This window comes from Hordeum vulgare, chromosome 3H (genome assembly GCF_904849725.1).
Source record: "Hordeum vulgare subsp. vulgare chromosome 3H, MorexV3_pseudomolecules_assembly, whole genome shotgun sequence".
NCBI classification, from domain to species: domain Eukaryota; kingdom Viridiplantae; phylum Streptophyta; class Magnoliopsida; order Poales; family Poaceae; genus Hordeum; species Hordeum vulgare.
This window is the reverse complement of record NC_058520.1, coordinates 610709756-610781844: the sequence shown is the minus strand read 5'-3', so window position 1 is coordinate 610781844 and position 72089 is coordinate 610709756. Positions and strand designations below refer to the sequence as shown.

The window sequence follows — 72089 nt, the reverse complement described above, 5'->3', positions numbered from 1 at the left end:
TATCATTTTCTGGTTTGGAGCTGGTCCTTTTTATTTCAGCGCTTTTGCTTACAACTCTATTGCAAATTAATATATAGGGTTCTCAATTTGATTCCTATGGTATGTGGTTTCAGGACTGCAGTTCTCTGTGTCATCACTTATTTCCAATATTAACAACAATTTCGTACCCCTCCAACACCATATTTCTTAAAGATAACATTATAAATTCTTGAAGTCTATTTACTTATAGACATGGGGTGTTCGCAAAGTTAATCTTATATATAGGTTCACTTGATCAGACCAAGAAATTTCATCTGAGCAGATATTTTACTGAATCAACTTTTAGTTAATCCTTTCATGCAGGAGAGAACATATTGTACCACATTGCCAATATTTCCTTTTCCTTTTCTTATTTATTGTGCAACCCCCACGCAAGCTGATTGGCATGCTAACATTTCCTCATACATACATACAGATACAGGATCAGGATGGTGCGCACATGTCTTTTGCTGCCACTAGCTGAAAGGATTACATGTGGTTTGTGGTTCTCGGTGCAGGAAGAAGAAGGCGGTGCACAAGACGGCAACCACGGACGACAAGCGGCTGCAGAGCATGCTCAAGAGGGTGGGCGTCAACACCATCCCGACCATCGAGGAGGTCAACATCTTCAAGGACGACCTCGTCATCCAGTTCCTCAACCCCAAAGGTGAATTTTGTTTGCTGGTATGAGTTGTGTGCTCTAGCAAATCGTTGTCGTAATTCTTAATTGTAGTAGTCCCTTCTATTGGCATTTTACATCATTTGTATCACTATCAGTTAAGAAATGAATATGTGAAAGCAGTACTTATTCATATCCAACTCCAAATAAGTGTTTCTCAGTTTGTTGATAATTTAGATGCCCCCACCCATGAATCGTTCCAGGTGCAAATACTGAACAGAGCTATGCATATATGGTTGAGTACAAGTTGGAGTTGCTTTATAATTAAGTGCCGACAATATCGTTCAATACAAGTATTCCATGCTTATGCTCTGCACTTTGACCTGTGTTTTATGCCTATTTGATTTGGTACACTAATTTTCCCCTTTTGCTGGATGCATCTGAGCTTAACCAGGTGCATTCATTCTTGTTCATCAAACTCAACTGGTCCTTGGGTGTTTGTGAATTTTTTTTTGAAAATGCATGAAATTAATGGGAGTACATGGTTATCACTGCGGGCAAAATACTGTTATCTCTTCTTCGGCATCTCCATGTAATAATCTTGTACTTAGAGTACATAGTTAGAGAGCTTGTTGAGAAGCTGAGTACACACACAGGCAGCTAGCATGAGTACACACACAGGCAGCTAGCAGGTCATATGCATGCACAAGCAGACACGCACAACCAGCCTAGCTGTTTGTTGGTTTAGTTTAGATACATGGCAAACACCCAGTTCAGATACTATAGGAAGCATTAAAGAAACACCAGCATGGTTCTAAAATTTGTCTATTTGTTACAGACCTGACAACATGGAGCACCCGAAGAGGATCACCGAGGAGATGCAGAAGCAGGTGGCTGTTGCAGGCGCCATCCAGCCCAAGGAGGACAACGACTTGGAGTTTGGATGTATTATGTAAACCTGGAGGATGTATTATGTGAACCTCGGAGATGTATTATGTGAACCTGAGAGATGTATTGTGTTATCTAAACTTGAGAGATGTATTATGTGACATTATATGATGGATGATTTTAATTCGACTTGGAGTTTTCTTGATTTGAATATGAAATAGTGTTGGATTTTATATTGGACAAATAATTGGGTTGAAAAGGCCCAACAAATAGAAATGAAACCATGTTCTGGAACAAAAAGTTGCTGAATTCAAAAATGAAAAAGGCCAAAACTGAAACTGGACCAAATGTATTTGGCAACTAAAAGGTCAGGGCCCAAATTATAATGTTACAAAAAAATTTAAAAATATATTAAAGTGGGTGTAAATAGGCTAAGGCCCAAAAAGAAGCCCAATAAGAAAAAGCCCCAAAATAAAATTGATTGCCCATGTGATCAATTGAAATGGGTTGGGCTGATTTCAACCATGACATTTTGATTTCATCGTAATTTTGCCACGTAGGACTGCCACGTAGGACTGAGTTTGATTGCCAACGACGATTTAGGATCATCGTAAAGGTTACGACGATCCAGGAATTGTCGTAAAAGTTACGACGATTTCGATCAAAACGTTGCTGCTGTTCATTTGTGACGCTCCGTTTTCGACGCTTGGTTTTTCGTCGTGAGATCGTCGTAAATTAAAAATCGTGACGATGTAGCGACGAAAAAATAGCGTCATGTATTACCATATTCCTTGTAGTGACCAGCCCTTAGTGGGCTGGTGGAGCCAGGCCAAGAGGGCTATGGCTCAAGTGAAAAAACCAAAGGAAAAAAAGGAAAGAGGGCGGTGGGAAGGAAGAGGAGGACTCATCCTTCCCAAACCGAATTGGAGGAGGAGTCCTCCTCCCCCTTTGCCCGACGCACCCTTGGGGCCCTTGTGCCCCAAGGCTAGACCCTCCCCTCCTCCTATATATATTTGTGGTTTTAGGGGTTTTGAGACACAACTTTGCCACGTGCAACTCAAACATATTCCACATAGTTTTGCTTCTAGATCAGATTTCTGTGGAGCTCGGGCAGAGCCCTGCAGGAGGAGATCATCACCACCACCGGAGCGCCGTCACGCTGCTGGAGAACTAATCTACTTCTCTGTATCTCTTGCTGGATCAAGAAGGCCGAGATCGTCATCGAGCTGTACGTGTGCTGAACGCGGAGGTGTCATCCGTTCGACGCTAGATCGGAACGGATCGTGTGACGACGGTGATTTGAACCACGAAGTTGTACCACTACATCAACCGCATTTCTTAATGCTTCCCGCTTAGCGATCTACAAGGGTACGTAGATCTAATCTCCTCTCGTAGATGGACATCACCATGATAGGTCTTCGTGTGCGTAGGAAATTTTTTGTTTCCCATGCAACGTTCCACAACAAACAGGAGACGAGGAAGATGATGTTTTACCCAGGTTCGGGCCTTCCTATGATGGTAATACCCTACGTCCTGCTTGATTATATTGATGGTATAGGTGTTACAGAATTGATCTACATCGAGATCGAATAGCTAAAACCCTAGATGAGTTCTCTGTCATGTACAACCTTAAACCCTCCGGCCTATCTACTGTCGACAACTTGGAGGACATGCAATAGCTCCTTGAAACTTCCACCCTGGCGACGTGGCCCTTGATCATACAATGCTCATCCAGCGGCCCTCATTGTCCGGCCCATCTGAAACAGGTCGGCTATCCGAGGATCCCTTAAACCAGGGCTCCCTCAGTACCCCCCGGACTAGCCTCCAACGGCGAGGTATATCCGAACAATCTTGTGTGTCGAAGTCTTCCGCTTGCGAGGCAAGTCCCTCCATCCCTTCTTGTTCGGCAACCATCCTGTCATCGACGAAATCCCTAGCGTTATGAGTTTGCTAGTTCCATTGTAACAAAGTTTCTCGATTTTCACGCCATCGTGGGGAGACGAGCGGTCTAGTAGCTTTCTACAAGACTGCCACTACAACAAAACTGACTTGTATGGTTGCTTTTTCTGAGACGCTATTTGTATTCGTCTCTACATACATGAACAGTATCAAGCTAAAGACGCTTCTTAAGACATTTATAGAGCGTCACAAATTTTTGCTTATCATTGGCCATTTAGAAAATAGTATATAATTTTAATTAACCTAGAGACGATTTAGGAGACGTTTTAGTATGCGACTCTATTAATAAATCATATCTTTTACTCAAAAGGCTATTAAAATTTTAGGTGTTTTAAAATTCCAATAGATGACCCGAGTAATTGTTGGGGAACGTCGCATGGGAAACAAAAAATTTCCTACGCGCACGGAGACCTATCATGGTGATGTCCATCTACGAGAGGGGATGAGTGATCTACGTACCCTTGTAGACCGTACAGCAGAAGCGTTAGAGAACGCGGTTGATGTAGTGGAACGTCCTCACGTCCCGCGATCAATCCCGCGATCAGTCCCACGATCTAGTACCGAACGGACGGCACCTCCGCGTTCAGCACACGTACAGCTCGACGATGATCTCAGCCTTCTTGATCCAGCAAGAGAGACGGCGAGGTAGAAGAGTTCTCCGGCAGCGTGACGGCGCTCCGGAGGTTGGTGATGACCTTGTCTCAGCAGGGCTCCGCCCGAGCTCCGCAGAAACGCGATCTAGAGGAAAAACCGTGCAGGTATGTGGTCGGGCTGCCGTGGAAAAGTCGTCTCAAATCAGCCCTAAAACCTTCGTATATATAGGTGGGAGGGAGGGGGCCTTGCCTTGGGGTCCAAGGACCCTCAAGGGGGTCGGCCGAGCCAAGGGGGAGGACTCTCCCCCCCCCCCCAAACCGAGTTGGACTAGGTTTGGTGGGAGGGAGTCCTCCTCCCTTCCCACCTCCTCCCTTTTTTTTCCCTTTCCTCTTGATTTTTCTTCTCTTGGCGCATAGACCACTTGTGGGCTCTCCCACCAGCCCACTAAGGGCTGGTGTGTCTCCCCCAAGGCCTATGGGCTTCCCCGGGGTGGGTTGCCCCCCCCCCCCCGGTGAACTCCCGGAACCCATTCGTCATTCCCGGTACATTCCCGGTAACTTCGAAAACCTTCCGGTAATCAAATGAGGTCATCCTATATATCAATCTTCGTTTCCGGACCATTCCGGAAACCCTCGTGACGTCCGTGATCTCATCCTGGACTCCGAACAACATTCGGTAACCAACCATATAACTCAAATACGCATAAAACAACGTCGAACCTTAAGTGTGCAGACCCTGCGGGTTCGAGAACTATGTAGACATGACCCGAGAGACTCCTCGGTCAATATACAATAGCGGGACCTGGATGCCCATATTGGATCCTACATATTCTACGAAGATCTTATCGTTTGAACCTCAGTGCCAAGGATTCGTATAATCCCGTATGTCATTCCCTTTGTCCTTCGGTATGTTACTTGCCCGAGATTCGATCGTCAGTATCCGCATACCTATTTTAATCTCGTTTACAGGCAAGTCTCTTTACTCGTTCCGTAATACAAGATCCCGCAACTTACACTAAGTTACATTGCTTGCAAGGCTTGTGTGTGATGTTGTATTACCGAGTGGGCCCCGAGATACCTCTCCGTCACACGGAGTGACAAATCCCAGTCTTGATCCATACTAACTCAACTAACACCTTCGGAGATACCTGTAGAGCATCTTTATAGTCACCCAGTTACGTTGCGACGTTTGATACACACAAAGCATTCCTCCGGTGTCAGTGAGTTATATGATCTCATGGTCACAGGAATAAATACTTGACACGCAGAAAACAGTAGCAACAAAATGACACGATCAACATGCTACGTCTATTAGTTTGGGTCTAGTCCATCACGTGATTCTCCCAATGACGTGATCCAGTTATCAAGCAACAACACCTTGTTCATAATCAGAAGACACTGACTATCATCGATCAACTGGCTAGCCAACTAGAGGCATGCTAGGGACGATGTTTTGTCTATGTATCCACACATGTAAATGAGTCTTCATTCAATACAATTATAGCATGGATAATAAACTATTATCTTGATACAGGAATTATAATAATAACTATATTTATTATTGCCTCTAGGGCATAATTCCAACATTCTCCCACTTGCACTAGAGTCAATAATTCAGCCCTCACATCACCATGTGAATTACATTGTAATAAATCTAACACCCATACAGTTCTGGTGTCGATCATGTTTTGGCCGTGGAAGAGGTTTAGTCAGCGGGTCTGCTACATTCAGATCCGTGTGCACTTTGCATATATTTACGTCCTCTTCCTCGACGTAGTCGCGGATGAGGTTGAAGCGTCGTTTGATGTGTCTGGTCTTCTTGTGAAACCGTGGTTCCTTTGCTAAGGCAATGGCACCAGTGTTGTCACAGAACAAGGTTATTGGATCCAGCGCACTTGGCACCACTCCAAGATCCGTCATGAACTGCTTCATCCAGACACCCTCCTTAGCCGCCTCCGAGGCAGCCATGTACTCCGCTTCACATGTAGAATCTGCTACGACGCTTTGCTTGGAACTGCACCAGCTTACTGCACCCCCATTAAGAATAAATACGTATCCGGTTTGCGACTTAGAGTCGTCCGGATCTGTGTCAAAGCTTGCATCGACGTAACCTTTTACGGCGAGCTCTTCATCACCTCCATACACGAGAAACATCTCCTTAGTCCTTTTCAGGTACTTCAGGATATTCTTGACCGTTGTCCAGTGATCCACTCCTGGATTACTCTGGAACCTACCTGCCATACTTATGGCCAGGCTAACATCCGGTCTAGTGCGCAGCATCGCATACATGATAGAACCTATGGCTGAAGCATAGGGGACGGAGCGCATATGCTCTCTATCTTCATCAGTTGCTGGGCACTGAGTCTTACTCAATCTTGTACCTTGTAAAACTGGCAAGAACCCTTTCTTGGACTGTTCCATTTTGAACCTCTTCAAAACTTTATCAAGGTATGTGCTTTGTGAAAGTCCTATCAGGCGTTTTGATCTATCCCTATAGATCTTAATGCCTAGAATATAAGCAGCTTCTCCTAGGTCCTTCATAGAGAAACTTTTATTCAAGTAACCTTTTATGCTCTTCAAAAGCTCTACGTTGTTTCCAATCAGTAATATGTCATCCACATATAATATTAGAAACGCCACAGAGCTCCCACTCACTTTCTTGTAAATACAAGATTCTCCAACCACTTGTATAAACCCAAATGCTTTGATCACCTCATCAAAGCGTTTGTTCCAACTCCGAGATGCTTGCACCAGTCCATAAATGGATCGCTGGAGCTTGCACACCTTGTCAGCATTTTTAGGATCGACAAAACCTTCGGGTTGCATCATATACAACTCTTCCTTAAGGACACCGTTAAGGAACGCTGTTTTGACATCCATCTGCCAGATTTCATAATCGAAAAATGCAGCTATTGCTAACATGATTCTGACGGACTTAAGCATCGCTACGGGTGAGAAAGTCTCATCGTAGTCAACTTCTGGAACTTGTGAAAAACCCTTTGCCACAAGTCGAGCTTTATAAACGGTCACATTACCGTCAGCGTCCGTCTTCTTCTTAAAGATCCATTTGTTCTGAATAGCCTTGCGGCCCTCAGGTAGTATCTCCAAAGTCCACACTTTGTTCTCATACATGGATCCTATCTCGGATTTCATGGCTTCTAGCCATTTGTTGGAGTCTGAGCCCACCATTGCTTCTTCATAATTTGCAGGTTCATTGTTGTCTAACAACATGATTGATAAGACGGGATTACCGTACCACTCTGGAGCAGCACGTGATCTCGTCGACCTGCGTGGTTCAACAGAAACTTGAACTGGAGTTTCATGATCATTATCATTAACTTCCTCCTCAACCGGCGTCGCAACGACAGAGGTTTCCCCTTGCCCTGCGCCACCATCCAGAGGGATGAGAGGTTCGACAACCTCGTCAAGTTCTATCTTCCTCCCACTCAATTCTCTCGAGAGAAACTCCTTCTCGAGAAAAGCTCCGTTTTTAGCAACAAACACTTTGCCCTCGGATTTGAGATAGAAGGTGTACCCAACTGTCTCTTTTGGGTAACCTATGAAGACGCACTTTTCCGCTTTGGGTTCCAGCTTTTCAGGCTGAACTTTTTGACATAAGCATCACATCCCCAAACTTTAAGAAACGACAACTTTGGCCTTTTGCCATACCACAGTTCGTATGGTGTCGTCTCAACAGATTTTAATGGTGCCCTATTTAAAGTGAATGCAGTTGTTTCTAATGCATAACCCCAAAATGATAACGGCAAATCAGTAAGAGACATCATAGATCGCACCATCTCTAACAAAGTACGATTACGACGTTCGGACACACCATTACGCTGTGGTGTTCCAGGCGGTGTTAACTGCAAAACAATTCCACTTTGTCTTAAGTAAGCACCAAACTCGAAACTCAGATATTCGCCCCCACGATCAGACCATAGGAACTTGATCTTCTTGTTACGATGATTTTCCACTTCACTCTGAAATTGCTTGAACTTTTCAAATGTTTCAGACTTGTGCTTCATCAAGTAGACATAACCATATCTACTTAAATCGTCAGTGAAGGTGAGAAAATAACGATATCCGCCGCGTGCCTCTACGCTCATTGGACCACACACATCGGTATGTACGATTTCCAACAAGTCACTTGCACGCTCCATTGTTCCGGAGAACGGAGTCTTAGTCATCTTGCCCATGAGGCATGGTTCGCACGTGTCAAGTGAATAAAAGTCAAGTGACTCCAAAAGTCCATCAGCATGGAGTTTCTTCATGCGCTTTACACCAATATGACCCAAGCGGCAGTGCCACAAAAATATGGCGCTATCATTGTTTACTCTAACTCTTTTGGTCTCAATGCTATGTATATGCGTATCGCTATCAAGGTTCAATATGAACAATCCTCTCACATTCGGTGCATGACCATAAAAGATGTTACTCATAGAAATAGAACAACCATTATTCTCAGACTTAAAAGAGTAACCGTCTCGCAATAAACAAGATCCAGATATAATGTTCATGCTCAACGCATGCACTAAATAACAATGATTTAAGTTCATCACTAATCCCGATGGTAGCTGAAGTGACACTGTGCCGACGGCGATTGCATCAACCTTGGAACCATTTCCCACGCGCATCGTCACTTCGTCTTTCGCCAGCCTTCGTCTATTCCGCAGTTCCTGTTTCGAGTTGCAAATGTGAGCAACAGAACCGGTATCGAATACCCAGGCACTACTACGAGAGCCGGTTAAGTACACATCAACAACATGTATATCAAATATACCTGATTTTTCTTTGCCCGCCTTCTTATCTGCCAGATACTTGGGGCAATTGCGCTTCCAGTGACCCATACCCTTGCAATAGAAGCACTCTGTTTCAGGCTTAGGTCCAGCCTTGGGTTTCTTCGGCGGATTGGCAACAGGCTTGCCGCTCTTCTTCGAATTGCCCTTCTTGCCTTTGCCGTTTCTCTTGAAACTAGTGGTCTTGCTCACCATCAACACTTGATGCTCTTTACGGAGTTTAGACTCTGCGACTTTCAGCATCGCAAACAACTCGCCGGGAGACTTGTTCATCCCTTGCATGTTGTAGTTCAACACAAAGCCTTTATAGCTTGGCGGCAGTGATTGAAGGATTCTGTCAGTGATAGCTTCTTGCGGGAGTTCAATCCCCAGTTCAGCTAGACGGTTTGAGTACCCAGACATTTTGAGCACATGTTCACTGACAGACGAATTTGCCTCCATCTTGCAAGCATAGAATTTATCGGAGGTCTCATACCTCTCGATCCGGGCGTTCTTCTGAAAGATAAACTCCAACTACTGGAACATCTCAAATGCTCCATGACGCTCAAAGCGACGTTGAAGTCCCGGTTCTAAGCCATACAAGACTGCACATTGAACTATTGAGTAGTCCTCCTTACGTGCTAACCAAGCGTTCTTAACATCCTGATCAGCCGTAGCGGGTGGTTCATCTCCTAGCGCAGCATTAAGGACATAATCCTTCTTCCCAGCTTGTAAGATTAGCTTAAGATTACGAGCCCAGTCTACAAAGTTGCTTCCATCATCTTTCAACTTAGCTTTCTCTAGGAACGTATTAAAATTCAGGATGACTGTCGCGTGAGCCATGATCTACAACACAAATATATTCAAAGTGGACTTAGACTATGTTCAAGATAATTAGAGTTCAACTTAATCAAATTATATGCTAAACTCCCACTCAAAAAGTACATCTCTCTAGTCATTTGAGTGGTTCATGATCCACTTACACTATCCCAAGTCCGTTCATCACGTGAGTTGAGTATAGTTTCAGTGGTAAGCATCCCTATGCTAATCATATCAACTATATGATTCATGATCGACCTTTCGGTCTCATGTGTTCCGAGGCCATGTCTGCACATGCTAGGCTCGTCAAGCTTAACCCGAGTGTTCCGCGTGCGCAACTGTTTTGCACCCGTTGTATGTGAACGTTGAGTCTATCACACCCGATCATCACGTGGTGTCTCGAAACGACGAACTGTAGCAACAGTGCACAGTCGGGGAGAACACAATTTCGTCTTGAAATTTTAGTGAGAGATCACCTCATAATGCTACCGTCGTTCTAAGCAAAATAAGGTGTATAAAAGGATTAACATCACATGCAATTCATAAGTGACATGATATGGCCATTATCACGTGCTTCTTGATCTCCATCACCAAAGCACCGACACGATCTTCTTGTCACCGGCGCCACACCATGATCATCCATCAACGTGGTGCCATTGGGGTTGTCGTGCTACTTATGCTATTACTACTAAAGCTACATCCTAGCAAAATAGTAAACGCATCTGCAAGCACAAACGTTAGTATAAAGACAACCCTATGGCTCCTGCCGGTTGCCGTACCATCGACGTGCAAGTCGATATTTCTATTACAACATGATCATCTCATACATCCAATATATCACATCACATCGTTGGCCATATCACATCACAATCATACCCTGCAAAAACAAGTTAGACGTCCTCTAATTTTGTTGTTGCATGTTTTACGTGGTGACCAAGGGTATCTAGTAGGATCGCATCTTACTTACGCAAACACCACAACGGAGATATATGAGTTGCTATTTAACCTCATCCAAGGACCTCCTCGGTCAAATCCGATTCAACTAAAGTTGGAGAAACCGTCACTTGCCAGTCATCTTTGAGCAAAGGGGGTTACTCGTAACGATGAAACCAGTCTCTCGTAAGCGTACGAGTAATGTCGGTCCAAGCCGCTTCAATCCAACAATACCGTGGAATCAAGAAAAGACTAAGGAGGGCAGCAAAACGCACATCACCGCCCACAAAAACTTTTGTGTTCTACTCGAGAAGACATCTACGCATGAACCTAGCTCATGATGCCACTGTTGGGGAACGTCGCATGGGAAACAAAAATTTTCCTACGCGCACGAAGACCTATCATGGTGATGTCCATCTACGAGAGGGGATGAGTGATCTACGTACCCTTGTAGACCGTACAGCAGAAGCGTTAGAGAACGCGGTTGATGTAGTGGAACGTCCTCAAGTCCCTCGATCCGCCCCGCGATCAATCCCGCGATCAGTCCCACGATCTAGTACCGAACGGACGGCACCTCCGCGTTCAGCACACGTACAGCTCGACGATGATCTCGGCCTTCTTGATCCAGCAAGAGAGACGGAGAGGTAGAAGAGTTCTCCGGCAGCGTGACGGCGCTCCGGAGGTTGGTGATGACCTTGTCTCAGCAGGGCTCCGCCCGAGCTCCGCAGAATCGCGATCTAGAGGAAAAACCGTGGAGGTATGTGGTCGGGCTGCCGTGGAAAAGTCGTCTCAAATCAGCCCTAAAACCTCCGTATATATAGGTGGGAGGGAGGGGGCCTTGCCTTGGGCTCCAAGGACCCTCAAGGGGGTCGGCCGAGCCAAGGGGGAGTACTCTCCCCCCCCAAACCGAGTTGGACTAGGTTTGGTGGGAGGGAGTCCTCCTCCCTTCCCACCTCCTCCCTTTTTTTCCCTTTCCTCTTGATTTTTCTTCTCTTGGCGCATAGACCACTTGTGGGCTGTCCCACCAACCCACTAAGGGCTGGTGTGTCTCCCCCAAGGCCTATGGGCTTCCCCGGGGTGGGTTGCCCCCCCCCCCCCCGGTGAACTCCCGGAACCCATTCGTCATTCCCGGTAACTCCAAAAACCTTCCGGTAATCAAATGAGGTCATCCTATATATCAATCTTCGTTTCCGGACCATTCCGGAAACCCTCGTGACGTCCGTGATCTCATCCGGGACTCCGAACAACATTCGGTAACCAACCATATAACTCAAATACGCATAAAACAACGTCGAACCTTAAGTGTGCAGACCCTGCGGGTTCGAGAACTATGTAGACATGACCCGAGAGACTCCTCGGTCAATATCCAATAGCGGGACCTGGATGCCCATATTGGATCCTACATATTCTACGAAGATCTTATCGTTTGAACCTCAGTGCCAAGGATTCGTATAATCCCGTATGTCATTCCCTTTGTCCTTCGGTATGTTACTTGCCCGAGATTCGATCGTCAGTATCCGCATACCTATTTCAATCTCGTTTACCGGCAAGTCTCTTTACTCATTCCGTAATACAAGATCCCGCAACTTACACTAAGTTACATTGCTTGCAAGGCTTGTGTGTGATGTTGTATTACCGAGTGGGCCCCGAGATACCTCTCCGTCACACGGAGTGACAAATCCCAGTCTTGATCCATACTAACTCAACTAACACCTTCGGAGATACCTGTAGAGCATCTTTATAGTCACCCAGTTACGTTGCGACGTTTAATACACACAAAGAATTCCTCCGGTGTCAATGAGATATATGATCTCATGGTCACAGGAATAAATACTTGACACGCAGAAAACAGTAGCAACAAAATGACACGATCAACATGCTACGTCTATTAGTTTGGGTCTAGTCCATCACGTGATTCTCCCAATGACGTGATCCAGTTATCAAGCAACAACACCTTGTTCATAATCAGAAGACACTGACTATCATCGATCAACTGGCTAGCCAACTAGAGGCATGCTAGGGACGGTGTTTTGTCTATGTATCCACACATGTAAATGAGTCTTCATTCAATACAATTATAGCATGGATAATAAACTATTATCTTGATACAGGAATTATAATAATAACTATATTTATTATTGCCTCTAGGGCATAATTCCAACAGTCTCCCACTTGCACTAGAGTCAATAATCCAGCCCTCACATCACCATGTGAATTACATTGTAATAAATCTAACACCCATACAGTTCTGGTGTCGATCATGTTTTGACCGTGGAAGAGGTTTAGTCAGCGGGTCTGCTACATTCAGATCCGTGTGCACTTTGCATATATTTACGTCCTCTTCCTCGACGTAGTCGCGGATGAGGTTGAAGCGTCGTTTGATGTGTCTGGTCTTCTTGTGAAACCGTGGTTCCATTGCTAAGGCAATGGCACCAGTGTTGTCACAGAACAAGGTTATTGGATCCAGCGCACTTGGCACCACTCCAAGATCCGTCATGAACTGCTTCATCCAGACACCCTCCTTAGCCGCCTCCGAGGCAGCCATGTACTCCGCTTCACATGTAGAATCTGCTACGACGCTTTGCTTGGAACTGCACTAGCTTACTGCACCCCCATTAAGAATAAATACGTATCCGGTTTGCGACTTAGAGTCGTCCGGATCTGTGTCAAAGCTTGCATCGACGTAACCTTTTACGGCGAGCTCTTCGTCACCTCCATACACGAGAAACATCTCCTTAGTCCTTTTCAGGTACTTCAGGATATTCTTGACCGTTGTCCAGTGATCCACTCCTGGATTACTCTGGAACCTACCTGCCATACTTATGGCCAGGCTAACATCCGGTCTAGTGCGCAGCATCGCATACATGATAGAACCTATGGCTGAAGCATAGGGGACGGAGCGCATATGCTCTCTATCTTCATCAGTTGCTGGGCACTGAGTCTTACTCAATCTTGTACCTTGTAAAACTGGCAAGAACCCTTTCTTGGACTGTTCCATTTTGAACCTCTTCAAAACTTTATCAAGGTATGTGCTTTGTGAAAGTCCTATCAGGCGTTTCGATCTATCCCTATAGATCTTAATGCCTAGAATGTAAGCAGCTTCTCCTAGGTCCTTCATAAGCTCTACGTTGTTTCCAATCAGTAATATGTCATCCACATATAATATTAGAAACGCCACAGAGCTTCCACTCACTTTCTTGTAAATACAAGATTCTCCAACCACTTGTATAAACCCAAATGCTTTGATCACCTCATCAAAGCGTTTGTTCCAACTCCGAGATGCTTGCACCAGTCCATAATATTTAGACTTATATATACTTTACATTAATTTCTTGATAAATTGCTTTGATTGGCGTTTTCCTATTATTTGAATTTATTTTGACTTGATAAATCTTGGTGGAATGACCTATATACCCTTTGATATTTTTGCAATCTTTTTTTTTAGGTTGATATTTTTGCAATCTGATATGTCGGACATGTAATCTATATTTTTTAGGTTGATATGTACTAGGAGTAGTACGTGGCCCTGGACTAAACAAACCGCCCCAGCTCATCCTTCGCGCCGCCGCTCATCCTTAGCGCCGCCGCCGCTCGACGCCTCGGACCCAGCCGCCGCCGTTTGCCCCAGCCAGAGCTCTCAAGCCGCCGACGATCGCGCCCTGCATAGATCTCGCCCCACCACCACTCGCCCCCAACCAGTCGTCCTCATCATCGACCCCATGCTCTACCTTCGGTGGACTGTTGTCTATTGAGCTCTACGACCGATTTGTCCGTGCTGTCGAGCAGGTTGGACTCCTGACCTTGCGGAGATTGATCCATGCATGCTTGTTTGAGCCTAGATGTTGATAGTTTGTTGCGTATTTAGTTACTTAATGGCAGAGGAAACTCGATCTGAATAGGCAAATATTATCATTACGATTATGGGATTCAAGGCCCTCACGATCTATCATCTCAAGAAACATCTAATCGTATTCAGGTGTGTATGCATGCATGGTACAGTTAGGTATTCATTTGGGTTCTCTCTCTCTTATGTGTGGTCTGCAGGTCTGATTTGTGATTCTATTTGAATCATAAATTCATGCTAGGGAAACAGTGCCAAGAGTTGTTGATCACTGCATCACGGACGGAAAAATTATAATATCTAGTACTTACTGAAATTGACTTGCATATACATACTTCTGGTTTTATATCATCTTATTTCCAAAAATTGCATATACATACTTTTTAGAATCATGTTTGCTTTATTCAAGTAATGGAGTGCGTGATACAAACTACATTACGTGGAAGCGCACGATGACCAACCTCATCTCTCAGCAGTCAGCACACGATGACCTGAACTCCCACTTCTCCCCACTCTGCTGCCCCGACGCTTGACGGCGGTGCCCTCTGGCCAGAGCTACCCTGCTGCCCCCCGCCGCTCCTTCCAGGCAAGTTCCACAGCCGCTGGACGCCGGTCTCCAACAGCCCAAGCTCCCCAGTCGACACCGGTCTCCCCCTAGCCCAGCTCCCGTGCCACCAAGACGCCGGTCTCCCCCAGCCCAAGCTCCATAGTCGCCGCAATCTCAGGGGCAATCGGTCGCCGCCACAACCTCTTCCCACGAAGGCCTTCCCGCTTCTTCGTCCTACCACGGCGACTCAGGAGATTTCATGTTCACCACCATGGACAGAATCATAGAAGTGACAATATCATAGGTCCCAACAGGCAGTTTTTGAACAACAAATCAGGCAAGCATCTTCTTGATTCATCATCCGGGAGCTAGTGAATTAGAGTAGCTACTGAATTAGGGGAGAAGAGTAGGACGTACTTGTCCCTTGTGGCTAATTAATCTGGCTAAGTTTAGATCGATGAAAGACGAGGGGAGGGAATGACTGGATCCATGGACTGATGATGATAGAGGAGCTGAAATTAATTGAAAAATGCATGATCGACTTAATCTAATTAGTTGGCCAATTTAATTTTAGTGTTGCAAATTTTGAAGTTAATTCTGGATGTGCGCCACCAGGAACAGTACACGTAACTTTTTTTAGACTGAAATATACAATGCATGAAACTTCCTAGTCAAAATCTTAAGAAAAGCAAGATATACTGAATATAATCATGTACGATTATATCATGGAACTAGGTCGACATTTTTGTTTTGCACCCCATTGATAAAAATTAAGAGTAGTTATTGCTTAAAAATGTCTAAATATGCATATATTGTTTAATAATTATTATTTTTGGAACCCATGAAGTGTGCGTCAGGTTCATTTGTTCTGATTGGCCAGAAATAAATATAGTCAAGAAAAATTCAAGAAAATGGAATATTTAAAAAATAAAAAGCAATAAAAGATATTTGGTGAATCGAACGGGCACGGAAGTGTGGGAGTTTTGAAAAAGTTCACAAATTTTGAAAAACTACAATAATTTGAAAAGATTACAAAGAAAAGGGAATAAAAAAATAAAGGATAATAAAACAAAAAATGAAACAAAAAGGCGTATCCTTATTTTTCCGTAAGCGTTTTTGGCTTTTCAGATTGATTTTTTCTTGGATATTTTGGTGTTTCGGTTTTTCACCGGTTTTCTTAGTTTTTTAACGAAAAAATTCAACTTTTTTTCGAAAAAAACTCATTTTTTCGTGAGAGGCACGCTCGCCCGTGCCTCTGAGAAATAAAAAAACAACGTTTTTTTTTGCAAGAGGCACGGTTTTGCCTTCGCGAGAGCCGCAGTCGCCTCTTCGCACCCTGTCGCCCCTCTCCTCTCCTCTCTGCTCACCATCCGTCATCGCTCCTCTCCTCTCCTCTCCGCTCACCATCCGTCGTCGCTCCTCTCCGCTCACCACCGTGCCGCAACTGACGTGACAAGGATTCGAAGGAGGAGGAGTTCCACCGGACACCTCGTCCATCATCTCGGCATGACGACGACACATCGTCACGCCACACCGTGACAGCAATTGGGAGGGCGGTGTAGGAGGAGGAGCGGATGGAGTAATGTTTTTAAGGCGATCCTCCTCCCCTCCCCCCCCCCACGAGCGACCGAGGGGGCTTACCCTACCGCTGCAGCCGGGCCAACCTCCCTCCCCTCTCCCTCCCCTCACCGTCGTCGGGCAAAGCCTGGTCGGCGTTGGCGGCGGTGGAGTTTCTCACCCCTCCTTTGGAGACGACCGACGCAGACCGCGGGGCTTCGGATGACGGCGATGTATGGGCACGGGGCGCGTCGGCGTGGTCACGGGCGTTTGGCGGCGGCGTCGTGGACTTGTGGCCGGGTATGGTGGGCTGCATGGTGGTTGCGCCCGTCGCAGCCACGGTGACCCGATCTGGTCTGCTCCGGGGCCGATTCAGGCAGTGATGGCAGCGGAAGGCCTGGTGGTCGCCGGTGGCTCCTCCTGTCGCTTTTGGAGGTCTCCCTCCCGCATCCATGGGTGAGCGGGGATGGCTGCTGTGCAGGGGCGGGTGGCGGGGCATTAGTCCTAGATTTGGCGTTGGGAAGGTCTTAAAGCTTATGGGTGGGCGGCGCCGGTGGGGCAGCGGCCTGGCGTGACTTTTGCTCACGCCGCGGGTGGCGTCGCGGAGGTCCGGCTCATGGCGATGGTCTCCCGGGGGCGCGGCAGCTATATAGTGGCTCGGCGGCTCAGTGACCAGCTTGTCAAGATTGCCTTGAAGTCGCTGGGCACTGCCGCCCCCATTGCCGGCAAGGGCTAGGTGAAGGAATGGTATGTCGAGGAGGCATTTGCGGCTGACGCGGCCAAACACTTCGGTCTACCACTGCCTTTATAATTTCTTTTAAACCATGTCGATATTACTTGGATATGTATATTACCGAAGAAAGTTTGTTCTTTTTTGAGAAAAGAACAAAGCATACAGATTTATACAATAAAGATACACCTAAAAATCATTTATTCATATATCCGTTTTTAACACATCCGTATATGTGAATACTTAGCGCTTTATTTTTCATAAAAAATAAATACTTAGCACTCTTTTTTCACTTAATTAAATTTGACGTTCCCTGAATATTTTCGCTTAACAAAATTTGGCGCTACAAATTGTTTCTTTGCCACGTACTTCCCGCGTTATCACCTGATTTTTTTCCTCCCTGTCATCTAGCCCACCTCCCCATTATCCAACCTCCTGATTGCAATCTGCGTGGCATCAGCAACAACCGCGCTGCCCAGTCCCGCAGATCGCGTGATGATAGGCTCATCCTCGAGTGCTGCCCTGCGCCGCTACCTCCGCCGGCCGCCTGTCCGGAAGCAGCTCTCGCCTCCACCGTCAAGAAGGTCATCCATTGAAATCCATTGTCCGTATAGTTTTACCACGTCAAGTATGGATCCTCTTCTCCTGCGTCTCCTTACTTCCTTCGTGTAGAATCAGTACGTGTCTCCAGTCTCGCACTCTAAGTGTTTGTTAAATTGCTTGCTTGCCTGTAAATCAATTGTGCAGATTTTTTTGAACATACGTGAGCAATTGTTTGCTCTAATCAAATTTTGTATGGTAAAAATCAAGAGTAGTACAAGTGGTTTTGATAGATTGGCTGAAATGTACAGACTGAAATGGTTGTAGCGAATCTGATAGTGTTTGGTTGCACAGACAGAAATGTACTCTACTATTTCATAATAGTTTTTTTGTCCTATTTCACACCTCATCTTAGTGCAGTCCCACTTTTTCATTAATTTTGATTCTTGCATCTTAGTTGAATGGAGGTTTCAATCAGCACCTGTCAGATTTTGCACCCAAAAAATGTTGTTTACATGTCTGTATGTTGTTATGTGCATTACAGTAATTTCAGAAGTGCTTTTTGCTGCATTTTCAGTTACATATGTACATCAGCAAGATCACCTTATTTCATCTTATTTCAGTTAGGTACCTAGGGAATGAGTTAGATGGTGACTGATTTATGAAAACCACACACATAATGCAGTATCTTTTTTTCTTTTGAATTGTGAATGACTGTAGGAGAGTTTCCTACAGTTTTGTATATATTAGAACAGTGAGCGTGTCAAGGTTACAGGAGTGGCAGTTACATTTTTACAAGAGAGGACAGAAATTTTTTACTAGCAATTACATTTGTTTCCATACTTGACCTTAATATATGATTTTAACATTGTTTAATAAAGATATCATGTCGAGGATACCTCGACGGCTTGGAAGCTTAAACATCCCAGAGCAGGCTTCTGAAAGTGTACAAGCAGATGAAGAAAATTTACAAGGCCCTCCAGAGGTTGATGATCTAGTACCAAAAAAGCCTCCTGCTGTACTAGGCAAATTAAAATAATATGTAAGCTCTTTTTCTTTCAAACACGTATATCTAGTTTGATGTATATGTTCCAGCTATATTCCATCCTAATACTCTTGCATGCAGGGCCAAATGGAGATGTGAGACAGATTGTAGGGGAATTCCGAGGTAAAAATTTCTCGGAATTACATGGGGGGAAGATAATTGTGGAGACTGATGGAAATGGTTTTCCAAATGGAAAGTCAGCTGTGATTCTTGGTCATCATCTTACATGGCTTGCAGAGAACTCAACATTTGCACCATTGCATATTCCTAGATGGGACAATGAATTGTTTCTGCAAAAACACGGGCAAATGATCACAGATGTGGAGGTAAATTTTTCATAGCACTGTTCAAGATTGTTAATTTGACATCGCTGACTGTCGATTTTAATTTTTGAAGGATAAATTTATCTACCCCAATGAGACAAGGCAACTTACACGAGACTGGATCCTATTGACTATTAACAAAAAATGGAGAGCGTACAAGTCTAGTTTGAAGAGTAAATATTTCAAGCGTGACAAGAAGTCTTTGGCTGAAATTATAGCAAGTGTTCCCAAAGGTGTTAATGAACATCCATGGGATACTCTTGTTGGGTTTTGGTGCCAGGATTCACACATGGTTAGATGTTCTATTCTCATACTTAATATGACGTACATAACTAGTTTGGTGACATTAGTATTGACTAGATGTGTTGTTTTCCTAGAAATTGTGCGAAAAGAACACCGAGTGTGCAAAGAAGCAGAAGAATCCACATACAACTGGGAGGAAAAGCCATGCTAGACTTAGAAAAGAGATGGTGAAACCTTTTCTTTCTAAAGATGGCTTAGAAATAAATTTTGTTAGTGTAGAAAACTGAATATGTTCTTACAGAAACACTAACAAACATTCGAATTTACTTTGTTGAACAGGAAATCAAGAGCAATCGACAGGTTAGCAAGATTGAACTTTGGGATGAAGCTCATAAGCAGAAGGATGGTAAATACAAAAATGCAAAAACGAAGATAGTGATGGTATAGTTCTACTTCTGATTAAAGTAAAGACTTTAACTTAACACTACTTAGTATAATGTGATGTTTGTGTTTATTTCAATAGGAGAAACTGGAAGAAAGAAAGAATGATAACAATGGGCGGCTTTCATTCAGTGATTATGGAGAAATGTTTAAAAGTGTGCATGGGGAAGACGCAAAAATGCTTCGAGGGTATTATGGTGATAAGTATTGGAGCGAAATAAAAGTTTCTCAGGGACTGACTTTTGTTCAGCATTGTGAGAATGAAGGCAATGTTCATCTTTCATTGCGGGCACTAGGAGATAATGTACAAAATGTGACAGATGAGTTGGCTATGGTGCGTTAGTTCCTGAAGCGAAAATTTCCTGGAGAAGATTTCAGAAATGAATTTGTAACCATGGGAAGTGATGAAGTTGGTATCTAAACCACTAATCTTTTTGCAAAGATAAAAGTACAAGTATTAACATACTATTATCCATGTTCTTGTTTCAGGTTGATCTCGACGAAAGAGTTGTTGGCAGCGACCTCCCAAATGAATCACATAACGAAATTGTAGTACATGCTCGATTGAGTGCTATGCAGGTGATGTAATACTTTCTTCACTAATAAATATTCTAGTTTATTCTCAGACTTCAAAATTAAAAGCAATTGTTCATCATAAGTTTTAGGAATTGCATCCTAGCAATTGGGCAAGAGGGAAAGAGTGTTACACCGGTTTATCGTTACCACATGAAAAAATGGTAGCTAAGGTGTGTGTGCGTGCATGAATTTTTGTTTTGTTATTAAAAAATGTCTATGTTTTGAATAAGTTAACTTACAACTAAATGGAACCTTAATTGTAGAAGGCACACATTGAAAACTTTAATGGGGCCAATAAGGGGACTGTAGAATCAAATTTACGAGACAATCAGATCACTAGCCAAGATTTGTGTCCTAGTTTTTCTGCCAGAACCAAAGAGGATTTCACTGGTTTATCTTTACCACACATGGTCGCTAAGGTGCGTGTGTGAATAATTTTTTGCTTTATTACCAAACAATGCCTATGTATTGTGTATGTTTACTTACAACTAAAGTGAATCTCAATTGTAGAAAGCACACATTGAAAAAATTGATAGTGTCAATCAAGGCTATGCAAAATCTACTTTACCGGAGAAGACTAACCACGAATTGCATCCTAGCAATTGCGCAAGAACCAAAGAGGGTTGCACAAGTTTATCTTCACCACATAAACACACGGTTGCTAAGGTGTGTGCGCCCGCGTGCATAAATTTTTGCTCTGTCATGAAACAATGTCTATGTGTTTTGTAAGTTTACTTACATCCGAACTGAACCTCAACTGTAGAAAGCACATGATGCTCGTGAGCCAAAGATTGGTTAGGCTGAAAATAGCAATGCAGCCATGCAAGGTGCTCTTAAACGAAGTGAACTGCTTCATCGCGTCACTAAACAGGTATATATATATATATATATATATATATATATATATATATATATATATATATATATATATGAAAAATGCATCCTACCACTAGGGGGTAGTTACCTCTATTCTTGTTGCCGTCCGATTAAATCAGCTCTGTGTGTTTGGGAACAAGTTATCAGCAACAACAAAAAAATGATCTTTTCCACCTGGATAGCTACTTCCTATTTTTGTGGCGCTCGTTACCTTTCTATTTTCCTGATCTTAACCGCTTATATTTTGCACAGAGAAAGCGCTCTTTTATCTCTTCTTGTTGTATGGAAACCAAATCCTCACGAGAGGAAACTGCTTGAAAAAAGATCTACGTGAGCAAAAACATCTGAAATCGAATATTGGTGCATGATGGATCCTCATAGTAACGCATGTACATGCATGATACTCCAATACTACACGCTCATACTACATACTACTATTCTCCTCGTTCTTTTCACATCGTATACTACATTTAGACGATAGTGTTTTTGATGTTACTTCACAATTTTCCTTTTATATACATACTCTATTTTTGGTGGCACAACGACTAGCACTATTTGCCCTCAGTGTGCAGTTGTAACGGCAGCCAACGGGTGGCTGTTCAGGCATGACGGTGGCCACGATGACATATGGTTTACACAGCTGACAGGATGCTGCTCCGACAGCAGCGACAACGGTGTAGTGACAGCCACGCGACGGAGTATGTCAAATGATCGACAAGTGATTGCTCCAGTGCCGCGGCGGCTACAACGCATGTATGTATAGGCCCTGCTCGCATAGCAAACTCCATTGTCAAATGAGTATATGTAATCAATCAATACTTGTATGGTTGTACTCGATCACCTGTATGATATATACTCAACTTTTTTGTACTTACAGATATACTCCATACTACCTATTTTATTGTACTCCATCCTATTATGAAGATACACCAAGTATTTCATACTCCGTACTCCACATACTTCATACTCCATATATACTACATACTCCATACTTCATACTCTATATTTCAAAAATAATATGCAATATACTCGATACTACATACTCCAAAAATAGTACTCCATACTGTAAAAATGTTATTGTATATTCTCCATAGTGCAATAAAAAGTTTATGTACACATAATTATTTTTCATGAGTAAATATTCAATGATTTTATAAGTAAATATACATTCTCTATGCACTGTAATGAGTATATTATTCTTAAATATGCATACACACAATTCCACTAAAAATGGATAGGTCCATACGCCAAACAAAAATATGTTTTTTTAACACAAACAAAAGTATATGTGTACATACTGTAAAAAAAATCATCTATATTCTACGTGCAGCATGTACCCTAAGATTTTTGCACATATGCACGTACATGCATCTAAGGAGGAGCACCTCGCTATCAATATCGATTGAACTCACTGCATGCATGCAGGCATGCAATTAGCCGGCCAGCAAGTCGCGAGGTTTGTTGCACGAGAACCGCTATCTAATTGTCTAACTAATTTAAATCGTTGATTAGTTACGTGAGTGATATGATCTTTTTGAAACCTGTCGACCCGTTTGTTTGCTGCTAGGGTGGGACACGTGGAGGGCTATTGCTTAAGGGGTAACTACCACTGCTTGTAGATAAAATTTGTCATATATATATATATATATATATATATATATATATATATATATATATATATATATATACACCTACACCTGATGACAATGGTGAGAATAGTTAGTTTTCTAATTTCATGTGCAATTGTCCCTTTCTGTTTAAAGTAAAATATTCATGCGTGATAATTAATGTTTCATTTCTTGAAAAAATAGGATAAAATGAAAGTCTTTTTGTATTCATTGAACCCGAGAAACAATAATAAATGTATGGCCGAAGGAACTTTAGTGAGTAGTGATAAAACATACGTGGTCGGAGGAAACCTGCTTGGAGAGCAATATGTAGCAGTATCTATTTCCGCTGTTACAAGACATGGAAATGAGGCACTGGCTAGACCATCTAAAAAATTCGAAACATTAAGGGATGCTATTGGTCATGTTATTGCATGGCCTCTATCACATGTAAGTACACTTTCGTTGAATCATTGGTTATGCTCTAATGTACATTCTTAAGGTTTTTTATTTATGAAGAATTTTGTAATTTTTAGGTCAAAAAACCAAAACTGACCACTCGTACACATTCTCCAAACAAGCCACCAAACACTGGTATGGTACATCACCAACGTACATTTCTTTCCACACTAGTCTTAAAGCTTATGTTCTAATTTTATCTCTGTTATCTTTATTTTTCAGAGTAGCTCAAGATTTTTAAAAGGAGTGGATTGCAGGAGTCAGGAGCAAGTATAGAAGAATTAGTCTTTAAAAGGATAAATATTATGTATTATATAAAGATTTTAGCTTCATATGAAAACTTAGTTCTAGTTTGTACGATCTCTTCTTGAACATTTGGATCTTTGATATGAATATCTGATTTGATTCTGTTGTGAACCTAATGTGTTTGTTCCTAATTGGAATAGTGTGAATGGGTTGCTTGTTAATACAATTGGTGATATGGATGGATACCTTTATATAATGATATCTAGTTCTTATGAATGCGATTGGTGATATGGATGCATGCCCTTGCATAAAAAATATTTGTTGATCATTCTACAAAAGAATATATGTGATAAAGTAACTAGATTTGAAATCATGAAGTAAAAATTTAAAATAAATCAAATATTGTTTTAAAGTAAAATAACAAGTGGCAACAAAGTAGCTTGTGTGATTTTAGAGACGAATATAACGTGTGTACATAGCGTGTATAGAAATGGGTTGGAGCCGATGATGAATTCAATGACCCTGTTAGTAGAGACGTCATAGGAGCGCATCTAACAAAAGACTATAATACGTAGAGGCGATTTTGAACGTCCCAATATAGCGTCTCATATCTAAGGACGTCTTTGAACGTCCCAACATAGCGTCTCATAACTAGAGACGCCTTTGAACGTCCCAACATAGCGTCTCATATTTACAGACGCCTTTGAACGTTCCAATATAGCGTCTCATGTCATGTACAGACGCTTAGCGAGCGTGTCTATATTTTTTGAGACGATCCGTAAGGAGACGCTCGAAAGACGCTTTACTAAGTCGACTCTATGATTGCCTGGAGATGAAATAACACGCCTCTAGCAATGGAATATGACGTCTCTACATGTAGAATTTCTTGTAGTGTGCCTCTCCCACAAAGGAAGCACCACCCATTTGAAGAAACTGAATCGTGGACCGAGCCACATCTTCTTCCCCAAAGCGTAATCCCTTGGTACAACTCCGAGTATACCGAGAGGAAATCGACGGTGTCGACAACATTTCCGGCCTATCTCTACCCGAGATAAAAATTCTTTTTCAAAATTAGGAAGACTCTCCTTTTCCCAGAATGTGAGGCTTGAAGTCTTTTTCTTTTACGTGTGGGGATTTGGTTTTTTGGGATTGGCACATGAGACGTGGCACTTGGAACTCATTTGGACAATATTTTGAGTAGTCTTTGTTTGCCCTTTTAAGGGAATAAGACATCTATTTAGGGCAACGCTATGCGCCGGCCGCACGTGGGCCGCCCGATCCACCAGATGTACGTGAGCCGCGCCGTTAGATCTCTATGCAGCATTTTTTTCTCGATGCTATAAATTTCGTTCACGATGCAGCAATTTCGTCATCGGTTGCAAAAAAAAAAAAGTTGTAGCCAAAAAATATCTATGTGATCATAGCAAAAAAACAAAGCTGATGATGCATGGTAGCAAAACAAAAAAAGGGTTGTAGCAAAACAAACCGGTGAACTCGGTTTGCAACTCTGACGAACCTGTATGCAACTTTTTAGTGAACGGTTGCAGTAAAAAATGATGTCGGTTGTAGCAAAAATTAACAAGGTTGTAGCAAAAATGAAACGCCGGTTGTAGCATAAAACTTCAACGAACTCGAGTTGCAACCAAACGTGGATGCAACTTTTTAATGAACAAGTTGCAATAAAATAGAAAAGGCTTGTAGCAAATTTAATCGCGTTTGTAGTAAATCTGCACTAAAAAATGTTGCATGTGTGGACCAGTGTATCAAATTTATACATGGTTGCAGCAAATTTGTACTAAAACAATGTTGCATGGTTGCTGCCATGCACGCGAGCCGCGAGCGACCGGCCGAACGGTTCGGCGGACGCTCCGGCTACAAGCATTTCCCATCTATTTATGCAGAAATTAGACGTGGGTGTTGGGGACACTTTTTTGTACGTGTCAGCTTCATCCTATCTACATGCGTGGTGTTTTTAAAAAAAAAAAAGAAGTAGCGTCCAGCTTCATCCTATTTACGTATGTAGTGGTTTTTTTTTTTCAAAAGAAGCCGCGTCCAGCTTGATCCCTATCTATCTACGTGGTGGTTTTTTTTAAAGAAGCAGTGTTTTCTAATATTTTCTTGGTAATTGGACGTGGCTCTTGGGGACACATTTCTGCGTGTCATCTTATTTCAATCTATGTACATCTTTTAATAGATCTTGACCATCAAATTGTAAATTTGATGGCTAAATTAATTTTATTGATGTGGGTTAACATGCCTCTTATGGTGCCTCCAATTAGTATAGAAGATAGGAGATAGGAGACGGTGTATTTTCAGAAATGCTAAGGCACAATATAACTTTTATATAATATTTATATACATAAAATATGTTACGATGACCTATATAGATCAAAGGGAGTATGAATGATCGATTTTAATGGGCATACGTAAAATTAATAATGAATGGAAAGAAATAAGAGCGTCGAGTTGTATGCGGCTAACTAGGTTGGTTTCGCTCAAAGATAGACAAATTTTCAATTAATGTTCAAGCGTATAGAGATGGCCTAAAACACATTTAATAGAATCCTTTTGTTGAGTTATTTATCACAACATGGTGTTAGCAGATTCCAAACATTGCTTCAACTTACAAATAATGCATTGGTATGAAAATTTCAAAATTAGACTTTCTAAGATCAGACCGTTGTATAAAAACCGTAATGAAAGTATTGTATGTGCAACATGTTTCTTGACATATTATTGATATGAATTTATGCTAGATCTCAGTGTGCGCCTCTCTGTCATGGCCTGGCACAATTCGAATATTATTGGGCCGTGTTGAGGAAAACTTTTAGTGACTACCTCTCCGGTTGCAACAACGGACGAGCATATGTGCCGTATATTACAAAGTTTGGTGTGGAAATCAAGTAAAGAGTAGAGAGCATGGGCGCAAGTGTCTGGACTTGGAATATCATCATAGCACGCAAAGGCATGAGGGTAGGGATGTACATGCATGTATATATCATTCCAAACTTGTTTCTAGGAAATAGAATATTTTGGTGGAGACGCAAAGCTTATTCAAACTTGGGAGGCTGGGACAGTAAGGTTTTGGCCGTACATACATACTACTTTCATATAGGAAGGATATATACAATTATGCATGGCATGCAGACTTTATCTTTTAGCTTTCACTTTATTCCCTTTTTGCTGGCTCGAACAACATGCAGCGGTTGGTACTACACTTGTTTGTTTGAGTGCGCCACAGTTTACCCCCTGTTCGCAATGTTTAGCTCCAGCTTAATCACCCCCCCTGCTCGCAGCTCAATCCAAACTACTTACCTTGAGTGACTGTATGTTTTGATAAACACACACACAGCGAGAGAAAGAGAGAGGGAGAGGGAGAGGGAGAGGGAGAGGGAGAGATATGTCTGATATTTGGAGCATTCTGCGATGGTGGGAGGACTGGCAGCTGCGCATCCTCGTCCTCGGCAGCCTGGGCATCCAGTGGTTTCTCCTGCTGGCTGCTCCCATGCGCAAGTACTCAATCCCGCGCGTCTTCAGGACATTCATCTGGCTGGCGTACATCTCTAGCGATGCTCTGGCGATCTACGCGCTTGCCACCCTCTTCAATCGCCACGCAAGGGCTAGCAACTGTGGTGGCAATGTTGTCGCACAGCAGTCGAGCATCCTGGAGGTTCTATGGGCCCCTATCCTCCTCATCCACCTCGGCGGGCAGGAGGAAATGACCGGCTACGAAATCGAAGACAATGAGCTGTGGACGAGGCACACCGTGACTTTGGTGTCCCAGGTCGCGGTTGCCTTGTACGCCTTCTGCACGTCGTGGCCCAGCTCCAGCGACTGGAAGCTGCTGGCGGCCGCGATTCTTCTCTTCATTGTCGGGGTCGCCAGCTTCAGCGAGAAGCCGTGGGCTCTCAACAGAGCTAAAATTGAGAGACTGGCGGCTGTATCGGCCTGGGTGCAAGGAACAAAGAAGCGTTCAAAATGGAGGGAGCGCGTGAACCAGTTCTTCTTGTTCGAGGAGAGCAACTGCTTCACTGGGAGTGGGACTGGGATGCCACAAACTGGTGGGGAGGAGGGCAGTAGAAATCAGGTGGCCATGTCCTGGCTTTCCTCCTGTGGCGGGAAGAAGGAGGAGGACAGCAAGAATCAGCTGCAAAAATCACCGGTGGTGGCCTTGACGGAGGCAGACAAAGTCCTAATGGTACTTTCGGACATGTCACTTCTAGCTGCTGCCAAGGACCTGGTAGCACGAAACAGAGCTGGCAAGGTGGAGGATGTTCTGCCACCTCTGCCCGTCGCTGAGAAAGCCTTGCCGCGCTGGCTGCGCAGTGCATTCGCCTTCATCTACACCAGAGCTACTGTGGTTGTCACTCCTCTCTACCTGATTTATCATCTGTTGGTGGTCCCGATCCTGCACATCGCTGCCCTGACGCTATTTGCAACGAGCGACAAGCACCCGTACAAGCGCGCCGACGTGAAGATAACATACATCATTCTGTGCCTCACCGCCGTGCTGGATATCCTCGCGGTGTTCATCCGCCAGCTGCTATACCGGCTCATGTACATGACACAAGTTCCAGCGCTATGCGAGACGGTGCCCGGCTATAACCTCATAGAAGCCGCTCTTCGGGAAGGTGACAAGAGCATCGGGTGGATGTACATGTGTGCCAGGCGCATGGGCTTCAACTGCTGGAAGGTGGGATCTCCTTTTTCCAGGCCTAAACCTAGTGAACTGTCCAAAAATGTCGCACAAACTGTGATTACAGATCTGGTGGATGCACGAGACCGAGACCTTGCCAGTTACAGGATCTTTGAATCCAAAAGGCCCGGCAGCAACTGGGCTCTAAGCAGGGAGCTGCAAGATCACTGTGGCGTCGAGACAAGAAAAAGCTTGCTCGTCTCATTCGACCGGAGCGTCCTCCTATGGCACATCGCCACCGATCTTTGCTACCGCTGCTGCGGTGACGTTGACTCCTTCGTCAATGATGGTGGTGAAGAAGAAGAAGGAGAAGAAGAAAAAGTGGGAGGAGGACCAAAAGAAGGAGGAGTTGAACAACAAGAAGAGCAACAAAGACAGAGGAGGAGGCGCCCAGCATTACAGCTTTATATGAAGTGCACAGTTGCAATATCCAACTACATGGCGCACCTGCTGAATTCCAACCCCCAGATGCTGCTGACCGGCAGCAGGCACCATTTGGTCTCCGAAGCCATGAAGGAAGTCAAATCCTCCTCCTTTTTGTCCAACAAGGATAAGTTGAAGCAAAAAAAGGAATTTAAGGACCTCATTGACGAAGACATGCTGCACAAGCCGAGAGGTGACCATGAAGTTTTCCACATCACAGAGGCATACAAGCTTGCGAAAGAGTTGCTGGAGATGCCGGACCCTTACAAGCGTTGGATGCTGATGTACCGGGTGTGGCTGGGCATGCTCTGCTACTCCGCCAGCATGTGCAGGGGTTACCTGCACGCCAAGAGCCTGGGTGAAGGTGAAGAGTTCCTCTCTTTCGTCTGGCTCGTGCTCGCGCTCAAGGGGGCCAAGAGCTTGGCCGACAAGCTTCAGATGCCGCCGGAGACTCGAGCTACTGATGATGCCGAATCAAAAGTGCGAGATCAGGAAGGATTGGAAGTCGAGGTTCAGAGTGTGGTTGATTTGTTGATGGATTGATTTACAGTAGGTTTGTGGTCGATTGATTTACTTGTTTGTTTTCTTTGCTATCTAAATTACCTACGTCTGTGGACTCTGGTAGTACGTCGTTTCATACCTGTTCGCTTGTTTGTCTGATGCATTTGTCCTTGCTTCTGTATGTGTGTTAGTCCCTCCGTTGTCCTTTTACAAGTTTCATTAATGAACTACATTCACATGTATATAGAAATATTATAAAGTATAGTTTAATTCATTTTACTTCATGTATAGACCCATAATGAAATTCCTTAAAAGATTTATACGAAGTATTTAGAAACGGAGGAAGTACTTGTTAATCCGGTGTGCTGCTACCTTTGTTTGTTTGTTTGTTGTCGTGTGCCAGCCAGCGTAGAATTTACGGCTCCCATGTGCCCAGTGTGTTTAATATGCCGGCTGAACGCTCCGCCGGACGCACAAGGAGCAACCTACCTCAAGCGCGCACCGCTCCTGCCTCCATGCCTCTTATCTGTTGCGATCGAAACGCGAGTGAGAGCGAGGTGTTTTGTGCTGCCAGAACTTGCAGCTTTTCTCTTCGGCCTCCTTGCCTTTTATTTCATACAAAAGCAAACGCTGATCATGCCAGCTTCCATGACTGATTCCGACGTGCCATCCCACGTCCACGATCCATGAGTCTCGGTCGTGCAGCTCCTATCTAGTCGCCACGCAGCGCACGTCATGGTGGCCCTGGCCTAGACTTTAGGGAAATAAAACAGACTCCTAACTGACTAACTGTCTAACTCAAGAAACAAGAAAATGCACATCCTAATGCTGTCAAGGCTGGCGAAACTGACGACGGCGAGCGACGGGTTGAACGTGACATTCTCTCCCTTTAACTTGTCACACGCCGTCGGTGTTGAGGATGCTGATCTTGGCGCGCAGCTCCTGGAAGCACACATGTCCAAGTGATTTTGTGAGGATGTCAGCCAGCTGCTCACCAGAGTTGACATGGTCGACCTTCACCTTCCCTGCTTCAACCTTGTCTCTGAGAAAGTGATATCGAATCCAGGGCCGGTCCTGAGATTTCGGGGGCCCAGGGCGAAACTAAAATTTAAGGCCCCTTAGTATAAATAAATAGTATAGATTAGCGAAATAAATAGCAAAAAAAAAACACTTTGTCAGCCTGTTTTGAATAAACTAACCATTTTCGATCACGTACTTCCCCGTTGCTCATTGTTCTAGAGTAATGGGCATATGAAAAATGTCTTCTCTTGCCATTTAAAGGAAAAGTAATATCATCTTCTCTAATAGGCCCCTTCTCAACTATTGTATCCCTTGCTTTGTTATCAAGACTAGCCCAATTTGCTGGATCATAAATATCCACATGAACTGGTTCTTCATCAACAGTAGCAGATTCCATGGGAGATGAATTATGGTCATGATCACTCACATTGTTATCGTTCGCGTCGATGTCAACATTGTCTTCTGTATGGATATCATCTTCTAGATTCACATTACTTGGTTCTCCCACAAGAACTAACGCCAACTCATCTGGATTTTTTTGAAGTGGACGGGTTACTCTTAAAAAACTTAGGAAAAGATCCTCTTTATGAATCTATCAATTTTTGATCTCCTTTCCTCTTTTTTCTTTTAGCAGCACCTGATTTAGGCTTCATAATAATTCTGAAAATAAATAAATATGAATCAAAATTAGGGCATAAACTACCTAAAAATTAAAAAGGAATCACTAGAAGTAATCAATTACCGTCCAGATGACCAGATCCATCAGCAGAAGGGACGCACCACGGACTGAACAGGCTTGGGACAGACGGCGACGGACGCCACGGGGGAAGCTGCCGGCGAGGAGCGGCTCCGCGCGACGCGATACTCGTAGATCAGTAGATGAGAGAGCCGTCAACCGCGGTGTGTAGGGAGACTTCGTAGTAGCGCGTGCGTGCGTCGTGCGTGTGGCGAGGAGCGGCTCCTGGAGAGAGCCAGAGCGCTCGTGACTTCATGCGTGCGGCGGACCAGAAGCACGCACGATCAAAGGATCAATCCATCCATACGATCTCCTGTCGTGATAAGAGATCCCCTGCTCCAGCCCATTTGTCTCTTGGCCCATGCAAATAGGCCTGGTTTCTATTTATTTTTTCAAATTTTCTATATTAATTATAATACTTAGTATACGTATATACGCAGGGGGCCCCAAAAAAATTTGGGCCCGTGCGGCCGCCCCCGCGGAACCCCCCAAGGGCCGGCCCTGATCGAATCTCTATGTGTTTGCTTCTGTCATGGAACACCGAGTTTTTGCTGAGCTGCATAGCAGATTTGTTGTCTATCAGAATTGCAGGCGGCTTGATCTCGGTGCCCTGTCGCTTCAGCCAGCAACCGAGAGAACCAAAGCCCCTGGCAAGTAGTAGATGCGCCTGCGACGTATTCCGCCTCACAAGATGATAGCGCGACCACCTTCTGCTTGGTGGACTGCCAACTGATCGGGCTCTTGTCGAGGAAGAAGAGCGAGCCGGTGGTGCTCTTGCGGTCGTCGACGTCGCCGCCAAGGTCGGAGTTGCTGTAGCCGATGAGGGAGGGGTCCCTGCTCCCCCTAAGATACACACACCCGAAGGTTAGAGTACCCGCAATGTACCTCAGTAAGTGTTTTGCCGCCGTGAGATGCTCGACGGTGGGTTTCTCCATGAAACGACTGAGGTAGGAGACCGCATACGCAATGTCGGGCCTGGTCTGCACCAGGTACCGCAGGCTGCCAATCAGACTGCGGTAGAATGAGGCGTCAGTAGCCGGCGTCGTGTTGTCCTTGCTGAGCTTGAACTTCGCCTCCATGGGCACCGCGCTGGTTTTACACTCTGCCATGGACGCCTTCTCGAGCAGTTTCTGCGCGTAGCCCGCCTGGCACAGCGTGATGCCGCGCTCTGTCTGTCGCACCTCTATGCCAAGGTAATACGTGAGCCGCCCGAGGTCACTCATCTGGAATAGTTTCTTCATCTCCTCCTTGAAGTTGCCCAGCTCTTGCGGCTGCGCGTCGGCGATGATGAGATCGTCGGCGTACACGTCAACAACAAAGAGAGAGTCCCGCTCCCGCGCAGGTAGACGCCATGCTCGGAGTCGCTTCGCTGGAATCTGAGCGACAGCAGGCTGCTGTCCAACTTTGCATTCCAGGCATGTGGTGCTTGTCGTAGACCGTACAATGCCTTGGGGAGCTTGAAGACCTTGTGCTCCTGTCCGGCAAGCTCGAACCCCGGCGGCTACGCGACGAAGACCTCCTCTGCCAAGTCCCCGTTGAGGAAGGCTGTTTGACGTCCATGTGATGGACCTCCCACCCTTGGTGGGCGGCGAGCGCGGTGAGGAGACGCACGGAATCGAAGTGAGCCACCGGTGCAAAAACTTCCTCGAAGTCTATGCCGGCGAGCTGCACGTAGCCCTTTGCTGCCAGGCGTGCTTTGTACTTGATGATGGCGCCGGATGGGTCCTTCTTCAGCTTGAAGACCCATTTTAGGCCGATCGGAAGCTGCCCAGTTGGTGGTTCCACCAGTTTCCTGGTATCGTTGGCCTCGATCGCTGCGAGATCCTCTCGCATCGCCCGCAGCCAGCACTGTTGTGCTGCAGCTTCTGGGTACGAGGCTGGTTGCTCCCCTGCGATGAGACAGATGCTGCGGCCTCATCGTCGTCCACAACGTCGACGAGATGCACGCAGTCCTCATCGTACCTGGGGCTGGGTTGGTGAATGCCGTCTTTGCTCCGGGTGAGCATGGGATGCCCACCTTGATCTTTGTCCTGGCCGCCTCCTTCTGGATCGGCCTCGGAGTGCGCCTCGCTTGAAGGCGCCACATCCTTGTTCGCGGTAGAGTCCCCGCCTGACAGGCTTGGCATGACAGGCTCCCCAGCAGGTGCACTAGCCGCCGGTGACACCGCTGCTCCCCCGTCCTTTGGGCACTCTGGCCTGGGGATGGAGACGGTGTAGCTCACCGTGAACGGCTCTGGTGTTGGTGTGGAGTTGTCTTATTTCCAGCATGTGCCCTCATCGAAGACCACATCGCGAGAGACATGAACTCGCCCGGTCCCCGGGTTGAAGACACGGTACCCCTTGGTTCCCTCCTCATAGCCGATGAAGACCATGGGCGTGCTCCGATCATCAAGCTTCTTAAGCATGGGCCTGGTATTCTTGACATGTGCCATGCATCCAAACACACAGACATGTTGAATACTAGGCTTTTTACCGTGCCATACCTCATACGACATCTTCCCTTTGACGCTACGTGTAGGGGATCGGTTCAGGAGGTAGACAGCAGTGGTGACTGCCTCACCCCAGAACTTCGCCGGCATCCCCTTCGCCTTGAGCATGATGCGCGCCATGGAGACCACTCTCTGGTTCCGCCTCTCCACTACCCCGTTCTGCTATGGTGTGTACGGCGTTGTTAGTTGCCGCTTGACGCCCTCTTCTGCGCAGTATTCCATGAACACCGCTGACGTGAACTCGCCGCCTCGATCCGTCCGAAGCGCGCGCAGGGGCCGCCCCGCCTCCACTTCGACCACCGCCTTGAAGCGTCTGATTGTGGCTTGGGCCTGGTCCTTGGAGGCCAGGAGGAGCAGCCACATATTGTTGGGGAACGTCGCATGGGAAACAAAAATTTTCCTACGCGCACGAAGACCTATCATGGTGATATCCATCTACGAGAGGGGATGAGTGATCTACGTACCCTTGTAGATCGTACAGCAGAAGCGTTAGTGAACGCGGTTGATGTAGTGGAACGTCCTCACGTCCCTCGATCCGCCCCGCGAACAATCCCGCGATCAGTCCCACGATCTAGTACCGAACGGACGGCACCTCCGCGTTCAGCACACGTACAGCTCGACGATGATCTCGGCCTTCTTGATCCAGCAAGAGAGACGGAGAGGTAGAAGAGTTCTCCGGCAGCGTGACGGTGCTCCGGAGGTTGGTGATGACCTTGTCTCAGCAGGGCTCCGCTCGAGCTCCGCAGAAACGCGATCTAGAGGAAAAACCGTGGAGGTATGTGGTCGGGCTGCTGTGGAAAAGTCGTCTCAAATCAGCCCTAAAACCTCCGTATATATAGGTGGGAGGGAGGGGAGGAGGCAGCCTCAAAACCTAAAGGTTTGACCGAAATTGGAGGTGGAGGAGTCCTACTCCAATCCTACTTGGAGTAGGATTCCACCTTCCCACTTGGAAACTCTTTCCACCTTGTGTTTTTTCCTTCTCAAACCTTATGGGCTTTAGTGGGAACTTATTCCATCCCACTAGGGGCTGGTTTATCTCTTCCCATAGCCCATGAGACCCCTTGGGGCGTGACACCCCTCCCGATGGTCCCCGGCACCCCTCCCGGCACTCCCGGTACACTACCGATGAGCCCGAAACTTTTCCGGTAATGCACGAAAACCTTTCGGTAACCAAATGAGGTCATCCTATATATCAATCTTTGTTTCCGGACCATTCCGGAAACCCTCGTGACGGCCGTGATCTCATCCAGGACTCCGAACAACATTCGGTAACCAACCATATAACTCAAATACGCATAAAACATCGTCGAACCTTAAGTGTGCAGACCCTGCGGGTTCGAGAACTATGTAGACATGACCCGAGTGACTCCTCGGTCAATATCCAATAGCGGGACCTGGATGCCCATATTGGATCCTACATATTCTACGAAGATCTTATCGTTTGAACCTCAGTGCCAAGGATTCATATAATCCTGTATGTCATTCCCTTTGTCCTTCGGTATGTTACTTGCCCGAGATTCGATCGTCAGTATCCGCATACCTATTTCAATCTCGTTTACCGGCAAGTCTCTTTACTCGTTCCGTAATACAAGATCCCGCAACTTACACTAAGTCACATTGCTTGCAAGGCTTGTGTGTGATGTTGTATTACCGAGTGGGACCCGAGATACCTCTCCGTCACACGGAGTGACAAATCCCAGTCTCGATCCATACTAACTCAATTAACACCTTTGGAGATACCTGTAGAGCATCTTTATAGTCACCCAGTTACGTTGCGATGTTTGATACACACAAAGCATTCCTCCGGTGTTAGTGAGTTATATGATCTCATGGTCATAGGAACAAATACTTGACATGCAGAAAACAGTAGCAACAAAATGACACGATCAACATGCTACGTCTTATTAGTTTGGGTCTAGTCCATCACATGATTCTCCTAATGATGTGATCCCGTTATCAAGTGACAACACTTACCTATGGCCAGGAAACCTTGACCATCTTTGATCAACGAGCTAGTCAACTAGAGGCTTACTAGGGACAATGTTTTGTCTATGTATCCACACAAGTATTGTGTTTCCAATCAATACAATTATAGCATGGATAATAAACGATTATCATGAACTAAGAAATATAATAATAACTAATTTATTATTGCCTCTAGGGCATATTTCCAACACATATACCTGCTCCGATCATCTACCAGGAGCAGGAAGTACCTCTTCTCTCCGGGCGTAGGTGGCGAGATCGCGCCGCACAGATCACCCTGCACGAGGTCGAGTAGGTTGTTGGCACGCCACTTCGCCTGCTGGGGGAAAGGTGCCCGCCGCTGCTTGCTGGCGAGGCAGGCATCGCACAGCTCGTCGACGTGGTCGATCTTCGGGAGCCTACGCACCATCTCCTCTCGCGCCAGCTTCTGAAATGCCTGGAAGTTCAGATGTCCCATGCGCGCGTGCCAGTGCCAGGAGACGTCGTCATACCGCCCAACCATGCACTGGGGCTGCCCTGGCTTGACGTGCAGTACGTAGAGGTGGTTGCCGTTGCGCTGGACCTTGGCGAGGAGTTGGCGGCGAGTGTCCAGCACACGCAGCTCCCCGTGCTCGATGGTGACCCGGCAGCCGATCTCGTCCAGCTGCCCGAGGATCACTATGTTCGAGCGCAGGCGGGGTATGAAATACACCCTGGTGAGCGCGCGCTGGCGCCCGTCTTGGCATGTGAACAACACCAGGCCACGGCCACAGATGTCCACCACAGACCCATCACCGAAGCGTACGCTCCCTCCGAGGTCAGTGTCCAGCTCGCCGAAGAGTGACCGATCCCCGGTCATATGATTGCTTGCTCCCGTGTCGAGGAACCACGCTAAGCCGTGACGCTCGCCGTCACACCCGGGAAGCACGCCGGCGCGTTCTTCGTTGAGCATGACGATCTCCGGAGGTGGAGTAGGTGTCGTCGGTTCCTCCATGGCTTCTGTCAGGGCACATACCGAGGTCAGTAGAAGTGCAGGGTCGGTGTCGTCGTCGCCGGCCGGTTGAACCAGATGCGCCTGTTCGCGCTTCCTGGTGTTGCAGTCCTAGGCCCAGTGACCCATCTTCTTGCAGTATCTGCATTGATCCATGGATCAAGGTCTGCTGCATGAGCCGCCACCACGGCCGCGTCCTCGGCAGCCGCGCCCCCTAGAGTTGGATCCGGGGGCGCCGTTGTCGCCACCACCATTGTCGGTGTTGCCGCGGTTGTCGCCGTTGCCATGTTCCCGGTTCTTCCGTCGTGCGTCCCACTCCGCCTCCGTTATCAGGAGGGTGCCGGAGCTGGAGCCGCCGCCATCGTCGAGGCCGTAGCGCTCCTCCACAGAGTGCAGTCGCCCCGTCAGCTCCTCGATCGTGAAGGTGCTCACATCGAGTAGCGTCTCGATGGCAATTGCCACCTGCGAGTAGCACCGTGGGACAACACGAAGGAACTTGGTGACTACCTTTGCATCTTCGATGTCGCCTCCGACGATGCGCATGTTGTTGACGAGGGACGAGATCCGCATCCCGAAAGCATCGACGGATTCCTCATCCTTGAAGGAGATGGACTCGAACTCGCTGCGGAGGCGTTGTGCCTTCGCCTGTCACGCCCTCTCGACGCCCATCCTCAACACCTTCACCGCCTCCCACGCCTCCTTTGCAGAAGACTTGACGGCAAGGATTCCGTGCATGTCTGCAGGTACCGCTCGCAAGATCGCCGCCATGGCCGCGCTGTCCTTGCGCTCGACGTCGCTGTTGGGGAACGTCGCATGGGAAACAAAAAATTTCCTACACGCACGAAGACCTATCATGGTGATGTCCATCTACGAGAGGGGATGTGTGATCTACGTACCCTTGTAGACCGTACAGCAGAAGCGTTAGTGAACGCGGTTGATGTAGTGGAACGTCCTCACGTCCCTCGATCCGCCCCGCGAACTATCCCGCGATCAGTCCCACGATCTAGTGCCGAACGGACGGCACCTCCGTGTTCAGCACACGTACAGCTCGACGATGATCTCGGCCTTCTTGATCCATCAAGAGAGAAGGAGAGGTAGAAGAGTTCTCCGGCAGCGTGACGGCGCTCCGGAGGTTGGTGATGATCTTGTCTCAGCAGGGCTCCGCCCGAGCTCCGCAGAAACGCGATCTAGAGGTAAAACCATGGAGATATGTGGTCGGGATGCCGTGGCAAAAGTTTTTTCAAATCAGCCCTAAAACCCCACTATATATAGGAGGAGGAAGGGGGAGCCTTGCCTTGGGGTCCAAGGACTCCCAAGGGGTCGGCCGAACCAAAGGGGGAAGGTCTCCCCCCCAAACCGAGTCCTACTTGGTTTGGAAGGTGGAGTCCTTCTTCCCTTTCCCACCTCCTTTTTTTTATTTTCTCTTTTATTTTTCTTCCAATACGCATAGGGCTCTTTTGGGCTGTCCCACCAGCCCACTAAGGGCTGATGCGCCACCCTCAATGCCTATGGGCTTCCCCGGGGTGGGTTGCCCCCCCCCCCCGGTGAACTCCCGGAACCCATTCGTCATTCCCGGTACATTCCCGGTAACTCCGAAAACCTTTCGGTAATCAAATGAGGTCATCCTATATATCAATCTTCGTTTCCGGACCATTCCGGAAACCCTCTTGACGTCCGTGATCTCATCCGGGACTCCGAACAACATTTGGTAACCAACCATATAACTCAAATACGCATAAAACAACGTCGAACCTTAAGTGTGCAGACCCTGCGGGTTCGAGAACTATGTAGACATGACCCGAGAGACTCCTCGGTCAACATCCAATAGCGGGACCTGGATGCCCATATTGGATCCTACATATTCTACGAAGATCTTATCGTTTGAACCTTAGTGCCAAGGATTCATATAATCCCGTATGTCATTCCCTTTGTCCTTCGGTATGTTACTTGCCCGAGATTCGATCGTCAGTATCCGTATACCTATTTCAATCTCGTTTACCGGCAAGTTTCTTTACTCGTTCCGTAATACAAGATCCCGTAACTTACACTAAGTCACATTGCTTGCAAGGCTTGTGTGTGATGTTGTATTACTGAGTGGGCCCCGAGATACCTCTCCGTCACACGGAGTGACAAATCCCAGTCTCGATCCATACTAACTCAACGAACACCTTCGGAGATACCTGTAGAGCATCTTTATAGTCACCCAGTTACGTTGTGACGTTGATACACACAAAGCATTCCTCCGGTGTCCGTGAGTTATATGATCTCATGGTCATAGGAACAAATACTTGACACGCAGAAAACAGTAGCAACAAAATGACACGATCAACATGCTACGTCTATTAGTTTGGGTCTAGTCCATCACATGATTCTCCTAATGATGTGATCCCGTTATCAAGTGACAACACTTGCCTATGGCCAGGAAACCTTGACCATCTTTGATCAACGAGCTAGTCAACTAGAGGCTTACTAGGGACAGTGTTTTGTCTATGTATCCATACAAGTATTGTGTTTCCAATCAATACAATTATAGCATGGATAATAAACGATTATCATGAACTAAGAAATATAATAATAACTAATTTATTATTGCCTCTAGGGCATATTTCCAACAGTCGCACCCCAGCTCTATTGCATCCCAAAGTCCCTGGGCCTTCAGGTTGACCTTCATGACGAGTGCCCACTCAATGTAATTGGTTGAGGTGAGCTCGGGGTAGACGAACGAGCCGCCGCCGTGTTCCCGCACGACACGCTCCTGAACAACCACTGCACGGCCGCTTCGCCTGATCCTACTCCTTCCCCGCTATAGCAACGGAGGAGTCAGGGACCTGGCCGGCGAGCAGGCGCCTGTGCGCTGATCAGCGGACATGGTCGCTGGATCGAGTAACCGCGCTCTGATACCACTTGTTGCGATCGAAACGCGAGTGGGAGCGAGGTGTTTTGTGCTGCGAGAACTTGCAGCTTTTCTCTTCGGCCTCCTTGCCTTTTTTTTCATACGAAAGCAAACACTGATCACGCCAGCTCCCATAACCGATTCCGACGTGCCATCCCACGTCCACGATCCATGAGTCTCAGTCGTCCAGCTCCTATCTAGTCTCCACGCAGCGCACGCCATGGTAGCCCTGGCCTAGACTTTAGGGAAATAAAACAGACTCCTAACTGACTAACTGTCTAACTGAAGAAACAAGAAAACGCCCAGCCTAATGCTGTCGAGACTGACGAAACTGACGACGGCGAGCGACGGGTTGAACCTGACATTATCTCTTTTCTGGAACAAGCACAACCACTCGTTACTTTTCTTCAAACGTTGACTTGCCATTGCCCCTCTCTACATCTCAACACCCGCTCCGCCATGCCCAAATCGAGCTCATCCACGCTTTCAACCTTGCCTTTTCTCCGATGCCTTGGCGCGTGGCCGGGGTGACGAGCACGGGCAGTGAGGCACCGAGCTACTGCCGCAGCATCGCCATGGAACCCATCACGACGGGACTAATGCTCATCACTTTTAGTCTTGGTTGGCTTACCAGGACTAAAGGAGCTTCACATGGCCGTCGCGGTGCACCCAGGCAGGAGGACCTTTAGTCCCGGTTGATAACACTGACCGAAACTAGAAGGCAACCATGTGTCAGCAGTTGGTTGGCTTTGTTTTTAGAAAGGAGGAGTTTACGGGTTTTGGAGGGTTTCGGGGTTTTCATAGTATGTTTCGTACTTTTATTTTTGTGTTTATCATTTTTAATTTATGCTTTTCATTTAACTCGAAGCTATCTACTACATATAGCAACGAAAGAACCATTACACAAACTCATCATGATCAATATATAGAGTGAAATGACCTCTCTTTTTACGTGCTTAGCTGAATAATTCAACAAGTTTTTGTAAATCTATTCGATGCTATTACATATAGTACACGTTCATGCATATATATAATATAACATATCTTACAATCCTAATATCTAATTACCAAAATCGCATTGCTTATCCCGATGGTATTCTCCGTCTTTAGGTATGACATGCTCAACAAAGAATCCCGCCAATTCCTCTTGAATTGCTCGTATGCTATCAGTTGGTAGGAGTTCGTCCCGTTTTCACCAGATCTAATTTAAAGAAGTGGGTCAATATATTTATATATATATATACATACGTACTTCAAATTGTTCTCGAGATGTGTGTGTGTGTGTGTGTGAATGAAACTTAAAACAATAGATGGTAATAAAATTAAAATGTGAATATTGTTTACGTACTTCAAATTGTTCTGGAGATATGCCCTTCTCAGAGGTCAAGTGGCGAATGAACTCACAAACGTATTATCCATATAAATTAGTCCTGGGTGCCTGCAGCAAGCATTTACGAGAATAGAGTTCAATCAAAATGATAATCGAGCATGATAGTGATACTGAAACTAGAATCAACTAGTCGTCAACCCGTGCTATTGCACGGGCTAGTAAGTTAATATTGTTTACTTCTTGTTTTATAAGAAGATTTTCGTTGCTCGCGGGGCCAATGGTGTGCTCATTGTAATTTGGTGTACCGGACTTGCTTTATAAGTTGTCGTCGTAAATTAGTTGTCAAAAGTGGATGCTATATTTGGGAATATAATAGTGAAATCAAACAATTTGTGGTACTATTGAAAAAAATTCCCCTCATGCATGTTAGCCTGGAGGTGAATTAGACTATATTTTATTAAAATGTTTATTCAAATTAAGTAACCCAATAACATTTATGCATATTTCCTTAATATGACTTATAAGACAAAGAACATAGAAGTTTTGCTAACATTTGAAGGCACGATCCTAAGCTTTAAGCATGTTACGACAAAAACAATGAATTCCACATGCAATTCTTGTTAAATTCTTGTTAAATTTGCATGTTGAAACTCGACGGAATACCCATTTTCATTCAAATAGGGCTTCTGAATAGAATTGTAATGAGAAAAAATAAATTAACATTGTGTCCATAGCAAATGACAACAATTCTGGTCTAATCCTCGGAACGAACAAAAACTTGTCGTCACCGCCATTAAAAGATCTAGGATGTGAAGCCGCCAAAGATGTTGATGCTAAGCATGGAGAGAATACCCTCTATAGCCGTGATGTTGGCGTTTCCACCACCATTGCTTCTATATGAAGGGATACATCCGGGGACGACCAAACACGTGGAGAGTATGTAGTAACATATCCATGCAAGTCGGCCTTGCCGAGGGGCAGAAAGAGAGACTCGTATGATATGACATGGAGGAGAGGCGTGTAGGGAAGAAAATCTTGGGAGAGGGGCGACAATGACGACAAAAAGAAAGATTGTGAGAGATAACGTCCAATCTTCGGATTTATGTCCTTCCTGCCGGCGACTTGATCTGGATTCCGAACATATTGATTCAGCAGCTTGCTTCTCTCTTATATACGTATACATTCAATCAACCTGTTCCAAATTAGAGGAAAACAGGACCAACTTCATGGATCGTTTTTTGATAGTTGATCAGTCTATACGTGCATGTGTGTTTTCTTCGCCAAAATGGTTGGCTGATGAATCGTTTTTTTGGTATTATTTGCTCTTGTTTTTGAAAGAGGCGTGAGAGATTTAGCCAGTAAGGAAAAAAAATTAGAGTCCTGCTCTCGCTTTGAAAAATAAACGTGACAGCTTGATCAGAAAGGAAAAAAAAAAAGCATTGAAGATAAGTGCAGCTATTAAAAAGAGAGAGCTTCCATGGATCGTATTTTTAGTATGTGCGTGTACATGTGTTCTCTTACGCTAAACGACCGGCCGATGAATCAAAGTTTTTTTATCAGGTTTGCTCTAGCTTTTAAAAGAGGTGTGAGAGATTTAGCTATAGATAAAAAAAATAATAAAAACAGATCTACACCGTTATAATTTGGTCCCACCAGATAAACGGCTCTTAATTTCTAATTAATGTAGGAATTTCTAGGAAGTGCCTAATATAGTATAAGTATAGATATAGATATAGAAGTATAGATGAGAGATGCATGGTACTAGCTAGTAGTACTTACTTTGGGGTGTGAAAATCGCCGCTCCTTTTTTGAGACACCCCTAACCTGGTTGGTGAACTTTTTCCAAACCCTGTCCGACAAAGAAAATAATTACTTGATATCAGGAAATTAACAAAAGTTGCCGATATAATGCGATAATGATTGAACGACCAATCCTTAGGGTCTTTACGTCTCGAGTCCAAGACAATTACTTGTCCCTCTTCAATCCAAATGGCTAGCAAAATAAAGTGGAACCTGCGCACGCATAACTCATCAATTACACTTAACTTCGAGTAAACGAAACAGAATATGCACAAGATAGAAACACTCACTTGAAGTTGTAAGTAAATAGTATTTCCCTTCTGTTTTCTTGTCCAAGTAACGCATCTAGCAAGTTTTTCTCTGTTTCATTGTGTTTTTTGTACCATATATTCATTGACGGTATCTGGGTTAATGAACCCAATGTCATAGATTTTTTGTTTTTTCCATTCGAGGATCTTCGATCTGCATAATATAGTGTGAGGATAAATATACATGCAATGAACGAGGTGAGCTAGAGACTCAATTACCGAAAAAAAAATACTTACACACAATAGGAACTGACGATAGTTTTGTTGAAGGCGGCTTGATTGTAGCACTGGAAAATTTCTTCAAATTCAACGAACAACGCGTGGACTCCATTGAAGTAGTGTTCATCTTTAATTCCCACGAAGATATTATGGTTCACATCCTAGCGGACTTCCAAGTACCATTCATGCAATTATGGCATCATCATTGGTAGATGCGGGAACTGTTCATGTTTGATGAGAGGCTTCCCGTGCTCGTATCTTAAGGTCGCTGCTACCGCAGCCATTTCGAATTGTACCTCATCGCCTATGTAATCACTAACACTAGTAGGAAAATGGCCATCAGTCCCGGCTCCAGAGGGCCTTTAGTCCCGGTTCGTCAACTGGGACAAAACGATCGGGGCTAAAGCCCAAAACCTTTAATACCGGTTTGGGTTTGCTTACGAACCGGGCCTAGAGGAGCTCCACGTGGCCGCTGAGGGCGCCGAGGCAGGAGGACCTTTAGTCCCAGTTGGTAACACCGGCCGGGACCAAAAGGCGGCAACGCCTCAACAGCTGCCTGGCTCTGGGGATTTTCATATTGTGTTTCCCACTTTTATTTCTGTGTTTACCATTTTATTTTATGCTTTTCGTTCAACTCGGCCCTAGCTACTACATATAGCAATGAAAGAACCATTACACAACAGCGTCATGATCAATATATAAAAAGAACCATCATTATCACTTGAAATTTTTTCAACCTAAGAAACAAATAATATCAATGTATCACACATTCATCTTAACATACTAATTAATTAACTAAGAGTTATCCAGCTGATAGTTCTTAACATGGCCAACAACAACAATCATCTGATAGCCCTTCCGGTTGCTCTGTCTTATAGTGATTACGACAAGGGTGTCCGCCCTTAGTTCTTTCTTTTCCTTGATGAACTCCTGCCAGCCGGTCTTGTGGAAAGATATGCGCCCGTCGTCGTCTATCTTGTATTGGACATTCATGACAGGCCCTCTTGGTCCATGGATCACTCCAGCAGTGCCGACAGCGGGGATGTCCGCTCCGGAAAACATCTTCAAAGGTAACTTCTGAAGACCGCTTGAGAATATAGAGAGCATATAATGTTAGGCATCTCACCATACTTGGTTATTATGGCCAAAAAGAGATGAAAGAATATAAAACATCTCACCATAACTTTTTCCACCAAGTTTGTTTTTGTTAGACGGTAAACAAAGGGCTTCCCCAAGAATGCCAAAAAGGATGGTAACATTTCTTTCACACTAGCTTTATCATCCTGAGTATGCTTCTTCATCCTTTGAGAAACAATTGCAGAAAGGATAGGACCATCATCTTCATCTTCGATGTCCTCCTCTTTATCTTGGTTGTCCTCATTTTCATCTTGGATGTCCTCATCTTCATCTGGCTGTCTATGCCATCTTGGTCATCGTCATCATCACCGCTTTGGACATATAATGTCCTTAACCTATTCACCTCTCCTATTAAGTAAAAAGCTACGAGTTCTCCTCCTTTAAAATTGTTCACTGCAATGTACTGCTCCCATCCATCACCATATATAGTGGTTTTATTCTTTCCTTTCGGCAGATCCAATTCCAATTCGCGCTCCTCATCATCCACAAAGTACAACCCATTACCATATGAATTGTTGAAGTCCTCCCTTATGTTGCATGGAACACACTATGGAGCGGTTAATAATCAACAATCAAGAAAGTAAAATAGTTAAAAAAATGACCAGAATTCAATACAAATTCAAGTTAAAGATCGTTACCATTGATTTTTGAAATCCCTTTCTCAAAAATACTCCAAACTGCACTGCAGTTTCAATACTGTCCATACATTAATTTTGGCAGACCTTGTAGATCTTATGCCTCATGGTCCCTAATAATAAGCCCAAGTAGTTGTCAAACGTAAGAAAAGGCAATTAACACTTTTTTATATTTCATTTCCAAATGTAGAATAGTTCATAGATGTATGTTATCATATATAATGTGAATCTTTAAAAACTCATAACATGACATGCCTTATGGCAACCTTAGAAACACAAATTTATATAATGTGTATGTTATATAAATAAAACTCTCACATTTGTTCTCTAATTTGAATGAATTGCATATTGTAGAGTAGTCAGATTCCACAAATAAAACTCTCACGTCAGAATGGATGAAGTTGTTTGCGTGATGTGTAGTTGCTGCTTATGCACTGGAAGCAAATTGTACAAGAAGCACTGGTCCATTAACATAACATATGCTAGGAGTATTACTATGTTTTCTTCTATCAGGAGTAGAGAGAAAGCAAGGGTATATATGCATGTGTGCGCAATCAATATATGCATGTGTATGAAGGCAATCTCCATAGCGCATCACCACTGTCGGGCATGCTTATGCAACAACCAGGTTTAAAGCATACAAGTTTTACTACTATGAGATAACAAATACTCCCTCCGTTCGCTTTTATAATTCATTTCAGACAACTGACACTAGTGGAAAACGGGCCTTTGGCCGGGACCCTTTAGTCTCGGCCTGCCTCTGGGCCGGGACTAAAGGCCCGGCCACGTCGCCCCAATTCTCAATGCCTCCCTCGAGGCTCTAGTCCCGGCCCGTAAGGAGCCTTTAGTCCCGGTTCGTGTCCCAAACCGGGACTAAAGGGCTACGCGGTGGGCAGTGGTGGTGGCAACCGTTGGTATCCCTCTTTAGTCCCGGTTGGTGGCTCAACCCGGGACTAAAGGCCTAACACGTGGCCTGCCGTAGTGGCGGCAACCGTTGGTATCCCTCTTTAGTCCCGGTTGGTGGCTTAACCCGGGACTAAAGGCCCAAACGGTTTGCATCCCGCTTCACAAAACCACAACCGAAGCATAGCCTGTGTCGCGTCGCACTTCTTTCTCTGTTCTTCTTCCTCTCTCCCTCTCTCTCTATTCTTCTCCTCTCTTCTTCCCTTCTCTTCTTCCACCATGCCAACTCGCTTTGGAGAGGTGCTCGCACATGGCAAGACCAAGCTCGATGTCGTGTACAAGAACGAGAGCAGCGAGGTGCCGTATTTTCTTAGACAGTTGAAGGAACGATGGCTTGACGCCACAGTGGATCATGAGAAGTTCTTGGGGCTTGATCTGGAGTACACGGCCGATTAACGCGGTGTTGCCGTCATCCAACTATGTTTCGCACACCATGTCTTGATCTTCCAATGGGCGAGGTAAGTTTTGAGGCTTTCTTTGATCCAAGGTAATGACATTGTAAGTTTATTTGTTCAATCATAGTTGGTTCCCTTCAAATAGTTGTAGTGAAATAATTTTGATTAGTTGAAGGGGAACACAATCTGATTGGAATAGTGTTCCATAATCTGAAAAATCGTACTAGAATCAACTAGTGTTTAATATGTTCCATTGGAATCATAGTTGGTTTGCTTCAAATAGTTGTCGTGAAACAATTTTGATTAGTTGAAGGGAACACAATTTGATTGGAATAGTGTTTCATAATCTGAAAAATCGTATTAGAATCAACTAGTGTTTAATATGTTCCATTGGAATCATAGTTGGTTCGCTTCAAATAGTTGTCGTGAAACAATTTTGATTAGTTGAAGGGAACACAATCTGATTGGAATAGTGTTCCACAACCTGAAAAATCTGATTGGTTCAATATGTTCCATTGAAATCATAGTTGTAGTGATACAATATTATGCGGTGTTCTTTGATCCAAGGTTATGAAAATTGCATATAGATAGTGATCTCTCTAGGTTCCATTGGATAGCAATATGATATGTCATAGTCATGAAAATTGCATATAGCTAGTGATCTCTCTAGGTTCCATTGGATAGCTATAGTGATCTCTCTAGGTTCCATTGGATAGCAATATGCAATATGTCTAGCTTATTGAATATTTGCAAAATCGTGGAAGAATATATATATATATATGTCATAGTTAATTTACGGTTTGTTGATCAATTCGTAGGATATGAAAATTGCATAGGATAGCAATATGTTCTATTTGAATCCTAAAGATATTTTTCTCTTTAGTTGTAGTGAAACATGTTTCCTTATTACAGCAGTATGTAACATTTGTTCCATTTTAATTTCTTTCTGTTGCAGTAGTCACAAGTATTGTCCAGAACTCATGGACTTCCTTCGCAGCGGCATAAGTTTTGCTACCGTTGAGATAACGAACGACAAGCTGAAGATGAGGTACAACTTCGGTATTGAGATACCAACTGGTTGCCTCATTGATCTGCAAACGGTATTCAGGCTTCGACATGTCAGGACTTCGATAGCTCATATGGCAGTTGCCTTGATCGACGAGGAATATGGTAATATGAAGACCAATTTCCCAAAGTCTCAGCATAAACTTTGGGAGAAGGCCCCACTTGATAGTATCAACATTGAGTATGCAGCAAAAGATGCATACGTTTCATACGAGTTGTACCGCAAGATTCGAGTCGTCAACTATGGCCAGCGTCACCTCGAATAAGGTGGACATTCTGATTCGAGTCATCAACTATGGCCAGCGTCACCTCGAATATATATATCTATGATAGCTATTATTATGTACTGTTTGGACTAGTATCATGTACTGCTTGGACCAATTTATATATGTCTTGTTTCTGTTTGTGCCATTATAGTTTCCAAATTTGAATGGTTTAGCCCTTTCTAACTTCATTTGCTACTTTTGAATGGTTTACCCTTTCTAACTTCATGGTATCATGCATTTCGACCACATATATATACAAAAAGTCTTCAGTTCAAATAAGTTCAAAAAATGAAATCCCTTTTGTAACAGATCTGTTTTTGATAAAAATAGTCATTTAAAAATGAAAGACCATTAGTCCCACGTGGCGTGCAGCGGAACCACGTGGCGTGCAACGGAACCACGTGGCGTGCCGCGGAACCACTTTTGTTGTGGGGGTGGCTTTTCCTTCTTCTCCTTGTGCTAGATATTTGTTATGCATTAGGGAAAGAAGGAATAGCGACCATCATCGACGGTCAAAAAATCAGGTGAGGGAGTGTCCACCATACATGAGAGAAGAAGAATGCCGACTGTTGTTGTGGGGGTTGCTTCTCCTTCTTCTCTTTGTGCTAGATATTTGTTATGCACTAGGAGAAGAAGGAGTAGCGACCATCATCGACGGTCGAAAAATCAGGTGAGGGAGTGTCCACCATACATGAGAGAAGAAGAATGTCTACTGTTGTTGTGGGGGGTCGTTTCTCCTTCTTCTCCTTGTGCTAGATATTGGTTATGCACTAGGGAAAGTAGGAGTAGCGACCATCATCGACGGTAGAAAAATCAGGTGAGCTAGTGTCCACCATATATGAGAGAAGAAGAATGTCCACCATATACCATAGGTGAGCTAGTGTCCACCATATATCAAATTGTTGAAATTTTGTGATGTGCCTTTGAATGGTGCATTTTGAACACACAAAAAGTATGGAGTTCAAATAAGTTCAAAAAATGAAATCCCTTTGTAAGAGATGAGTTCTCGTTCGAAACGCTGATACTTCGAGAGAGATTGTCCGTTTTGTACACGAAGTGCATCCAGTTTTTGTTGTAGCCCTCTCAACTTTTTAACACATGCTATGTGGGTGCAATGATGATAGCATGCCAACTTTCAACATTTTCAGAGTTCATTTGTAGTGCTTTTCAATTTCAGGGTCAACTAGCTCAAAAAAAAGTAAATGCACGAAGAATACCAAATGAAGTCAGAAATTGTTGAAATTTTGTGATGTGCCTTTGAATGGTGCATTTTGAACACAGAAGAAGTATGGAGTTCAAATAAGTTCAAAAAATGAAATCCCGTTGTAAGAGATGAGTTCTCGTTCGAAACGCTGATACTTCGAGAAAGATTGTCCGTTTTGTACACGAAGTGCATCCAGTTTTTGTCGTAGCCCTCTCAACCTTTTAACACATGCTATGTGGGTGAAATGATGATAGCATGCCAAATTTCAACATTTTCAGAGTTCATTTGTAGTGCTTTTCAATTTCAGGGTCAACTAGCTCAAAAAACTAATAAGTAAATGCATCAAGAATACCAAATGAAGTTAGAAATTATTGAAATTTTGTGATGTTCCTTTGAATGGTGCATTTTGAACACACAAAAAGTATGGAGTTCAAATAAGTTCAAAAAAATGAAATCTCTTTGTAAGAGATGAGTTCTCGTTCAGAACGTTGATACTTCGAGAGAGATTGTCCGTTTTGTACACGAAGTGTATCCAGTTTTTGTCGTAGCCCTCTCAACTTTTTAACACATGCTATGTGGGTGAAATGATGATAGCATGCCAACTTTCGACATTTTCACAGTTTATTTCTAGTGCTTTTCAATTTCAGGGTCAACTAGCTCAAAAAATAAGTAAATGCACGAAGAATACCAAATGAAGTCAGAAATTTTTGAAATTTTGTGATGTGCCTTTGAATGGTGCATTTTGAACACACAAAAAGTATGGAGTTCAAATAAGTTCAAAAAATGAAATCCCTTTGTAAGAGATGAGTTCTCGTTCGAAACGCTGATACTTCGAGAGAGATTGTCCGTTTTGTACACGAAGTGCATCCAATTTTTGTCGTAGCCCTCTCAACTTTTTAACACATTCTATGTGGGTGAAATGATGATAGCATGCCAACTTTCAACATTTTCAGAGTTCATTTGTAGTGCTTTTCAATTTCAGGGTCAACTAGCTCAAATAAAAAGTAAATGCACGAAGAATACCAAATGAAGTTAGAAATTGTTGAAATTTTGTGCTGTGCCTTTGAATGATGCATTTTAAGCACACAAAAAGTATGGAGTTCAAATAAGTTTAAAAAATGAAATCCCTTTGTAAGAGATGACTTCTCGTTCGAAACGCTGATACTTCGAGAGAGATTGTCCGTTTTGTACACGAAGTGCATCCAGTTTTTGTCGTAGCCCTCTCAACTTTTTAACACATGCTATGTGGGTGAAATGATGATAGCATGCCAAATTTCAACATTTTCAGAGTTCATTTGTAGTGCTTTTCAATTTCAGGGTCAACTAGCTCAAAAAAAATAAGTTAATAGTTTGGATAGTCAAAATAATTACTTTTGAAAATAGAAAATAGTTTTGCATTATTTATTCAATTTCAAACACTTTTCATTATCATAGTTTTGTAAAATTCTCAAATATGCAAAAATAATTTTAATAAACATAGTTTTTAATTGAAAATAACAAAATAGTTAATAGTTTGGATAGTCAAATATTTACTTTCGAAAATAGAAAATAGTTTTGCATTATATTCAATTTCAAACACTATTCATTATCATAGTTTTGTCAAATTCTCAAATATGCAAAAAGAATTTTTAATAAACATAGTTTTTAAATAACTAAACTTATCGTGCAACCGAGGAGGGGCTTTAGTCCCGGTTGGAGCCACGCCCCGGGACTAAAGGCCCCTGCTGCCCGCCTTCTGGTCTGCCGAAAAAGGGCCTTTATTCCCGGGTCGTGGCTGCACCCGGGACTAAAGGGGGTCTTCAGTCCCGGATCGAGCCCCGAACCGGGACTAAAGATCCACCTATATAAGCGGGAGTTAGAAAATTTCCAACCTAAATCGCATTTCCTTCTCTCCTTCGTCCTCGTTCTCCTGCCCGGCGCGGCACAACGACAAACTCGACGACGCCGTCAGGCTGCCCGCCGTCCTGCTCGCCGCAGCCTGCCTCCTCCTCGTCGTCGCCGTCGTCCTCCTCGCTGCCGCCGTCCTCCTCACCGCGCGCTGCGCCGTCCTCCTCGCCGCGCGCCGTCGACACCTCCGGCCGGTAAGCCCCCCGCCCCCTCCTCCCCAACACTCCGGCCAGTAGAAGAAAAGAAGAAAAATGAGAAGAAAGGAAGAAAAAGGAGAAGAAAGGAAGAAAAAAGGAGAAGAAAAGAAGAAAAAGGGAAGGAGAAGAAAAGAAGAAAAAGGAGAAGAAAAGAAGAAGAAAAATTAGTTTAGGGTTACAAGAAGAAGAAATATTTTTTTTGTCATTTAATTTTTCTATTGTATAGTGTATATGCTTAAGTGTTAATAGTGTTTCTTAGATTATTGCTTAATTTTGCTATTGTATATGCTTAAGTGTTAATAGTTTAATTTTGCTATTGTATATGCTTAAGTGTTAATAGTTTATTTTTAGCAAGAAAATTAATAGAACTAGTTTATTTTTTCAGTTCATTTTACGATGCCTATCCCGCATCCTCGTCGTCGACTCGACGGAGGACACCTGTCCGGGACTGGGCTCCGCCCGGCTGGTATTGGGAGGTGCTACCTTGCGGGGGGCGTAGGTTGGTGAGGAGCCAGCCCGTCGTTGACCCGATCCTTGTTTGGTGGCGGTCGCGTGGGCCAGTGAGGGTGCCGAGGCTTCCGGACACCGCGGAGGTGGTACGTCACCGTGTCAGCGAGGAGGATGAGCACGTCCGTCGCTACATGGTTGCGTTGGAGGTCAGGTTCGAGCATACCTGGCAGGTTCTTCGAGGATCTCACCGGAGCTATGTTCCTGTGATGGTTCCTTCTCTTTGGGTGTCCACCGCCCGTGCCGATACCCGTCGGGCGCTACGGTTCTAGATGTATCAGTGATGCTCTATGTATGATAGTATTCGAGGAGTATTAGTGATAATATTCGACGATGTACGGACAAAAGAGATGATGTATTTGCTTATAATTGAATGCATGCTAATTTGAATACTACTTTATTTTACGATTTGGTTTTGCTTATTGAATGCTCAAATTGGAAAAGTACTCCTACTTTAAATACTATGGAGAAATCTAGGAGTCCCGGGTGGAGCCACGACCCGGGACTAAAATTGTTTTGGAACGGAGTTCCTGATAGAATAATTCTTTTTTGGTACAAAGGTTAAGAGAATCAATTTTTTGCAGAACTATGGATCCACATATCAGGAACCTCGAAGAGGAAGAAATTCTCGAAGATATAATCAAAGACGGCCCCGACGTTGAACCAGCTGAATCTCCGTCATCATATCTAAACCCCTCCGGATATGGAATGGAGGTCGACCGACACGAAGATGAAGCCGATGGGGCAGGAGATAGGTCCAATGACGGAGACGGTGATAGCTCCACTGATGGAGAAGCCGGTGGAGAAGCTGGTGAAGAAATAATAAAGTCCGGCGAGGAATACATATGATGTTCGACAATCACTTGTAATATGTGAAAAATATTGGAGATAGCTCTATATTGTATACATATACATTCATTTGACGAATGTTTCTCCCTCTTAGGCCTCCACATCGAGCAAAGCTACGAAACGAGGCCCGACTAGAAAGTTGGATGCACGGACGCATTACACCCTTGAGGTGATATTGCCTACGGGCGAACCCAAGCTTCCTAAGAATGCTGCTAACACATTCAAGAAGCAATGCGGAGTTCTCGTTAGGGATCATGTCCCGATCAGCGTTCGGGAGTGGAACAAGCGCAAAGGGGCAGCCAATAGTGACTATGTTGCCGAAAGGTACAAAGATAATCTTTGGAATGATCTCATGTCACATTTCAACCTGCCAGAATGTGAGAATGAAGATGCCACAGACAAACTGAGGGCCAAAGTCAAGTAGTGGACTCTAAAGAAGATGGCCGAACTGTTCCGTAGCTGGAAGAAGAAGCTATGGAAAAACTATCTGAAGACAAAGAAAGTGCCAGTATTCGAGGGGTATCTAGCCAAGCAGGCGAATCACTGGAAGGCATTTCAAGAGTACAAGGAGTCAGAAGATGCCCAGGCATGATCAGAAAAGAACAAGATAAATGCTGACAAGAAGAAATATCACCACAAGCTGGGGCCAGGGGGCTATGAGACTGCCATCCCAAAGTGGGATAAGAAAGAGCAAGATCTGCTAGCTAAAGGCATCGTACCTGAACCACTCCGTGATGAGTGGGAATTGAGAGCAAGAAATTGGTTCCTTGCGCATGGTGGTTCGTACGACGAAGAAACAGGGGACCTCATCTGCAGTGACGGTCTTAGGATACCCAGGGAGAATTGGAAAAGGATAGTGAAAGAAATTAAGGAGGGAAAAAGAAAGTTCACTGCAGATAGAGAGAAATATTTGCTCACACTGGTCCTCGGCAATGACGAACATGGAGGACAAACGCGAGGCTTTGGTCCTTCTTACCCGTGGTGGCTTGGGTTTGCCAGAGACCGAGACACTTACAGAAGCCGAGAGAGAGCAAAGAAGCGGCAGCAGGATGAGGAGAATGACAAGTTCAACCAGTTGCTTGCCAGGATTAACGAGCAACAGAATCAGATTGATGAGCTTAGAGGAGTAGCGCGCCAGTAAGATCCTATACTTGATATTACCTGCTCCCCATCTAAGCGGAAAAGCGGCATGGCGGATGAAATCATGATGGAGTTTCATGATATGGAGCTCGACATAGCTGGACCTGAAGATGAGAGGACACTCGGTGAAGTACTGGGTGGAGTCATCCTATGGGACAAGAACTGCATCAAGCTTCCAGGCTCGGCCCCAAGGACAACACCACCTTCGAGTCGTCGCAGGTCACCTACACCTCCATTACCTCCAAGCCCTCCACATGACGTCGGCCAGCACAACACGAGTCCATCTCGATCACCGCCGCCGGACTTGGGTCGTCCGTATCCGCCGCCGCCCGCTCCGGATACTAAGCGGGAGCATGCCACCAAGAACGCTCCGCCGACGATTTCTAAGCGACGGAGCCCCCCAAAGCGCAAACGGTCTCCTCTCCCAAAGGTACCTCATGCTAATCTTCCTATCAGACCTTATGATCGTACCCCCGAGGAAAACGCCAGGATAGCAAAGGAACATCATGATGCGCAGATGAAAAATAAGGAACCCGAGCCCCGCCAGGAATACACCGAGAAGCAAATAGCATTTGCAAAATATTTCACGACCCTTCCATCACAGTATAACTTACACCATAAGCCTGATGACTATACACGCACATTGCAGAAGGAAGTGAAAAAGAGCAGATCACGTGCAAGGGCAAGTGGGAGCAAATCAAGTTCAACTACAAGCAAGAAAAAATCAGACGTTCCTCAGCATGGACAACAGGCCAAACAGTCGATCCCACCCCTCAAGGTGTTAACCGAGAATGTTCCCCCTCCGGTGCAGGGGCAAGATTTTGAATTAGCAAAGAAGTGGGCGGCTGAATGGGGTGTCTCGGTTGAAGATGTTCTGGCTTCTCAAGACGACAGGTTACCCAAGGCTGTGGTAGCCCCTAAGCCACAGTTTGTCATGGGAGAGCCTTTGGTCAGCAAAGATGATCTCCCAACAAATATGCGTTACTTGCATACATGGTACTTAAGTGAATCAAAGAATGGGAGAACAATGACCGTGGTGAGTGTCCCACGGGAGTACTACGGCCGCCCCGAAGAAATCCATATCGACTTTGATGAACTCTTCCAGATGTACAATGGCGACACCCTCGACAAATCGCTTATGAGTTGCTATTGTCTGTAAGTTTTTCAATTCGTTGTTGTTGGGTAACGTAGCATAAATTCAAAATTTTCCTACGCATATTCAGATCTTCCTATGGAGAGACCAGCAACGAGAGAGGGGTAAGAGCATCTTCGTACCTTTGAAGATCGCTAAGCGGAAGCGTTGCTAGAACGCGGTTGATGGAGTCGTACTCGCAGTGATTCCGATCTAGTGCCGAACTATGGCACCTCCGCGTTCAACACACGTGCAGCCCGATGACGTCTCCCGCACCTTGATCTAGCAAGGAGGAGGGAGAGGTTGGGGAGGAACTCCAGCAGCACGACGGCGTGGTGTCGATGACGAGACGAGGTCTCCCGGCAGGGCTTCGCCAAGCACCGGCGGAGAGGAGGAGGAAGAAGATCAGGGCTGCGCTCTTGTAGCTATGCAGCCTATGATTGCATTTTTATAAACATTCAGTACAATGCAGCTGTACTCCTGAACCGATTGGTCTGTAACATTTCCATTAGCCCATGGATATCATGTCCTTTGCTTTTTTGCTTGTGATTCTGTTTGGTTATTATAACCAGCTATTGTATCGAGTATGCATTATAGCAAGCATACCCCGCTAACTGCCAACCGTAATTTGTTTTTGAAGCACCAACCATAATTTGTCCATAAAGTAGCTTCCACCACTACACAACGCAGAAAACTTAAGCTTTCTTTTCTTTGTTATTTGTGCCTAAAATAGCTCTGTCAGACAGTCAACGCTGATATTTTCTATACTAACTTTTGCTGGATTATAGCCGGTAATTAGGTGTCCAGTTTGTGCTGCACGCAAGGATTCTGTGTTATTGTAATCTAGTAGATGGATTTATGGGAACTGTTTTGACTTTTGTTAAGTGATGTAGTACTAATGCTATAAAACCTTTATCTAAAAAAAATAATGCTATAGAACAACCCAAGCTGCTTCAAGACCACGTAGTTTTCTCGTTGACAGAAGTGGCATGCCTACTTATTTTAATTGCAACTTGCCATGTTGTAGTATCTATCTCATGAGATTGCATCTTAGTTACTAATCGTTGACAACAAAAGTTAGATATTATTAATATTTAAATGTAGATACAATATTTGGATCCATCATTGTCTAATGTTTGATGTTGTGTACACTTCATTCTTATTTTTTGCACGGGTGAAGTACAAAGCCAAGTGTGAAGCTATGAAGCGTATCAGTAGCATATGTATTGTAATAGTAGGCATATCTGGGTTGTGGTGTAGTGTAAATATTGTAATAGACAAATTTATTGTTGATTTGGAGGAATTTCATTTGCTCCCTAGCCTGTTTGAAAATATTGATTGTGAATGTGATTTGAATACCTATGAAATGGCAACGTGACAAGGGGACCAAGTTATGATATTTATTTATGATATTTATTTTACAAAATGTGAAAATTTTGATGTGTGGGACTAATTTTAAGATCAGCATGACATGTGGGACCGGTACAAAAATAAAATGGCCAAAAAAGAAAATCAGTATAAAGTAAAAGGCCACAACCCAAAATTAAAAATGCTAAAATGTTGGGCGTGGCCCAAAAATGAAAAAGGCCAAAACTAAAATTGGACCAAATGTCTTTGGGCACTAAAAGGCCAGGGCCCAAATTATAATGATACAAAAAAAGAAAATAAAACTAGAAGTGGCTGTAAATAGGCTAAGGCCCAAAAAGAAGCTCGATAAGAAAAAATCCAAAAAAATAAAACCAGCCCATGTGATCAATGCAAATGGGTTGGGCTGATTTCAACCATGACGTTTTGATTTCGTCGTAATTTTGCCACGTAGGACTACCACGTAGGACTAGGTTTGATTGTCAACGACGAATTAGGATCGTCGTAAAGGTTACTACAATCCAGGAATCGTCGTAAAAGTTACGACGATTTTAATCAAAACGTCGCTGCTGTTCATTTCTGACGCTCCATTTTCGACGCTTGGTTTTTCGTCGTGAGATCGTCGTAAATTTAAAACCGTGACGATGTAGCGACGAAAAAATAGCGTCGTGTATTAGCATATTCCTTGTAGTGCGAGAGAGAGGGAAAACCGTGTGTCTCAATGGCCAAAACCCCTCTCTATTTATAGGAGGAGGGGGGAGGGCTGCGCCACCCCTAGGGTTCCCTCCCTAGGGGCCGGCGGCCACCAGATGGGAGAGGGGGCGGCGGCTAGGGTGGAAGGGGGTGTGGTGCACCACCTGGTGGGCCTAAGGCCCACCTGCGCCTAGGGTTGCCCCCTCTCCCCACCACTTGCGCATTGGGCTGGGTGTGGGAGGCGCACCAGCCCACCTAGGGGCTGGTTCCCTCCTGCACTTAGCCCAACTAGCCTCTTGGGGTCGTTGCCCCCCTTCGGTGGACCCCCGGGGCCACCTCCGGTGGTCCCGGTACGTTACCGGTGACGCCCGAAACACTTCCGGTGTCCGAAACCATCCGTCCTATATATCATTCTTTACCTCCGGACCATTCTGGAGCTCCTCGTGACGTCCGGGATCTCATCCAGGACTCCGAACAACTTTCGGTAACCTCGTACAACAATTCCCTATAACTCTTGCGGCATCGAACCTTAAGTGTGTAGACCCTACGGGTTCGGGAGACAGGTAGACATGACCGAGACACCTCTCTGGCCAATAACCATCAGCAGGGTCTGGATACCCATGGTGGCTCCCACTTGCTCCACGATGATCTCATCGTATGAACCACGATGTCAAGGATTCAATCAATCCTGTATACGATTCCCTTTGTCTGTCGATATAGAACTTGCCCGAGATTCGATCGTCGGTATACCTATACCTTGTTCAATCTCGTTACCGGTAAGTCTCTTTACTCGTTCCGTAGCACGTCATCGTGTGACTAACTCCTTAGTCACATTGAGCTCATGATGATGTTCTACCGAGTGGGCCCAGAGATACCTCTCCGTCACACGGAGTGACAAATCCCGATCTCGATTCGTACCAACCTAACAGACACTTTCGGAGGTACCCGTAGTGCACCTTTATAGTCACCCAGTTACGTTGTGATGTTTGATACACCCAAAGCACTCATACGGTATCCGGTAGTTGCACAATCTCACGGTCGAAGGAAAAGATACTTGACATTAGAAAAGCATTAGCATACGAACAATACGATCTAGTGCTAGGCTTAGGATTGGGTCTTGTCCATCACATCATTCTCCCAATGATGTGATCCCGTTATCAATGACATCCAATGCCCATGATCAGGAAACCATGATCATCTATTGACTAACGAGCTAGCCAACTAGAGGCTTGCTAGGGACACATTGTGATCTATTTATTCACACATGTATTACTGTTTCCTGTTAATACAATTATACCATGAACAATAGACGATTATCATGAACAAGGAAATATGATAATAACCATTTTATTATTGCCTCTAGGGCATATTTCCAACAGTCTCCCACTTGCACTACAATAATCTAGTTACATTGTGATGTATCGAACACCCATAGCATTATGGTGTTGATCATGTTTTGCTCGTGGAAGAGGTTTAGTCAACGGGTCTGCAATATTCAGATCCGTTTGTACTTTACAAATATCTATCACTCCACTCTGGACATGGTCCTGGATGGAGTTGTAGCGGCGCTTGATGTGCTTCGTCTTTCGGTGAAACCTGGGCTCCTTGGCTATGGCAATGGCTCCAGTGTTATCATAGAAGAGTGTCATAGGACCCGACGCGCTTGGAACCACTCCAAGGTCGGTGATGAGCTCCTTCATCCAAATTCCTTCATGAGCCGCTTCTGAAGCAGCTATGTACTCCGCTTCACATGTAGATGCTGCCACGACTTCTTGCTTGCTGCTGCACCAGCTCACCGCCCCACCATTCAACACATATACGTATCCGGTCTGTGACTTAGATTCATCCGGATCTGTGTCGAAGCTAGCGTCGACGTAACCCTTTACGACGAGCTCTTCGTCACCTCCATAAACGAGAAACATTTCCTTAGTCCTTTTCAGGTACTTAAGGATATTCTTGACCGTTGTCCAGTGTTCCGTACCGGGATCACTTTGGTACCTCCCTACCAAACTTATGGCAAGGTTTATATCAGGTCTGGTACACAGCATGGCATACATTAGAGAGCCCACGGCTGAAGCGTAGGGGACAAAACTCATCTTCTCTCTATCTGCTGCCGTGGTCGGCGACTGAGTCTTACTCAATCTCATACCTTGCAAAACTGGCAAGAACCCTTTCTTTGAGTTTTCCATATTGAACTTCTTCAATATCTTGTCAAGGTATGTACTTTGCGAAAGACCTATGAGGCGTCTCGATCTATCTCTATAGATCTTGATGCCTAATATGTATGCAACTTCTCCAAGGTCCTTCATTGAAAAACTCTTGTTCAAATAGGCCTTTATGCTCTCCAACATCTCTATATTATTCCCCATCAATAATATGTCATCCACATATAGTATGAGGAAAGCTACAGAGCTCCCACTCACTTTCATGTACAGACAGGCTTCTCCGTAAACCTGTATGAACCCAAACGCTTTAATCACCTCATTAAAGCGAATGTTCCAACTCCGAGATGCTTGCACCAGCCCATAGATGGAGCGCTGGAGCTTGCACACTTTGTTAGCACCCTTAGGGTCGACAAAACCTTCTGGTTGCATCATATACAACTCTTCCTTAAGGTTCCCGTTAAGGAACGCTGTTTTGACGTCCATTTGCCAAATTTCATAATCATAAAAGGCGGCAATTGCTAACATGATTCGAACTGATTTCAGCTTCGCTACGGGAGAGAAAGTCTCTTCGTAGTCAACTCCTTGAATTTGTCGAAAACCCTTTGCGATAAGTCGAGCTTTGTAAACGGTTACATTACCGTTTGCATCAGTCTTCTTCTTGAAGATCCATTTATTTTCTATGGCTCGCCGGTCATCGGGCAAGTCCACCAAAGTCCATACTTTGTTCTCATACATGGATCCTATCTCGGATTTCATAGCCTCAAGCCATTTGTTGGAATCCGGGCCTGCCATTGCTTCTTCATAGTTCGAAGGTTCACCGTTGTCTAACAACATGATTTCCATCACAGGGTTGCCGTACCACTCTGGTGCGGAGCGTGCCCTTGTGGACCTTCGCGGTTCAGTAGTAACTTGATTCAAAGCTTCATGATCATCATCATTAACTTCCTCTTCAGTCGGTGTAGGTGTCAGAGGAACAACTTCCCGCGCTGCGCTGCGCTACTATCCTGTTCGAGAGGGGTGCAATTACCTCATCAAGTTCTACCTTCCTCCCACTTACTTCTTTCGAGAGAAACTCTTTCTCTAGAAAGGATCCGTTCTTGGCAACAAAGGTTTTACCTTCGGATCTAAGATAGAAGGTATACCCAATGGTTTCCTTAGGGTATCCTATGAATACACATTTCTCCGCTTTGGGTTCGAGCTTTTCTGGTTGAAGTTTCTTCACATAAGCATCGCAGCCCCAAACTTTAAGAAACGACAACTTAGGTTTCTTGCCAAACCATAGTTCATACGGTGTCGTCTCAACGGATGTAGACGGTGCCCTATTTAAAGTGAATGCTGCAGTTTCTAATGCGTATCCCCAAAATGATAGCGGTAAGTCGGTGAGAGACATCATAGATCGTACCATATCTAATAAAGTGCGATTACGACGTTCAGACACTCCGTTGCGCTGCGGTGTGCCAGGCGGCGTCAGTTGTGAAACGATTCCACATTTCCTTAGGTGTGTGCCAAATTCGTGACTCAAATATTCTCCTCCACGATCAGATCGTAGACATTTAATTTTTCTGTCACGTTGATTCTCAACCTCACTCTGAAATTCCTTGAACTTTTCAAACGTCTCAGATTTGTGCTTCATCAAGTAGATATACCCATACCTACTCAAATCATCGGTGAGAGTGAGAACATAACGATAACCACCGCGAGCTTCAACGTTCATTGGACCACACACATCAGTATGTATTATTTCCAATAAGTAGGTTGCTCTCTCCATTATTCCTGAGAATGGAGTCTTAGTCATCTTGCCCATGAGGCACGGTTCGCATGTGTCAAATGATTCAAAGTCAAGAGACTCTAATAGTCCATCAGTATGGAGCTTCTTCATGCGCTTAACTCTGATATGACCAAGGCGGCAGTGCCACAAGTATGTGGGACTATCATTATCAACCTTGCATCTTTAGGTACTCACACTATGAATATGTGTAACATCACGATCGAGATTCATCAAGAATAAACCATTCACCAGCGGAGCATGACCATAAAACATATCACTCATATAAATAGAACAACCATTATTATCTGACTTAAATGAGTAGCCGTCTCGCATTAAGCAAGACCCTGATACAATGTTCATGCTTAAAGCTGGTACTAAATAACAATTATTAAGGTTTAAAACTAATCCCGACGGTAGATGTAGAGGTAGCGTGCCGACGGCGATCACATCGACCTTTGAACCATTCCCGACGCGCATCGTCACCTCGTCCTTGGCCAGTCTCCGCTTATTCCGCAGTTCCTGCTTTGAGTTGCAAATGTGAGCAACAGCACCGGTATCAAATACCGAGGAGCTACTACGAGCGCTGGTAAGGTACACATCAATAACATGTATATCACATATACCTTTAACGTTGGCGGCCTTCTTGTCCGCTAAGTATTTGGGGCAGTTCCGCTTCCAGTGACCCTTTCCCTTGCAATAGAAGCACTCAGTCTCAGGCTTGGGTCCGTTCTTTTTCTTCTTCCAGGCATCTGGCTTACCGGGCGCGGCAACAGCTTTGCCGTCTTTCTTGAAGTTCTTCTTACCCCTGCCTTTCTTGAAACTAGTGATCTTGTTGACCATCAACACTTGATGCTCCTTCTTGATTTCTACTTCTGCAGATTTGAGCATCGAGTACAACTCGGGAATGGTCTTTTCCATCCCTTGCATGTTGTAGTTAAGCACAAAGCCTTTGTAGCTTGGTGGGAGAGACTGGAGGATTCTGTCAATTATAGCATCATCCGGAAGTTCGACTCCAAGTGAAGTCAGACGACCGTGTAACCCAGACATTTTGAGTATGTGCTCACTGACAGAACTGTTCTCCTCCATCTTACTGCTGCAGAACTTGTCGGAGACTTCATATCTCTCAACACGGGAATGAGCTTGAAAAACTAGCTTCAGCTCCTGGAACATCTCATATGCCCCGTGTTGCTCAAAACGCCTTTGGAGCCCCGTTTCTAAACTGTATAACATGCCACACCTAACCAGAGAGTAGTCATCACTCCGCATTTGCCAGACGTTCAGAATGTCCTGGGCTGCTGCGGGAGCGGGAGGGTCACCTAGCGGCGCATCAAGGACATAAGCCTTTTTAGCTGCTTCAAGGATGAGCTTCAAGTTGCGAACCCAGTCCGCATAGTTGCTACCATCATCTTTCAGCTTGTTTTTCTCTAGGAATGCGTTGAAATTGAGGTTGACGTTGGACATCTACAATATTTATAAAGACAACTTTTAGACCAAGTTCATGACAATTAAGTTCATTTAATCAAATTAAGTATGAACTCCCACTTAAATCGACATCCCTCTAGTCATCTAAGTGATACATGATCCATGTTGACTAACCCGTGTCCGATCATCATGTGAGACGGACTAGTCGCCATGGTGAGCAACTCCATGCTGATCGTATTCAACCATACGACTCATGTTCGACCTTTCGGTCTCTTGTATTCGAGGTCATGTCTGTACATGCTAAGCTCGTCGAGTCAACCTAGGTGTTTCGCGTGTGTAAATCTGGCTTACACCCGTTGTATGCGAACGTTAGAATCTATCACACCCGATCATCACGTGGTGCTTCGAGACAACGAACCTTTGCAACGGTGCACACTTAGGGGAATACGTTCTCGAAATTTTAAGAGGGATCATCTTATTATGCTACCGTCGTTCTAAGCAATAAGATGTAAAACATGATAAACATCACAATGCAATCATATAGTGACATGATATGGCCATTATCATCTTTGCTCTTTCGATCTCCATCTTCAGGCATCACATGATCATCATTGTCACCGGCGTGACACCATGATCTCCATCATCGTGTCTCCGTGAAGTCGTCACGCCAACTACTACTATCACTACTACTATAGCTAACCGTTAGCAATGAAGTAAAAGTAGTAAGCACATGGCGTTGCATCTCATACAATAAATTAAGACAACTCCTATGGCTCCTGCCGGTTGTCATACTCATCGACATGCAAGTCGTGAAACCTATTACAATAACATGATCATCTCATACATCATACATGCAACATCACAACTTTGGCCATATCACATCACATGTCAAACCCTGCAAAAACAAGTTAGACGTCCTCTAATTGTTGTTGCAAGTTTTACGTGGCTGATTTGGGTTTCTAGCAAGAACGCCTTCTTACCTACGTGAGAGCCACAACGATGATATGCCAAAGCTATTTACCCTTCATAAGGACCCTTTTCATCAAATCCAATCCGACTAGAGTAGGAGAGACAGACACCCGCTAGCTACCTTTATGCACGGTGTGCATGTCTGTCGGTGGAACCAGTCTCACGTAAGAGTACGTGTAAAGTCGGTCCGGGCCGCTTCATCCCACAATACTGTCGGAAAAGAATAAGACTAGTAGCGGCAAGCAAATTGACAAATCATCGCCCACAACTTTTGTGTTCTACTCATGCATAGAATCTACGCATAGAAAACTTGGCTCTGATACCACTGTTGGGTAACGTAGCATAAATTCAAAATTTTCCTACGCATATTCAGATCTTCCTATGGAGAGACCAGCAACGAGAGAGGGGTAAGAGCATCTTCATACCTTTGAAGATCGCTAAGCGGAAGCGTTGCTAGAACGCGGTTGATGGAGTCGTACTCGCAGCGATTCCGATCTAGTGCCGAACTACGGCACCTCCGCGTTCAACACACGTGCAGCCCGGTGACGTCTCCCGCACCTTGATCCAGCAAGGAGGAGGGAGAGGTTGGGGAGGAACTCCAGCAGCACGACGGCGTGGTGTCGATGGAGAGACAAGGTCTCCCGGCAGGGCTTCGCCAAGCACCGGCGGAGAGGAGGAGGAAGAAGATCAGGGCTGCGCCGAGAGAGAGGGAAAACCGTGTGTCTCAATGGCCAAAACCCCTCTCTATTTATAGGAGGAGGGGGGAGGGCTGCGCCACCGCTAGGGTTCCCTCCCTAGGGGCCAGCGGCCACCAGATGGGAGAGGGGGGCGGCGGCTAGGGTGGGAGGGGGTGTGGCGCACCACCTGGTGGGCCTAAGGCCCACCTGCGCCTAGGGTTGCCCCCTCTCCCCACCACTTGCACATTGGGATGGGTGTGGGAGGCGCACCAGCCCACCTAGGGGCTGGTTCCCTCCCGCACTTAGCCCATCTAGCCTCTTGGGGTCGTTGCCCCCCTTCGGTGGACCCCCGGGGCCACCTCCGGTGGTTCCGGTGGTCCCGGTACGTTACCGGTGACGCCCGAAACACTTCCGGTGTCCGAAACCATCCGTCCTATATATCAATATTTACCGCCGGACCATTCCGGAGCTCCTCGTGACGTCCGGGATCTCATCCGGGACTCCGAACAACTTTCGGTAACCTCATATAACAATTCCCTATAACCCTAGCGTCATCGAACCTTAAGTGTGTAGACCCTACGGGTTCGGGAGATAGGTAGACATGACCGAGACACCTCTCTGGCCAATAACCATCAGCGGGGTCTGGATACCCATGGTGGCTCCCACTTGCTCGACGATGATCTCATCGGATGAACCACGATGTCAAGGATTCAATCAATCCCGTATACGATTCCCTTTGTTTGTCGGTATAGAACTTGCCCAAGATTCGATCGTCGGTATACCTATACCTTGTTCAATCTCGTTACCGGTAAGTCACTTTACTCGTCCCGTAGCACGTCATCGTGTGACTAACTCCTTAGTCACATTGAGCTCATGATGATGTTCTACCGAGTGGACCCAGAGATACCTCTCCGTCACACGGAGTGACAAATCCCGATCTCGATTCGTACCAACCCAACAGACACTTTCGGAGGTACCCGTAGTGCACCTTTATAGTCCCCCAGTTACGTTGTGACGTTTGATACACCCAAAGCACTCCTACGGTATCCGGGAGTTGCACAATCTCATGGTCGAAGGAAAAGATACTTGACATTAGAAAAGCATTAGCATATGAACAATACGATCTAGTGCTAGGCTTAGGATTGGGTCTTGTCCATCACATCATTCTCCCAATGATGTGATCCCGTTATCAATGACATCTAATGCCCATGATAGGAAACCATGATCATCTATTGACTAACGAGCTAGCCAACTAGAGGCTTGCTAGGGACACATTGTGATCTATTTATTCACACATGTATTACTGTTTCCTGTTAATACAATTATAGCATGAACAATAGACGATTATCATGAACAAGGAAATATGATAATAACCATTTTATTATTGCCTCTAGGGCATATTTCCAACAGTTGTCTACATATAACTTGTTTAGTTATTTCAATTCATTGTCTATATATAACTTGTACTCTATTATGCAGAATGAAGATTCTGGATCGTAAAAGTAAGAACATCCTAAATATTGGATTTATTGACCGAGATAAAATACATATAGCGACGCTAACTGATAAACCCAAGGAGACGGAGGAAAACCTTCTAAGGTTTCTAACAGATCAAAATTTCTGTGACCACATACTCTTTCCATACAACTTCAGGTGAGGGTCTTTACTCTGTTGTGTCCATTCACTTATAAGTGTAATTGGTAAGTTACTGACACACACACACACACATACATATATATATATATACATATATATATATATACATGTGCAGCTTCCATTGGATTCTGTTGGACATTCAAATAGATAAGGGAAGAGTTGATGCCTTCGATCCATTATCGAGACCCTTGGAACAGTTCCAAAGCCTGCAGGACATGCTCCAAGGGTAATTTCAATCATTCTTGCGCTCTATTGGTCTCTTTCGATTATTTTCTGATATATCAATTAATGAAAAACTTAGCAAATCATTATCCTTGTCGGGCAGGGTTTGGAAGCGGTTCAAGTGCGTGACTCCCGGTATCGAGCCTGAGAAGGTGACCTTTAGAGCGGCTCAGGTAAGTAGTAGTATGATATACTTCTATTTTCAATACATTTATGATGCTAGATTATTATTTTGATTATATATATTCTATTCTCGTAAAGTGCGACCAGCAGCCACGGGGGACGCATCTATGCGGATACAATGTTTGCGAGACCATTCGCACGTTTACCTCTGAGCACAAGGATCACAGATTCGACGTAAGCAATGAACATTCACACCTCTATTTTTACCCGTCATTTTTTGTTATAATGATTGATATTCATATTCATCTCCTCTTCTTATATAGTACACGGCCATGAGGGCGAAGGTCCTACCAGAGCAACGCGCGATTGCTGTTGCAGAGGAGCTTGCGACCTTTCTGAGGACGGAAGCTATAGATGACAAAGGGATTTAGTGTAGCTAGGGGCCATTACTGATGTTCGTAGATGTAATCGAATAGACGGGCTCTAGTCCCGATAATTCAGATCTCCATATAATTGTATATATATGCTCGCTTGTAAGATAAGTTAATCTTATATATATGCATAATTATTTCTATTTAAATTATATGAAAACTAATTCCCGAACACCAAACGAGGCATCACGTTAATCTCCCGAACACCTAAACCCTAAAACCCTAAAATCCAAAAATAATTTCATTCAAAAAAAATTCAAAAATAAGCAAAATCAGAAACTCTTTAGTCCCGGTCCGTGTAACGAACCGGGACTAAAGGGCCTGCCCCTGGGACGCTACGAGGCGCCCACGTGGAGCACCTTTAGTCCCGGCTTGTTACAGGGCCGGGACTAAAGGTTAGGCCTTTAGTCCCGCCCCTTTAGTCCCGGTTGGTGAACCGGGACTAAAGCCCCTTACGGGCCGGGGCTAAAGGCCCCGTCCCCACTAGTGTGAAATTGGGATGTTTTATACGTTGTCCGAAATGACTACAAGACCTTATAAAAATGAACAGAGGGAGTAGTATGTTTGACATACCGGAGGTGTGGATTAACAATTAAAAAGGGCAGTCACCAGTTTTAAAATTAGTACGTCTCTTGCTTCAGAAATTTGCCCTACTATTCTCCTTGTTCTTCTTTCAAATTGACTAAACTTTAATTGCATTCCATGTGATTATGTTAACAAAAGTATGGACTGAGCTGGGAATTCCGTATTCAGTACTGCTCCTATAGAAGATACTAATTCCATGTGAGTATCATTACTGCTGCTAATATTACTTCGAAAAATTCAACTAATTTCTACAAAAAAATAATATTCTATGAACAAAAAACATCAAGCTATATTCCCAGAGTCCCTCAAAACGGAGCAAGGGAGCTGAATCCATGCAAAATAGAGTCTAGCTATATTGGCCTATTTCAATAGTTAAATCACCTTAGCTTTTCATCTCCCCTTCCTAAAAGAAGGATGGACCAAGGTATTCGGATTAAAATCTTAAGCGGACCTCGAATAAGAGGTAGGGGACTAATTAAAACTGGAACTATGGTAGATGCACTTGAAACAAATACACAAACAGTGTGTCTTAGGATCACCGGAATCACCTAATTTCCTCGTTGGGGAGGAGGAGGAGCGTCGTCGGGGTAGGGCGGGGACGCGGGGCTGCGTCGTGGCAGGGGCACGGGGCTGCGGCGGGTTAGGGGCACGGGGCAGTGCGTCGGGGCAGGGCAGGGGCACAGGGAGCAGCGCCGGCGTCGGGGTTAGGGGGAGCGGAGACGACGACGATCCAGGTGAGAGGAGGACAAGAAACTGGGGGTGGGGATTGGAAAAACTGCAAAGACGCTTATATAGTACACCCTTCAGTCCCGATTGATGGCTACAACCAGGACTAATGGCCTCAATTTAGCAGTTGAAAGTGCGGGAATGCCAGAACTTTAGTACCGGTTGATGGCTACAATCGGGACTAAAGGCCTCATTTTCAGGACTCAAAAGGGCGGGAAGCCCAAGCCTTTAGTCTCAGTCGGTGGCCTCAACCAGGACTAACGACCCCTTTAGTCCCTATTGAGGCTACCAACCGGGACTAAAGTGCTGCGGTTGGTGATACGTCTCAAACGTATCTATAATTTTTGATGGTTTCACGCTGTTATCTTGTCATCTTTAGATGTTTTATGTATCTTTTATATCTATTTTGGGACGAACTTATTAATTCAGTGCCAAGTGCCAGTTCCTGTTTTTCTGTGTTTTTGACTCTTTTCAGATCTGATTTTGGAACGGAGTCCAAACGGAATAAAATCCCCGAAATGATTTTTTCCCGAACGGAAGAAGATCAGGGGGCCTGTGGGCCAAGCCAGGTGGGCTCCAGGGAGCCCTCAAGCTCCCACTCCGCCACCAGGGGGAGGCGGCGGTATCAGGGCTTGTGGCCTCCCTGGCCGCCCCCTGACATAGATCCTTGGCCTATATATTCCCTAAAATACAACAAAAAATAAGGGGAACCTAGAAAATACTTTTGCACCGCTACAAGATTCCGTTTCCGCGAGATCTCATTTGGAGACCCTTCCCGGCGCCCTGCCGGAGAGGACTTTGGAGTTGGAGGGCTTCTTCATCATCATCATCACCCCTCCAATGACTCGTGAGTAGCTCACTTCAGACCTATGGGTCCGTAGTTAGTAGCTAGAAGGCTTCTTCTCTCTCTTGGATCTTCAATACAAAGTTCTCCATGATCTTCATGGAGATATATCTGATGTAATCTTCGTTGGCGGTGAGTTTGTCGAGATCCGATGAATTGTGGATTTGTGATCAGATTATCTATGATATATATTTGAGTCTTTGTTGATTTCTTATATGCATGATTTGATATCCTTGTAAGTCTCTCCGAGTCTTGGGTTTTTTTTGGCCAACTAGATCTATGATTCTTGCAATGGGAGAAGTGCTTGGTTTTGGGTTCTACCATGTGGTGACCTTTCCCAGTGACAGTAGGGGCAGCAAGGCACACATTAAATAGTTGCCATCAAGGGTAACAAGATGGGCTTTGTCGTTGATATGAGATTGTCCATCTACATCATGTCATCTTGCTTAAGGCGTTACTCTGTTCTTTTGGACTTAATACACTAGATGCATGCTGGATAGCGGTCGACGTGTGGAGTAATAGTAGTAGATGCAGAAAGTATCGGTCTACTTGTTTTGGACGTGATGCCTATAGATATAATCATTGCCATAGATATCGTCACGACTTTGCGCGGTTCTATCAATTGCTCGACAGTAATTTGTTCACCCACTGTCTACTTGCTTTCATGAGAGAAGCCACTAGTAAACACCACGGCCCCCGGGTCTATTCACATCCATCGTTTACACCTCCGCTTTTACTTTGCTTTGTTACTTTGTTGCTTTCAGTTCTCACTTGGCAAACAATCTATAAGGGATTGACAACCCCTTCATAGCGTTGGGAGCAAGGTTTTGTGTTTGTGCATGATCTTGTGATACTCCTCCACTGGATTGATACCTTGGTTCTCAAACTGAGGGAAATACTTACCACCGCTGTGCTACATCACCCTTTCCGCTTCGAGGGAACACCAATGCAAGGCTCCAAGGCCACGGGGGAAATCCTTTGCATACTTGCCTAGGAAGTCCCTTAAGGCGTAGCCGCAGCAGAAGGATTCCTGGTGCCGTCGACACGACTATTCTTGGCGCCGTTGCAAGGGAAGCACAACTGACATCAGCTGGCACAGCGACGCGCAGGTGGATGTTTAGTCCCACCTCGCTAGCTGAGAGGTGTTGAGAGTGGTTTATAAGCGCGGTTGCGCTAACCCTCTCGAGCTCCTCTCATATGCAGGCCTATCGTCCTAAATGTATTGTTTATGCGTGTGGGCCTACAAGGCCTGCTGCGGACCTGCATCCTGACCCAACTAGCGTGTAGGGTTTCGAGTCGTATGCAGGCTCTCGTGGCCGAGTAGGTGGCAATTTTTTTACATTAATTGTTTTTAGTTCATTCTTGTTAACAACTAAATATTTGTATAATTTTAGTTAATATGTTTTGATTCTTTTTAGTTTGTTCTTTTTAACAAATGAATACTTTGATAATTTTAGTTATTATTATTTTGATTCTTTTTAGTTCATTCTTTTTCATATTAGTTTATTCTTTGAGCTAAGTGACCCTGAAACTGAAAAGCACTATAAATGAACTCTCAGAAGGTTGAAAGTTGGTATGGTTTCATCATTTCACCCACGTAGCATGTGCTAAAAAGTTGAGAGGGTTACGACAAAAATTGGATGCACTGCGTGTACAAAATCGACAATCTCTTTTGAAGTATTAGGGTTTCGGACGAAAACTCATTTGTTAAAAAGGGATTTCATTTTTAACTTATTTGAACACCAGCATTTTTGTGCGTTCAACCTGCACCATTCAAAGCCACATCATCAATTTTCAACCCTTTCTGACTTCATTTGGTATTTTTCAAGCATTTACTGATTGTTTTTTAGCTAAATGACCCTGAAGTTCAACAACACTAGAAATGAACTCTGAAAAGGTTGAAAGTTGGCATGGTATCTCACCCACATAGCATGTGCTAAAAGGTTGAGACGGTTATGGCAAAAACCGGATGGACTTCGTGTACAAAATAGAAAAATCTCTTTCGAAGTATAAGGGTTTCGGATGAAAACTCATCTGTTACAAAGGGATTTCATTTCTTTTAACTTATTTCAACCCCAGAATTTTTGTGGGTTCAACATGCACCATTCATAGCCACATCATCCGAATAGTTCTTCAGAGAAAGTCTTCACTTTTTTTCGCGTGTGTCCCTTGCTTATTGTGTCCTAACCATGGATAATTTTCATCGATTAATAGGGTGCTTGGGTCAGCCTTCACTTTGAAGGAAGTAATTTCATGAAACTTTTCATAATCTTTAAACAAGTCTGTCTTGACCTCCACTCCCATGATGTCTCTTTTCCCTGAAAGAACTATGTGGCGCTTTGGCTCATCATCGTATGATGTATTCTCTTTCTTATCTTTTCTTTTTCTCGGTTTAGTAGACATCTCCTTCACATAGAAAACCTGCACCACATCATTGGCTAGGACGAATGGTTCTTCTGTGTACCCAAGATTGTTCAGATCCACTGTTTTCATTCCATACTGTGGGTCTACCTATACCCCGCCTCAAGACAGATTGACCCGTATGTCCACTATGTAACCATAATATATGGCCTTTCCTCTCTTGGTTGCTGGATCAAAGCAGACACAACTGTTTTGGTTGGTCCTCTTTGATCTTGGGCGATTGTTTAAAATGTATTCCCATTTATCTCGTACCCTTTGTATGTCAATACAGTCGAAGATAGTCCCCTGGCCAATGAGTACAACTCATCTTCAACACTGTTGTCACTCATGAGATGTGATATGTCTTCAACGTATCTATAATTTTTGATTGTTCCATTCTATTATATTATCTCTGTTGGATGTTTTATCTTCATTATTATGCTATTTTATATTATTTTTGGGTCTAACCTAATAATCTAGAGCCTAGTGTCCATTTCTGTTTTTTCCTTGTTTTCGGGTATTGCAAATAAGAAATATTAAACGGAGTCCAAACAGAATAAAATCTCTAGAATGATTATTTATGGATTGAAAGAAACCTGCCAGACTTGAAGAACGGGGTAGGACACGTGTCGTGGTTTTGTCACGGAAGATGTCCTCGTGAAAGGACTTAGTACTGGAGCCATCGCACATTGGTGGCGACTCAAAGGGGTTGAGTGGGAGAGACACGACGATTTACCCAGGTTCGGCCCCTCGTCGGGAGGTAAAGTCCTACGTCCTGCTTTGATTAGTATTGATGTGGTTTCGATTACAAGGAGGGTGTAACTCGCCAAACCTAGCACTCGATGATTTCTAACCTCCCCTCTTCTTCCCCGGGACTCGCCTTTATATACAGGTCGAATCCCTAGGGTTTTACAAGGATACTTTTCTTCCTACAAATCGTGACCTCTGTGGTCTCTAAGTCGCCATCCTTTAAAGCTTGAAGACCTTCCGGAAATTATAAACCGCCATACAACCTTTGGTCTTGCCAGGCCAAGGCCCAAACCACGCTTAGGTGAATCGCCTGATTTGCTGACCCGGCCCAACTCGGGCGGGTTATTAACAGGTAATATCTCCAATATTAGGCCCCAGATTGACTTGAACTCCTTTCACGCGAATATTTCTGCTCAGTTAAAGGCGATTCACTCTTCATTCTTCTCTATATGTCAGAAACTTTAACCCGCCATCCGGCGTTGAAAATCTCTAAATCGCCAAACCATTTTTCGTCGGCCCCTTCTTATCCCTTGAATTCCGGGAAGACTGACATAATCCCAACGGATCCTTTGGTGTCATTATCCCAAAATTTTTGGAGCGCCATTATAGCGAATCTTTTTATCCTCCGGCAGTTCCCGCTCACGGCGCCTCGATTCCAGCGCCCGCCCTGTTAAATAGGTGGGGGGCGGGGACAGGACTGGCGCTTCCCACCTACCAGCCTTGTCAATCTTCCCCCCCATTATCACAGCGAGAAAACCACTCCGCCTTCCGAGGGCTCCGCCGCCGACCGCAGTTCCTGCCGTCGGCCGAAACCTTCGGCGCCGCGCATAGATCGTCGCTGCCGTCAAGCTTCGTACCGCGGCGGATCTTCTTGCCGCCATCGACCACCACGTCGCTGTCAACCACCTCG

At 44.8% G+C, this 72089-nt stretch overlaps 1 protein-coding gene and 3 long non-coding RNA genes across 4 annotated transcripts; all 4 read left to right on the top strand.

Moving 5' to 3' along the window:
• Window positions 1-19342: 19342 nt before the first annotated feature.
• Window positions 19343-19658, top strand: LOC123441102. The gene is made up of 2 exons (XR_006630406.1): window positions 19343-19479; window positions 19565-19658. It is a non-coding gene; the product is annotated as an uncharacterized LOC123441102 (long non-coding RNA).
• A 116-nt stretch (window positions 19659-19774) lies between these two features.
• On the top strand, window positions 19775-20510 carry LOC123441101. Its single transcript, XR_006630405.1, has 3 exons — window positions 19775-19871; window positions 19954-20280; window positions 20361-20510. It is a non-coding gene; the product is annotated as an uncharacterized LOC123441101 (long non-coding RNA).
• Window positions 20511-20557: 47 nt separating this feature from the next.
• Window positions 20558-21130, top strand: LOC123441100. The gene is made up of 3 exons (XR_006630404.1): window positions 20558-20617; window positions 20711-20866; window positions 20958-21130. It is a non-coding gene; the product is annotated as an uncharacterized LOC123441100 (long non-coding RNA).
• Window positions 21131-27035: 5905 nt separating this feature from the next.
• LOC123441098 lies at window positions 27036-29460 on the top strand. The gene has a single exon (XM_045117620.1). The coding sequence runs from the start codon at window positions 27036-27038 to the stop codon at window positions 29295-29297; it is 2262 nt and encodes a 753-aa protein (XP_044973555.1). The 3' UTR covers window positions 29298-29460.
• The last annotated feature ends 42629 nt before the right edge of the window (window positions 29461-72089 follow it).

Coding starts and splice junctions, on each gene's coding strand:
- LOC123441098 (XM_045117620.1), top strand. CDS start 27,036: ATGTCTGATATTTGGAGCATTCTGCGATGGTGGGAGGACTGGCAGCTG.